General features: G+C 41.9%; 2 protein-coding genes and 3 pseudogenes across 2 annotated transcripts in view; all 5 read right to left on the bottom strand.

Annotated features, from left to right (window-relative positions):
* Positions 1 to 19,875, bottom strand: part of LOC112223085 (serine/threonine-protein kinase 40) — a 25,665-nt gene extending 5,790 nt beyond the window's left edge. Inside the window, exons 1-9 of the mRNA XM_024386043.2 lie at positions 19,634 to 19,875; positions 15,535 to 15,661; positions 15,082 to 15,167; positions 14,050 to 14,193; positions 12,713 to 12,943; positions 12,026 to 12,078; positions 2,644 to 2,759; positions 555 to 699; positions 1 to 58 (exon numbers count right to left, since the gene is read on the bottom strand). The exon at positions 1 to 58 is cut by the window's left edge and continues 62 nt beyond it. Coding sequence (XP_024241811.1) covers positions 1 to 58; positions 555 to 699; positions 2,644 to 2,759; positions 12,026 to 12,078; positions 12,713 to 12,943; positions 14,050 to 14,193; positions 15,082 to 15,167; positions 15,535 to 15,652 — 951 coding nt within the window. The 5' untranslated portion in view covers positions 15,653 to 15,661; positions 19,634 to 19,875. The remainder of the gene's footprint in view (positions 59 to 554; positions 700 to 2,643; positions 2,760 to 12,025; positions 12,079 to 12,712; positions 12,944 to 14,049; positions 14,194 to 15,081; positions 15,168 to 15,534; positions 15,662 to 19,633) is intronic.
* A 4,623-nt stretch (positions 19,876 to 24,498) lies between these two features.
* Positions 24,499 to 35,655, bottom strand: LOC112223086 (annotated as a pseudogene).
* Positions 35,656 to 35,900: 245 nt separating this feature from the next.
* LOC112223087 (cornifelin) lies at positions 35,901 to 37,620 on the bottom strand. The gene is made up of 4 exons (XM_024386044.2): positions 37,516 to 37,620; positions 36,771 to 36,911; positions 36,477 to 36,613; positions 35,901 to 36,207 (listed from the first exon to the last, which is right to left on the bottom strand). The coding sequence occupies exons 2-4, from the start codon at positions 36,880 to 36,882 to the stop codon at positions 36,109 to 36,111; spliced, it is 348 nt and encodes a 115-aa protein (XP_024241812.1). The 5' UTR covers positions 36,883 to 36,911; positions 37,516 to 37,620; the 3' UTR covers positions 35,901 to 36,108.
* A 169-nt stretch (positions 37,621 to 37,789) lies between these two features.
* On the bottom strand, positions 37,790 to 42,445 carry LOC112223088 (annotated as a pseudogene).
* A 14,614-nt stretch (positions 42,446 to 57,059) lies between these two features.
* On the bottom strand, positions 57,060 to 65,297 carry LOC112222573 (annotated as a pseudogene).
* Between the last annotated feature and the right edge of the window lie 6,792 nt (positions 65,298 to 72,089).

Below are 72,089 nucleotides of genomic sequence, written 5' to 3'. Positions count from 1 at the left end.
GTCTAGCACCAGCAGCTTCCGTATCAGACCCACAGTGTTCTCCGACACACGCCCGTCCCTGAGGGGAGAGGGAGGAAAAGGAAGAAAGAGAGGGGGAGAAAGGGGGAAGGGTTATATTTATGGCCTTCAGTACCAGAAGGAAAAACTGTTAAATAATACATAGGAGGAACCAACAAACGCATGGTCCTCTGTAGCTCAGTTGGTATAGCGTAGCGTTTGCAACACCAGGATAGTGGGTTCGATTTCCCAGGACCAACTGTATGTAAAATGTCACTTTGGATAAAAGCATCTGCTAAATGGCATATATTACTATTAGTTCAGAACTTCTACGCAAGTCTTCCAAAGTCCTTGAGTAGACCAACTGTCATAAGCATCATTGTAGAGTCTTCCAATTCACACCAACGCAGTATAAAAAGGGCCTTGAGCAATGCCTGTGTGGCGCTGTATGTAGCACGCAACACTGTATGGGGGTGCATGGAACAATAATGCTTGTGTGGTTTTGTATGGGATGTGGTACTTCATTGGTGGGTGGGTGGGGTTGTATGTTGACCTACTCTGGGATGGAGTACTCTGCAGCCTTGATCTTGCGGAATAGCTCCTGAGGTATGCTGTCGTAGAAGGGGAACTGGCCGTAGAGCATGGTGAACAGCACCACGCCAAGGGCCCACATGTCACTGGGCTTTCCATGGTATGGCCGGCCTGCAAAGGAAGACGTTGGATTCATTTCAAATGTTTCATGAGCTTGGTCTCTTTTCAATTGGCGACAGCCTACATGAGATTACTGTTCTGAACAACAACAAAAATTGCGCAAGTTTTTGTCAAACGGCAGCTAAGCATCGACAATATTGACGCGAGAATAAGACCCTTGATATTTATTGGAAAGGAGCATCAAGCACATTATACACATATACACATTACACACTTTCACCATCCTGTGAAGTTAATCATTTATTTCATCTGTAGCCTAATAAACTGCATGCTTTTGCGTGCAGTCATTGTGGGAAGTCAGTGGGACCAAACAACGTCGTCGCCCGAGTCCAAGTTATCAATATGTTATTATATTAATGAGCATAAAAGCATTTCAACCAGCATTTCTCACATCATTTCTGACAAAAAAAAAATTAAATGGTATTTTTTGTTTTGTCGACAATTGGAAAGTTTACCGTTTCCATCAGGCCTGTTGTCAGACACAGTGTCACATGTTCTCACTTAAAACATTTGGATGGAAACCTGGTTAATGTTCGACGTTTTGCAACTGAGAAAATGACACTTCCTTAAAAACATGTTTTGCATATAGGCTTACATATCATGTAACAGTATGGTGCATGTACATACATGCACCAGTACAATCACTCAGATCTTAATTCAACCACAAACATCGTTTGTTGTTACTCCTCAACCCACTGTCCTCCTCTAAAACCATACGGAAATACCCAGAATATCTCATTATCAACCACGTAACGAATGATTAACCAATGGAACACAAGCAGAAGACCATGTGACTATCATCTCTCCAACTGCAGGTCTAGGCTTATCTTTCCCAAAAACTTCCCAACCACATCTGGCAATACCATACCGCCATTAAGTTAAACCTATGAAACAGTAAAAGCATGATGAGTCAGAAGCCAGTGATGGTAAGGGAGGAGCAATGAGCATGGTGCTCTGCTTTAAGAGCAGAGGCAAGTGTTGTTATAAAGAGGTGGCGGCAGTTGCTTCCCTCCCTCCGCCCATGGGGCAATAAAGGTAATGCAGTTGACACACACAGAGGGGGGAGGGCTTTGGAGTAGTTTCCCTCTCGGTGAGTCATCAGTGTGACTCACTAGGAGGTCAGTTTCATTCGTTCCGCTCATATATGCAGAGGTATTGTGTTTTAAATGGAGAGAGGGGAAGCAAACACCAGACAAATCTGCTCTTTTCACACATTTCCCGCCAATTGTGTCTAGACCGAAGGGCTGAGAATAACTTTTCAAATGGTTAGAACCTCAGTGTATGCATGACGTTCCTGCACAAACTACCGAGTGATGGAATATTGTGTTCCGTCTCTGCAGCAAGCGATTAAACTAAATAGCAAAATGTAGCACAGTAGCATGTTTGCAATAAAAACCAAACAAATCAACACATACCATAATACATGGCTTATCACGAGAGAACATCATGCAACAGATGATCAAGGTAATAAATGGAGAAAAAAAAAGCGCCTTGAGATACTTTCAGCCACTGTCAGCCTGCACTAAACGTTCCAAATTTGCAAAATAGGCGGCGTTGCCTAATAACCGGAAAAACCAACAGTGGACTGCCAAACATTACGCAAGCCTCCTGACTGACTCGCAGATTCCCAGCTCGACCCAGATTAAACTAGACTGACCCTTCTTTTCAACAGAACAGTAAAATATATAACAGGAGCTTATCAGTCAAACCACATTACAAAAATAACATGTGAATTACCCTTGGAAATCAATAGGCCTACATGATTTGCATCCTCTTGTTACATAAAGTAAGCATGGAGATATGGAAGTTTCAATTGAACTGTTATGCGATTGTGTTTGGCAGTCAGTCAGTAGCATTCGTGACAGACTTATAGAGAACTTCCTTCTCCTTTCCCCTTCACATGCCATCTGTGCGTTTGTGTGTGTGTCCTCTCACCACTCAGTACGTCAGGACTGATGTAGGCTGGACTTCCTCGCTGGTCCTTCAGCAGGTCGTCCTCACTCACCAGGTGCTTGCCCAGGCAGAAGTTGGTGATGGTAATCCGATGAGTTCTAGGGTACAGAGACACCAACACACAGCAGGGTCATATTCAGTAGATGAATGAAACTGAGCAAAAGACCAAAATGCAGCACAGTATGCCCTAATGCAGGTATTCCCAAACAGGTGTACAAGTACCCGTAATGCTGTCAAGGGCACGCCAAATAAAAATGTGATTCACATGTTATGTTTAGGTATAAACAAAAATAAAATTCTCTTCACATTTTCAAAAAGTCCATTTAAACATTCAAACAGCCTGAATAGCCTCGTTTCACTGTCCAAAATAAAACCATCTAGTGTTCAGCGAAATAACAATGTCAAATACATGTAGTCTAGTCAAATAATTAACATCCAATCACATTAAACAGTCAATCTCTCGCGGGAATTCCACTAACAGTCCGTATGTAGTCAAAACGTAGCTGCTGTTCATTCCGTTTGCGCGAAAATTTATAAAATGGTTAAAAAAAAAAAAGTTTTTAAAAAAGATTTAAGGCCCGCGTCCATAGAAGCGTACCACCAGCTCTAATGGTAGTACTGCTACTACAAGCAGTATTACCTGTCGACGACAAGTTGTTCTGCTTCCATGAGCACATCCAATGCTAGCATCAGTAATTCTACATTTGTTGTTAGCCCAGCTGGCATGGACACCGACAGTTGCGAATCTGATTTAGCCGAGCTGCATCAATTCCTCCACCGAACAGACAGGGACGTTGGACCATTAAAGAGGCGCAAATATGATGAGAACTACATTGATTTGGGGTTCACTTATATTGGGAGTAGTGCCCTTCCTCAGCCACAGTGTGACTGTACAGTATACGCAAAAGTACTCACAACACGAAAAATTCACTCGTGCGCAGACATTTAGAAACAAAACATAACCATTTGAAAAATAAGCCCTGGGAGTTTGGATTGGATTCTCAGCCCTCACTAGCATGAAAACTAAATACAAGCACAGACTGTGGAAAATTATTTAAGACAGACTCTCTCCAAAAACCCAATATTGCAGTTATGTGCATCCGTTCAAGCACACCCTTCTCATTAACCTGTGGCGAGTCATTCACAATTTGATGAACAACAGGTTTTATATGCAAGACGGCTAAATAAAAAGCAAATTTATATTATTTGTGCCCTGGTCCTATAAAGAGCTTTGTGTCACTTCCCACGAGCCGGGTTGTGACAAAAACTCAATCATTATGTTTAATAAATGTATTGTATAGTGTGTGTGTGGCAGGCTTCCAATGACGACAAAAAACAACATTTGAGAGTGCGCTGACCATGGTGCTAGAGGGGGTACGCAGCTGGAGGTTGAATGTTTGAAGGGGTAGAGGACTATAACAAGATTGGGAACCACTGCCCTAATATGACCCAGGAAACTCCACTCCACTTCACTTACTGATTGTTAAAGTTGGCCTCATCATCACACAAAAAAATAAGTGTTTGGTAGGCCTGGGAGACAAAGGGTGCTTCATTAAATAATAAAAACAGATGCTGGCTGACGTGGGAGGCATAGTTCACTCACTGCTTAATTTGACCATCACAGTTCTGACCATAGCATTATGGACTCTTTTGCATCATCTTAAAAGAAACCTAAGGAAGTTTAAAAGAAACAAGACAATACGATCACCACCACCAGTTGAAGGGACAACTCCAAACCAGGAGGACAGTGATAACTCCAGACAGTCTGGCGCTCAAGCACCGTTGCTAGGGACATCATATTGGTTTCTGTGGAAACATCATAGGCCTATCAGATGTTTGCATGAGTCATCGTAGATAAACTGTTTGTGTGTGTGTGTGTGTGTGTGTGTGGGGGTGTGTGTGTGTGTGTGTGTGTGTGTGTGTGTGGGGGGCAGGGTTTAATGGTAGGTCTTCATACAGTATCTCTGTCCTTTCCAGAACATGGAGAGAAAGAAGAAATTTTAAAAAGGCTACACTGACAAACATGTGAGTCAACCTGTGGTTTGGGATAATTATCTCGATGACTAATCCTGCATGCCATTGGGTTGACGAATGTGTATGCAAAGCACATAAGGAAAAGTGCACACACTGGCTTAAGTCCACCCACACACGCAAAGGTTACACAATCACAACTGCAATTTAGCACCATGGTCTACTCAAGATCATGGTCTCACCCACATCCCGTTTCTCCAAGGACCGAGGTCAATGCAGCTTCCCCTATTCTCTCTCACTTGCACACTGTATGCAGTTCACATTCTGCTCAAACAGACAGAAGGCCACATTTGGGCTAAGGTTAATTGCTGTGAAGAAAATGCCACATTGTAAAAACATTTTTGAAGAGGAAACCTTCGTCTACAGTCTACCATCTGAGGCTGTTCAAAATGATTTGTGAAAATGAGCCGTCTATAATGAATTCACAATGACAGGAGGTGACGCTTGAAGGGCTCTCGATAAAAAGCTACTTTATGAAGGGGGCCTTTCTTTTGCCTGCATGCATCACACAACTGCGGTTGCTATTCTTACTCTGTATCCTCTCCATGAATGAGATAGCGTGTACGCCTCGTGAGAGGGACCCTTAGGACTGGAGGGACCAAAAGAACCACACCGTCTCCACTTTCTGGTCATGTGATCCCAGGAGACAGGAAACCAGAAACCTCCACATCCCCAGTGACTCCCCCCATCCTGCCCAAAATAACTTGACTGATGGGAAAGGGGTTGAATATGGCATCCACTGGCTCCACATGAAGCTCAACAAATTGCACAAAAAAATAAACTACAAATAAAAATAAATTCAGCAGCAGTGTCCCTCAATTGAAGCCATATTTGAGATTTAATTTTCAGAAAAACAGAACAGTTTGGTGAGGTCAAGGACTTCTCTCAAACATTTTGGGGATTTACCTGTGCATGACTTTTGTCCCATCAAACACAATTTACATGATAAAAAAGTGAACTTCGCTTTCCAGTTTTAAACACAGATGGACTTTGAAAATCTACTAAAAGATGTTCCTATTTTTGTAATGTTGCTTTTTTACTTATTTGTGAACCCGGCACCATCAACCAAACCCTTTTAAAAATTTGCGAAGTTTATTTCCAGCATAAGCAAACTCCTGACAATGATACAGCACACTGAGCTTTGCAGGACGGGGAGAAGTTGGAGGGAAGAAGATTGTACAGGTGTAAACTGATCTTCAGCACAGTCAGTGGGGATATATGCAGAGATGTTGACGTCACCGTCAAGTGTCAGCTGACTGACTGCATGCTGACAAACAAGCACTATTCGCAACTCAGTCTAAAGACTGTGCAGAGAAGGGCGAGAGAGAGCGGGATGACCTGACAAGTGCAGCCTCTAAATTCTAGTTTGCAATCAACCAAACATCTTACAAGCCTAAAGTACACCCGCAATGTAACAGTTAATTTAAAAATTACTAGCCTACAAAACACCAGCTGGCAAAATGCAATAACAGCCTCATTCCATCCATTTCAAGCAGATAAATTACCTGAACTGCATTTCCTGATGGAAACAGGAAATGCAGGTACATTAAATGTTGGCATTCAATTTGTTTCTTTTTTGTGTCTAAAATTAATTGTGTGAGAAATGGCAGCTTTTACACACAAATATTTATATGATAGTAATCATATAGATGTAAACTTGGATTCACATGATTATAAGCTATGTTGTGTCGTCCTACCACTAGGACTGGGGAAAGCATGGAGTTTATTAGGCAACAGCTGAAATAAATTATTAACTTCACAGGGTGGTAAAAGTGCACAGTGATCCAAGTTCAAATATGGGGTGCTTACATTTGTCCTGTTTCACACATGTACAAGTGTCTGGTGTAAAATGGTTTGTTGCATATCCCAAATCTGGGTGAGGCCTTCCTCCATACGTCTCTATCCATCCAGCCCCCATACTGTATGCATGCACACTCAGCGAGGACACGTGAAACACGCAGAGCAAAGGCGAAAGATGAAAAAGGAAGACAATGACAAGGAATGGAAGAAAGGAATCATGAAAAACAGAAAAAGGAGTAACGAGCAGAGTGTGTGAGAAAAAAAAAGGCTTCTGACAGAGGGAGGGAAAGTAAATAGAGGGCTGGGTGTGTGTGTGTGTGTGTGAGAGAGAGAGAGTGAGTGAAAGACGTGTGTCCATGGTGAGTCAGCCCTGCGCTATGGAGGGCCTTTGGCAGGCCTCTCCTTTTGTCTCCAGCTGGGACAGTGTTCCACTCGTCTGCTCCGTTCAGCAGCCCCACCGGCCAGAACAAAACACTTTGTTTCATCACCACTACGGCTGCCGAATGGTGCTCACTAGGGATGCACGATTAATATAAAATTGCGATATTGACATCCACGTCGCAAGAGGCTGTGATATCGTTCTAGATTCACTATAGATGGGTTAGCTGACAACGTCACGAAAACGATGTGCACGCCTCCATAGTGCAGAAGTCAGCGTGTTGTTGAAATTCTGGATGGCCAGATTGCTAGAAAGAATAAGAAACGGCCATGTGGGGAATCGTAAGTGGCTTGTTTCATCTTATTGATACAAAGTCTTGTTTTTGAGGTGTTTTGACTGATTTCATGTTAATGCTAATATGGCAAAAAAATAAAAATAAAATATAAAAAAAATCACTAGCTAGCTAACCAATAACTAACAATGTATTTGAGAGACAATTGCTCATGGTGCAAATGTTAATAAACAGATGAAATATAGCTTACATGTTGTCATTCCTAAGCCAACCCCTTCTATTCCCCCCTCCATAGTTGCGCACGCCTTTATTTTGTTGCTAAACAACCAACCAATCTATGCATGCATTGACTGAACAGAAAGCTCAACAGTTTTGTCCAAACATGAAGGATGTAGCTATTCACTTATATAAAAATCCACATTTTCTATTATTCATTTGTGTAACTTGCTCTCTGCAAAACACACATTTGTTGGTCTTACCAAGCTGCTGAATTTAGGTAACTCCACTGAGATAAGGCAAATCTGGCTAGCAAACATTTGCTCTAATACAGCTTGGTACCAGTGGGAGTAGATCAGCATTGGTTGTACAACAGCTTGTTCTTAAAATCAGGGAGGAAAAGATAAAGAATATTAAATTCTTTGTGAATGTACCGATTTAAATCTAATTAGGGTCCCATGGGAAACCCTGACCAACACTTTGGTTCCTACTGTCATACCAACTCCTCCCCTTTTCCCATTAGTTGTCATACCAAACAAAACTGCATTCCAAGTGCCCACTGTATTCCAACCACATAAATAGAATGGTCATTCTAAATTGTGTGATGGCAACAGCAGAGCCAAGTGTTTTGATCTATACAGCTAAAATAAAATATATGGTACAATAATTGCACTTTGATTTTTTTTACAGGGCTCACCATTACAGACACAGGCCGGCTCAGTTCCCAGTGTGTACAGCAGTGTTTCCCAGTCCTGGTCCTGAGGATCCAAAGGGTTGACCACTTTTGTTTTGGCTTAATTCAACAAATCATCAAGCCTTAAATTGACCCGGATTGGGATGCACTGCTGCACAGTATGTTCGTGTATAATGGGGGGGGGAGAGAGAAAGAGAAGGAATTGAGGTAGTAAACACTTCCTTGCAGTGGCTAATATGATTTTAGGTGATGTATGGGCACTAGTATTTAGATATGAATGTATATGCATGAATGAAACCCATTCAGACCCATGAATATGCCACATTCTCAATTGTTTAAGTCTACACAGACATACTATGAGCACATGGAGTCAAGAGGAGGAATTGAAAAAGCCTGCACTCTGTTGATCAGTTACAAAACAGTCACTAGCATACTCCTACATTTCATAGGCTCAAGATAACAGGTAAAAACACATTCACTGTAAAAAGAAAAAAAGAAACCTGTGTCTTTAAAAACATACAACAACAAAAATAAAGAAATCCAGCAGGGCTTTGAGAGGCTCTGGGTGCACAATAAGGCTGGGATTCGACAGGGACCTCGCAATACGATATTTAGGTGCCGATACGATATGTATTGCGATTCAATACTGCGATTTTATTGTGATTCAATGCTCCAAACATATCTGCTACAGAGGGACAAGCGAGAGGATGAGTAAACAAGTTCTGATCAGCCATGGAAATAAGTGCTGAAAACAAATAGTCTCCCTATTCACAAAAAGGATAACTAGCTATGAAGGAAAAATGCTTCCGTTTTGGTGCAGGTACAGCAAACTACAAGAAAACAATATTGCGAAGGTCAAAATGATACAATACCGTCAAAAATAATATTTTGATATGGAAAGGGGGTTCAACTGAAATGTGTCTTCGATATGCAACTATTGATTTGTTCCCAGATCACTAGTGCACAACCCCCCACCGTTCTCACTAGCATGCACTCCGTTCACACAAACACTCCGTGCATATGTGCCCCGATCACACGAGGCATTCAAAAGTTTAAAAAATAATCTTCTACATGCATTTTGTTGTTGCAGAAATGCCTTTTTGAAAATGTGAACTTTCTTAATAAGAAACTTGTATGTAACCTGTAAATATATATAAAATGTGAAATCACGAAGCGGTTTCGCCCTGGAGAAAATACAGAATATTGTCTAGCCATGATTGGTTGAGATAAAGGGTGTGGGTCATTCCCAAGAAAGAGCAATTCTGTCACTCGAGGCTTCCCTGTCACATGGCACGTCCTCTCTGCTACCGCAGATATTTGTAAACTCCTTAGGATTAACTCATTTTCATCAATGACATGCAAAGTGTAGCTACAGCTTTAAATAACAGAGTGGTCCTGAATACAGCTGCTGGTCTCGACACAGCTCTTTCTTCTGTGGCAAAAGCAGTCTGCTTTAAAACAGAGTGGGAAGGATATATATATTTTTTTATGTCTGTCATGAATCATATTCTAACAGTTAAGAGCTTACAGTTAAAACCAAGAGTTAGTCTCAACTGTATAAAAAAAGTAATTTACATTGTTAGCTAGCTAGACAGTTGCATACAGGTAACATAATAGGCGGCTAGCTAGCTGAGATGCCCAGTTGCATTCTGCAGTTAGTCGATTGCTGATGTGCAAAGCCATGACGATAATATGCATGTCAGTTTATTATGTTTAACTAGCTAGCTACCGAAAATAGCCACTGTTGTGCAAATGCTAATTGACTAGCAAGCTAATCAAACCCAAGTTAAGTGACAGGGACACATTAAATGGCTAAATAACTAGCTATCTACACATGTTCAACTAGCTTAATTACTAGCCTCGTTTAGAATTCGAGAGTGAAATAGTTACTCGTCTCTAACGTGTAGGCTCAGCATTCCAGAACAGTCCCATTAAAAAGTCAGAATGATGAACAAACTTTATTTCAACTTACTTTAATGGCTGTCCACCAATGTTGTCCTTATGTCAGGTAATTTGATGCAAAATATCCACAGGGAAGTGTTATCAAACCAACCTTTAGTACGCCGTCTGTATTTCCAGTTGTTATTTTCAAAACAGATGCAATTCGCACATTAAACACAAACCCCAAACACATCCAGCTGATTGTGAGGGAACGTGTCAAGAGGACAACATTCCGGGTTACATTTGGTTATTGTTTACAGTGTATCTCGTCAAGAGAAAATGCAAGTGACAGAAACTACCGGCACAGCAAAAAGTCAGGTAAACATCACTATCCTGCAGATACACCATCTCCACCTCCTATCAACAGCATATACAACCGGTAAGTGTATAAATATAATTTAATTCAACATTCTGGCTTGTAGAGAATATTGCATTGTTTTTTGGGGCGACTTCAGTCAGACAAAAAAATCCGTGGAGTAACCATGGTAAGTCTGTTTAGGCAAGATGAATACCATATACATCTAGCCTACTGCTAATTGTCTTGCAGACATTACAATGCCATTGTTTGGCTGGAAGCTGGTTGTGTGTGTCCAGGGCATTTTAGTAACAAGCAATAGTTTTTTTTTAACCTATTGTTCTGGAATTTGTCTTTCAGCAGTGTAAGGAGAGGAACAAGCAGCACTTCAGGTATTTTTTCTTTGTACTTGAGCTTATTGCTTGGGGTTCAAAGAATGTTATTGCTGGTATGCAAGGTTTTAATGCCTCATCTATTTGTGTCTGCCTTTCTCCTTTACAGCTTAAAATTGTCTGGAGCCTGGTGTTGTGGCCACGGAGCTTTCACTCTGATGGAACTAGGTTGCCGCTGCTGCGCAACAATGATGTCCTTCCTCCCAGAGATGAGCAAGCATCCCCTGGACTGGACACAACCAGGCAAAACATATTTTTGAGAAGATCAGGACTTTTGCAATGAAAAGGCCAGACAATTACACATCCTGCTCCAAAGAGCAAGAGAGAAATATGTTCAGTTTGTTCATAACTTGAAAGTCACTCAAACAATCTCATGATAAAAGCCTAGATACTGTTTTACCTAAGCCCAATTTTAGGCTACTACCTTTAGCACTTGGAAGTTAATAAAGTATTTTAATCTTGAAATATTTTCAGTCGCGTGTTGACGTGAATTCTTGGTTGGGTCTTAAGGCTTAACGGGTGTAAAACAAAGCAGCACTGTAGTTCAATGTAAAAGTTTTTTTAAATTACAACAATAGGCAATTTAATACTGTTAATGGTTTGCCTAATCAGGAAACTTGGTGAGATAATGTACAGAGAATTCATTTGGCAATTCGGTGAAAGTATTCCTTTTCTAAATATACGTTTTCCAAGGATTAATGTGGAGCACGTGAAAAATTGCAGCTAAATGTTTGAATGCCCTTCTCCTAAACGGGATATGTTTATTTCTCCAACTACAGTGTATGATGTACCATTTTGAATCCCATAGTCTGTACTTTTATTCAATGTAAAACACAACCTCAAATTTTGGAACATAAGACCGAAAGGGGGGTGTTTGGTAAGGGGGCTTTATGGATAAGGAGCTGGCTGCATTCTGCAGGGCCTATCAGATTCCGGCAGCACAACACTGTGACCTGATGTGCACTCGAGCCAGAGTTCCAACCATGTGCGGTTCCACCCCCCCCTCTCTTCCAGAGAGAACAAAGTAAGAGGGCACGTTCTTCGCACCCTCTTTTTCCTCGCCAGGTTCCCATCACTGCCTTCCAAAACCCGACCACAGGGAATGAGTCACTGACTCGTACATGAGAGGGGGGGGGGGAGAAAATGTAGAGAGCAAGAGAAAGAAAGAGGGGTGAAGGGGGACTGGGCTGGGATATCTCGCTCTTCCTTGAGGCTGCGAGGACTTGACCCTGCTCGGGTTGAAGGCCAGTTGCACACCGGATACACACTGGATGGGGCATCTCGCATGGTTGAACCAAATATGAAAGCGTGACTGAGTGCTTACCGTTTGTTCAGCACCATGTTTCCAAGCTTCAGGTCTCGGTGCACAATGTTTTTCTGCAGGGCGAAAGAGGTAGAGACGAATCAGATATGTCACTATCAGACTGCTGTTGAATGAAGCACTGGTACAAAAGCAACTCAAGTCAATGATGTTACTGCTCTATAGGAGCGGTTTAGCTTGGATGATGACTCATCGGAGGGGCTACATAACAAAAATGTAACAACATTTTGACTTGTCTGAACATGCCCAAGACTTAAGTTGGAGACCGTAAAGAAAGCACACTTACATAATACATCTTTCAAAAACAAATTGTCAAAGCTATGCGTCATCTTGGCTCGATGACTATACAGTCAAGTCAGTGGCCAATTACTTGATCATGAAGGTCAGCCTGTGAAGGCAATAGGCACTGACCAGATAATCTGATCTACAAATCATTAAACTTCCAAAACAACTGGCCATCAGATAATGAAAAGTCTGGGAAATCTGCAAAGTACATAGCAGACTGAACCCTAGTCAAGGAGCAGATGGAACGTTCAAAACAGCTACATTGTAGTCGGACTGAGTTGAATCACTGATCTACAAATCCCCTCACATTCCAAATAATTAGGCATACGCATTGTGATCATGATTAGCGATTCTGCGTCTCATTTTCCTCAAACGTGCTGTACGTGTTTTGTTGGTCGGACTCACCTTGTGCAGGGCCTCCACCACACGCACCACGTCGTAGAAGATGACGATGGCCTCGCGCTCGCTCAGCCGCTTCTCCTTGATGACGTAGTGCTGCAGGTTGATGAGGTCCGCAGTCTTGTCGCTGAAGTCGTGCGCACAGAGGCAGTCCAGCACCAGGCAGATGCGCTTCTTCAGTCGGCGCACCTTGCCATTGTTGGCCTCCGGGTCCTCCACAATCTCGTACGCCCGGTCCTAAAGTGGACAGGGAAGAGAGCGGGTTGGTTAGGGTGATTAGAGAGGAGACTGTATCCTTTATCTGTGCATGTTAAAATCTGTTGATATGGGTAGAGTTCAGTAAGCACAAAACAAAAAGCCACGAAACAGAATAAAATGTTGTCCAATAAAACGTTGGTTTTCTATTGCAAAACATTTTGCTACGGTGTGCCATGAACAATACAACTCTGAGGCATCTCTTTAGAAGCATGTAAGAAATAATATGGATTCTGACAAAAGACGTGACAATTGAACGGCACCCAAATCGTATGCGTCATAAGCCATCACCTCTTCCATTGCCGAGTGAAATTCCACCCTGGCTTCAATCAGCTATGAGAGAGAGAACAGTGGAGGAAATGACAGGGCTCAGTGATGTGTACAACCATCCCATCTCCAATGTGAATAGAACACAGTCTGGGGGGGATTTAGATGAAAAACAATTTCTCTATTCACCTCAGAGCGAACCACTGTCCCCATCCCCAATGGTATTGGTTTGTCCAGATTTAGATAGAAAGCCTTTAGAGGCCCAGCTGAGACAAATCATTATTAACTGGTCCGCTTGGAGGCGGAACTATAATAAACCAATCAATACCGTTGTTGAAGCCTTGAATGAATCACGCCGCAGCCTCACGGCTCAATGTAGCTATTTTAGGAAGAGCGTGTCGAGGAGGAATAGGGTTGTGAAAGAGAGGCGACAGATGGAACAATAACAAAGTTATAAAGATATGGGAAGGGCAGGAGGGCTGAGTCACTGTGAGAGTGGATGGCTGGGAAAGTGAATGCTAGAAGAAGAAAAAAAGGTGCTTCAATATCTCTACAGAAGTATCTCTAAGCTCCACTGGACTTGGATCGTGCAGTGCGGTTGGTAGGGAGGGGGTGTGACTAGAATGTTTTTCCCTGAAGGGGTGTCTTTGGGTCGTTGGTAGAACACTATGCAAGTCTCTCACAGAAAGAATAATGTACAATCACAGTAATTCAGTACAGGTCTGTGAAGTTCTCAACATTGAAAGACATTACAATTGGCTGCAGTACCAAGCGATGTACCTGAAAGTCTGTGGTGCACCAAGTAAACTCTTGCTATTTACCTGGAACAGGCCATGGTGGTGCACCACTCCATCCTGGTTATGGAGCAGCGAGAGGAGGGAGTACTCGGTGTGCAGCAGCATCTTCCCCTGCCTCTCCTCCTGGGTCTCCCCGGTCGCGTCTCCCCGCTCCTCCAGCGTCAGGATCTACAACAGAAAGCAGCAGCAAGGTCGTGTTCATTAGGAACTAAAAGGAAGAAAACTGACTGAAACAGGGAGGGCCTACCTAGATTTGTCCAATAAGAAACACTTGGTTTTTGGTTTCCCATTCCAAAACATCTTACTACTGTGTCCCCTAATGAATTTGACCCGAGGTCACGAGCACAGACGCTCTGGGACTGGGGAGAAATCCCTGAACAATGAACCACATGAAGTCGTCACGCCACAACAATGCCTAAAGAAGTACCATAACAGCTGACCCCAGCAGCTGATCTAGGCCTTGGGAAAGAACTTAGGAAGAGGGGCTTTGAGAGCCAGAGGGGACAAAACAGGCCTGCATATTTGGCACATCAAATCAAATTTTATTTGTCACATGTGCCGAATACAACAGGTGTTCCACCTTACAGTGAAACTCTTACTAACAAGCCCTTAAACAACAATGCAGTTAAGAAAACGTTTTTTTAAATGATAATTAAGTATTTACTAAAATAAACAAAAGTTTTTTCATGCTGGTTTCATTTTATCCAGCGCAAAAACACGTCCCTACATACTACGGTCAACACACTCGAGGCAGGCCACTTTTTCACTCCTCCTCCTAAAACACCTTGTGTGTAAAACAGATTATTGGATTGCCCCAATAAACAAATTGCCTCTACAGTTTGTCTTCCGCCCAAGCACGAGCAGGCTGCTGCACTCAAATAGGGCCGTAAAGAAATAACTGAACACTAACAAAGATGTCTGTTTAGGAAGGTCAAAGTTTCAAAAGGCTATTGGGACACTGTAGCTAACTAGCTATTGTTTGAAGACACTAACTCATCTCCATCAAACAGTGAAAATAAATAATTCAAAAGAAACAGTCTGAGTGTGTCCACTCACCTTTAGCTGGTAGAAGTCATCCGTCCCATCCTTCCTGGCCAGACACTGCACGATGCTTGGCACGGGCGAGTTCCCCAAACGAGGCCCTGTAAGGAAGAAGTGGCAACAGCTGCATGACCAAAAGGTAAGGAGTGTGTGTGTCCTAATGCAAACCATTAGGAGGCATGCAAACTTCAACCCCCCTCTAACATAACGTTATCTTACACGTCATCTAGCAGACAGCAGGAGAACTTATGCTAACGTTTAACAAAGTTAAGTTGACATTTTCTGAAAAGATTGAAACAGCAACTTTATTTAATAGATTCTGAGCCATCTACCCAATGTAAAAAATTCTTCACATTCTTGCCTCAAGCTAACTGAATCCCCCCCACCTCTTTCCTAGTTTCCTGCGCACACAGTTGTAAGAGGCCAACCGTTCCCCTTTTCTGCCCCTGCGTAAACCCCATCTCTTACCCAGGACAAAGGGACCTGCCCTCTTGGCGTTGCTTCCAGCTATTCCAGGACAGAGGAGCTTGCTGGCCCTGCCTGAGGTCTCTCCGGCCCCCCTCTCCAATGAGCGCCGCTTAGACATGCTGGAGCTCTGCAGGAAGAACACAGAGATAAAAAGCTAATCAGATAACATCAGATCAAGGTAGGCACATTAAGTGGTGTTGGGACAGAAATGTGACCAAAGGGAAGCAAAACTCTCAAACTGATACAGTCTTGATGTTCTTCCAGGCCACTAGAAAAAAAATACATCTTGAGTTGCATAATTCCAGCACTAAGACTCTGACCAAAATTCTGTCAATGTGTCATACAGTAGAAAATACATTAGTTTCAGGGATGATTGAGAACTGCATGACTATACCTGGGTCTCTCCAGAAGTTCTCTATTGACTTGGCTAATGCAGCAGACGGTCTTGTAGTATGAGAGAGGAGGGTTTAATCCCGCCCAACCACGTTAGAAAACCGCTCCCACAAGTTTACTAACACAGTGTGAATGGCTAGCCATTATAGGTTCATTCAGATGTCGTCTCTGGTGAGAGAGATGGCACCTCAGCTTTAAATCTGAACAATGTGGCAAGCAAACAAAACATCCATGTACTGACATTGAATGACAAATGCCTCTGCAGAACACAGTAGGATTACTGCAACATCAAATCCTGCAAGAGTGGAATTCTGGTGAAATGCTAAAGATGGCAAAACATGTAATGGGGCTAGGCTGAATGCTATTTTGCGCATACATGCTTTTTCATTTTATCCTTTGCAATTACTTCCTGAAAATCCTGCTGCAGCTCTTTCACACAGGCGGTGTGAAAGGAAGGCACGGAAAATTGTTAGACTCCAGCCACCCAAGCTATAGATTGTTCTCTCTGCTTCCACACAGCAAGTGGTACCGGTGCATCAAGTCTGACACCAACAGGATCCTGAACAGCTTCTATACCCAAGCCATAAGACTGCTAAATAGCGAACAGAATGGCTACGAGGACTGACTGGGTTAACCCTTTTATTTTTGCACTGTCTATACACACACTCACAGGACTCTCCAACATACATATTTATACTGACACCACACATATGCACTCAGCATTTATGCTGCTGCTCCTCTGTTACTGATATATCCTGATTGGAACTGACTCTATATAGCTTCTCTCTGACATGTTTAGTACTACATTGATTTCTGCATTGTTGGTTTGGAGCTTGCAAGAAAGGCATTTCACTATACTAGTGCACGTGACATTAAAACTTGAAACTTAATCTGCACTGGTTTGCGGTTCTCTAAATCTGTGGCCTAGGCTATGTGGTGAGTTATAACCATTGACAGTAAAAGGATATGACTTCCTCTCAGAAGACAGTTTCCCATAAAAGGTTGGGCTCATGGCTTTTTTCATGACAGAAAAATAAATACCAACCCTACCATTTCCGATAAGGAACTGAAGGCACATGCCAGGGGAACCTGTGTGTGACACATCGTGACATCTATTTACAGTAACATACCTACCTCTATAGGACCTACAGTATTCTATCTTTGAGAGGTATTTGATTTTTTGCTGCCTGTTGATAATGAGTTCCTAAGTGATGAAATGCACTCTGTTTCCCATAACAGGAAAGTAATGCTCAGAACCAACTGGGGGGGGTGAATCACTCAGTTCAGTCACCCCAGGGTTATCATGGAGTAGGTTTTGTCAAAAACGCTAAAATGTCAGAGGAATGACACCAATAAGAGTGCAAACTGACATGTCCTAGAGTGTAAAAAAGGAGGCATCGTTTCAGAGTGAAAACAATGTGTGACTTCCTGTAGTGAAACTGCAGCACAAAGGTGATAGGTCAATGTGTCTAAAGACAGGATTGTGGTGACAGTAGATCTTTAGTGGACACATGCCAGTACAAGTTCAACCCGACTACAGATGTTCCAGACGGAGAAGATTCGGGCTGATAAAAGTGGGAGCATAGAGGGCAATAACAATTCATTTGAATTACCTGCATGAGTAGACATTGGAAACTGACACACACCCAAAAAACTCAATGCATTACTGGCAACACTAGTCAAAATGCTCACACATTAGCCAACACAGCGAAGCCACGGAAAACAAGACATCTTTCCATTTTGAAACTGTTCCACCATGGGCCACAGTTTGGCTCCGGTGAGGACAGGACAGTTTGCAGCAGTCAAAGTTGGCCTACACAAATTCTCACTTCTATGAGGATTTTTTCAGATACCAAAGAGCAGACTGTCGTAATCATGTCTTTCACCATCTCAACCAGTCATCAATCACCCAGGGAGTCTTATGAACAGTGCTTTTCATGACACCCAGTCACATGTGCAACTGTAGGAGAGCAGCATATTCTATCAATCAACATACCATTTATTTACACGAGTCGGCTAAACTAAATGTTAGCCATTGCAATTTGCAAAGATGGAATGGTACACAGGGTATGCTGCTAAAATGACTGTCCAACAATAACTATTATTAACTGAATCAGAGCCGACAGGTTGTGATGTGCATTTCTACAAGAGCACTGTACTGCCCTAAAACCATTTGACAAAACAATTACCTTACTGTAACGCATGCACCTTAGGCTTGCCTGAAATGGGCAGCTCACAACATGACATCAGATTAGTTTGGCATTTGATGAATGTAAGCCAACTACCAATAGTTCAAGAACCAAAAGGTCAAACCACCCGAGGAAAGCACAATGCATTGGCAAGAATAACTTCAGCGCAATGGCATGCTAAGATGCAGTTTTATCTGATGCTGACTGTACTGAGAGAGTAGGAACATAGCCTACTGAATCATATCAGACACAAGGCACCAGAGAGAATCTCCCACGCTGAACATGCACTCTTTAAATAGCTAGAGAGCACACACGGCCACCATAGATGACTGGAGATCCACTCACGTCCTATTTTAGCAGCATGAAGCAAGCATTTCACATTGTGCTCTGTTGCAAAACAAAATAATTAGCTAAAGCACTAGCTAAAGGAGCCGTCTCTAAATAAATCTAATAGAACCAAATATCAGTTTTTACACGTTCATACCTGGAACCTAGGCCATATCCTGATAAATAATTGAATAATAATAGTCCAAGCTATCACAATGTTGTCAGAGGAGATGCTTCATACAAATCACGTGTGGTCGATGTTGAACAAAGGATTTCTTGACTTGAGGTTGCACAAGTCAATCACACTCTATATCGGACATCATGATAAATATACCTAGCTAGCTCGTAATGGGCATGTTGATGTACCTGGATGAAACCTCAAATGCCTTCTGCGCTCTTATGGTTACCTACCATCTTGCAGCTGGCTACTTATTGTTACATTTTGAATGCACTTGGCCATACAAGGTCACCAAAAAATAACTAGGGACATAGGAACGACGACAGCATGTTGCAAGGGGGTGTCAGTTGCAACATTGTATCAGGCGATCATTTGAAACGAATGAAAAGGAGCACACATCGCAGGGATGCAATCCCCCAAGTGTAGTGTACACGACCCCCTTTTGACTCCTACAACGGACGAGTGCCAACAATCACCATTTGCCCACAAGCCATTGAGTCATCCTGATCTTGTGTCATGACATGAGTAAAATCTAACTAGGTACCATTTATAGTACCGACAACCCACGAGCGTTTACAAACGAGCCCCACGCCCGAACGCAATGTTGTAGCAAAATAAGTTCTCAAACGAATACAAATTAGTAAAACACAGCGCATATACAGTGCATGGGAACAGTGGTTATGTTAATTACAAAATAATGTACGATACTCGGCGTCAGCGAAACTGTTAGGTAGCCTAACTAACGTTAGCTAAATCTGCTAAATTCCATTCGGCACGAGCAACCCAAAGCTAGCCCGAATTACAACAATGCACACCGTTCACACATCGGAACGACCCCAATGATTTTCGGTTTTCAATTTACCCATTGTCTGCTAAAAAAAATACACATTGTGCAGAACGGGGAGTCCATTTAAACAAAGTACATGCTAGCTACTACTAACGTTACTACCGCTAGAGCAAGCTCGTTCGCCACCTCGCTCACTCAGGTCTTTTTTTTTCTTTAACAACTTACCTCGAGCTGAAAACGCCGAGGAAAGTCTGCGTTGTAATGCTACAGCATGGACATTTCTTTAAAAGTATTTGTTCGGTGCATACGCAGTTTGTTGCCCCCAACCAAAGGAGACCGTATTTGGAGGGTTGATATCGCGCAATGTTTGTTTTAGCCACTATTACCGAAATGACCACTCGGGAACAGCTTCCATTCGTCAGCTTTCTGATCGCATCTTTCCATAGCAGCGCCACCTGACAACGGAAATGACGCAAATTGCATGACTGACAGACTTGCCCGGCCAATAAAAATAAAAACATAATTTGATTTAGTAGTGTTGTCTAGCAGATGCAGCTGATTGATTGAGCGTCTGATGAAATGTGTTTGATAATATTACTAGGAATGACATGACGTTGAGCAGTGGTTCAGTGTTCAACTATGTGTCAAATTCAAATTCGATATAGTTTCAAAATGCACACATGGTTTCACAACTTTGTTTTACACAAATTCAAAAGTAAATTGTGAGCTAGGAGGCAAATATTGTATCCATTCATAACTAATCAGTGGCAAAAAAAGCCCAGCATTTACACTCCATTCACATGCTGTGATATCTTGGTGCCTTAGTGAAATTCTAACCTTATATCATTGATTGCTGACAATTCCTCCATTCATGAGAAAGGATCTAGCAAGGGAGAGGAATGCCCCTTGAGAATGGAATAGGCTACAATAACTTGATACTCCTTTCATTATCCTCATCTCTACTCAGATGGATAGCATGCTTTTGGTTTAACTCCCAAACATATCTACACCTTCATTGTAATCCATGCCTATCGTACGTATCGTACATATTGTTCGAGATAATTTGAGTATTACACAATTATACATACAGTACATGTATTTGATTGATTAGCAATCTTAGAAGCATAAATGATAGGTGTAGATCCACTCTGAAAAAAGAACTGTTCCATGTGTCTGAAATGTGCTCCCTTTCCTCCCTGACCTGTTATGCTAACATTTCCTTTGGCCCCCAAAAAATGAATCCTTCTACAAGCAGATCCTCCCATGCTGATCCAAATTTAGTATCCCTCTTTTGGAACAATAATCCCTCCCCCACCTACTAGTTTCAATACAGTGGGTAGGTACAGGGGGATATAAAGGGCACAAAGTGATTTGGGCTGCACTAGTCTTCCTGTGTTGACTCAGCACAGCGTATGCCCCTGGCCACATGAAACACCTGTCAGCCTGTGTGGTTAACAGTGTCCAGCCCACAGCTTTTGATGAGGAAACTGTGAATCATACCTTAGGTGAGCTTAGAGGTAGAGAGGGACATAACATGTCATTCTAGTGTTCTATTGAATTCTGTGGGAAGTCACCCAGCCTTGTAAGAGTCTGCAATTTGCATCCATGGATATTGCACATTCTCTTTTTACATGCTTTAATTCAAACATGAAACATAATGAATGATTGGTTTAGGAATATAATGTATCTTTTTCTTGGTTTGTCTGTTATTTAACCCTTGTTTAAGAAAATAATCAGACTGAAAACACAGGAACAACCTGGAGATGAGTAGCAGAGGAGAGGGGGTGCTTCAGTGACTTTGTTTTCCAAAGAAACCATACCCTTGGGTAAGGCGCTGGTCTGACATCTCTCTCTCTCCCCAGCAGACTGTTAGGAAGGCCTCACCTGAATCCCCCACCCTCAGGTCCATTCAGCACAGCCATGTCTCAGCATGTTTTGACTGCTTGGTATGCACTGATCTTGTGCCGCTCTCTCTGTATGTATGTGTGTGTGTGTGTGTGTGTGTGTGTGTGTGTGTGTGTGTGTGTGTGTGAGTGAGTGATTGAAAGAGAGAATGTGTGGGTGAGTAGTTGACTGAGGGAGAGGGTTCTTCAGAGACATGCCCAGACTATCCGTTTCTCTTTGACTTGATTTGTGGAGGCACTCAAATAACCCAAACCCATGCAGGTACAGCATTGTGCTGTTTCTATTGCAATCTTAATTGCAGGTGCAGACAAGGAGGGAGTTGAGGCCAAATTTGGGATGGGTGAGATTTGGACAGTGTTTGTTTTGGACAATATTAGGTTTATATGTTATGATGGCTAATCCCATGTTCCATATAATCCTGTGATGTTTTTATAGATACGAGTTGACTACAGTCTTTCGTGACAGATTTGTTTCTGGGTGCCAGTATTATGAGTTGACTGACTTTAGATGGGCAATGTGGGTGTCTTTATGCAAAGGTAAATGAGTGATAAAGTAACAAACCAGGGAGTGGGAGTAGACTTGTCACCCCTGTAACGAGAACAACTTTTTCAGTATTGCTTGATTCAAAACAAATTAAAAACTAAATGTATCAGCAGTGTGTGGGCAAGGAGGTCACATTGTGGGCGAGAATAAACTAGATGACAAGAAATGAGGAGCAATATTATCCTCTCTCTTGCCTTGAAAATTACATGGAGGGATTGAATGAATGTGCTGAATCATGATTTTGCCTCAAGGCAAACTGTTTGTACTCTGAAGGTAACGAAAACTCCTGAAAAAAAAGACTTTCTACACTCGCATACTGCTAGTCAAGCAGTATAGAAATGAATAAATGCAAAAAGTTACAAAGCAACAGCTCCCTCTAGCGACATGACTCCTCTACTACAACAACAACAAATGTAACCTTTATTTAACTAATTCTTAGTTACAATGACGGCCAAACACGGACGACCCTGGGCCAATTGTGGGTCGCCAATAGCGGCCGGTTATGATACAGCCTGGATTTGAGCCAGGGTGTCTGTAGTGACGCCTCTAGCACTGAGATGCAGTGCTTTACACCGTTGCGCTACTCGGGAGCCCCATTAGTACCCAATCAGCTGTAGAGAAGCACTCTATTGCATCATCAAGGGCACATAAAGGGCCAATCCACAATTGAAACAATAACAAAGCAGGCACCCCACCTGCTTTGGTAAAAAGCTCAGGATTGGGCCAGGAGAAATATAGAATCAATGGGTAAATATAATGAATGTATAAGTCCAACACAGGATGTATCAACTGCCGATTGCCCCTTTAAATATAAATGAACACAGTAAATAAATTAAACAAAGCTAATGAGAGTTTCATATTTATTTACTTTTCAATCTATTTATTATGAAATTTCTCTCTCATATATATATTTTAATAACATACAGTTGAAGTCGGAAGATTACATACACCTTAGACAAATATATTTAAACTCAGTTTTTCACAGGTGCTGACATTTATTCATAGTAAAAATGCTGTCTTAGTTTAGGATCACAACTTTATTTTAAGAATGTGAAATGTCAGAATAATAGTAGAGAGAATTATTTATTTAAGCTTTTATATCATCACATTCCCAGGGGGTCAGAAGTTTACATACACTCAATTAGTATTTGGCAGCATTGCTTTTAAATGGTTTAACTTGGTTCACATGTTTCAGGTAGCTTTCCACAAGCTTCCCACAATAAGTTGAGTGAATTTTGGCCCATTCCTCCTGACAGAGCTGGTGTAACTGAGTCAGGTTTGTAGGCCTCCTTGCTCGCACACGCTTTTTCAGTTCTGCCCAAAAAATGTTTATAGGATTGAGGTCAGGGCTTTGTGATGGCCACTCCAACACCTTGACTTTGTTGTCCTTAAGCCATTTTGCCACAACTTTGGAAGTATGCTTGGGGTCTTGTCCATTTGGAAGACCCATTTGCCACCAAGCTTTAACTTCCAGACTGATGTCTGGAGATGTTGCTTCAATCGATCCACATAATTTCCCTCCCTCATGATGCCATCTATTTTGTGAAGTGCACCAGTCCCTCCTGCAGCAAAGCATGCACACAACATGATGCTGCCACCCCCATGGGATGGTGTTCTTCGGCTTGCAAGCTTCCCCCTTTCTCCTTCAAACATAATGATGGTCATTATGGCCAAACAGTTCTATTTTTTTTCATCAGACCAGAGGACATTTCTCCAAAAAGTACAATCTTTGTCCACATGTGCAATTGCAAACCGTAGTCTGGCTTTTTTATGACTCATTTTACTGTGGATATAGATACGTTTGTACCAGTTTCCTCCAGCATCTTCACAAGGTCCTTTGCTGTTGTTCTGGGATTGATTTGCACTTTTTGCACCAAAGTACGTTCATCTCTAGGAGACAGAACGCGCCTCCTTCCTGAGCGATATGACGGCTGCGTGGTCCCATGGTGTTTATGCTTGCGTACTATTGTTTGTACAGATGAACGTGGTACCTTCAGGTGTTTCAAAATTGCTCCCAAGGAAGAACCAGACTTGGGGATGTCTACAATTTTTTTTTCTGAGGTCTTGGCTGATTTCTTTTGATTTTCTCATGATGTCAAGCAATGAGGCACTGAGTTTGAAGGTAGGCCTTGAAATACATCCACAGGTACACCTCCAATTGACTCAAATTATGTCAATTAGCCTATCAGAATCTTCTAAAGCCTGACATCTGGGATTGATTTGCACTTTTTGCACCAAAGTACGTTCATCTCTAGGAGACAGAACGCGCCTCCTTCCTGAGCGATATGACGGCTGCGTGGTCCCATGGTGTTTATACTTGCGTACTATTGTTTGTACAGATGAACGTGGTACCTTCAGGCGTTTGGACGGTTGGACATGACATCATTTTCTGGAATTTTCCAAGCTGTTTAAAGGCACAGTCAACTTAGTGGATGTGAACTTCTAACCCACTGGAATTGTGATACAGTGAATTATAAGTGAAATAATCTGTCTGTAAACAATTGTTGGAAAAATGACTTGTGTCATGCACAAAGTAGATGTCCTAACCAACTTGCCAAAACTATAGTTTGTTAACAAGAAATTTGTGGAGTGGTTGAAAAACGAGTCTTAATGACTCCAAACTAAGTATGTAAACTTCTGAATTCAACTGTATATATCTTTTTAAAATTGTATATTTAATATTTCACCTGAAAAAAAATACAAAAGTACACCTCATGATAAATAAGTAAATAATTCCATAAATATACATCTTGGTCCATCTGTCATACTGCATTAAAGAATCAGCTGTTTCGATACATTGTGGTTACATTAGTGTTGTGTCACACTTACTCCTTTAATCTATAGCATCCCATTTGATGGTGACATATTGTAATAATTCACATACAATATATTTACAAATAATTTGAAGACACTAAAGGTCACCCTAAACATACTATATATATTTATCCCATACAAAAAAAAAAAATCTAGGTACAACTTTCTCAAAATATGTTTTGGGATCCATGTTTTTGAATTACAATGACAGTTCTACCAGTCTCAGGGTTGTCAAACTAAATCCCTGGAAGGTCGTGTGTTTGCTGTTTTTTGTAATTTTCTTTCAATGTGTGTCAAATTAAGGCCTAGAGAACTAGATGAGAGGAGCGAAAACCTGCAGATACAAGGTGCTCCAGGAATTGAGTTTGACACCCTCTAGTTTAGGTCGTGTTCATTATTTAATTACTCAGTCAGACAGAGTAAATCAGATTAGCTAAATTGTAAATACTGTATTACAGCAGATATGTGATAGAGAAAACAGCATTATATTAACATCATGAGGTGATAATACATTAAATGTATTTTTTATTTAACTAGCAAGTCAGTTAAGAACAAATTCTTATTTACAATGACTGCCTAGGAACAGTGGGTTAACTGCCTTGTTCAGGGGCAGAACGACAGATGTTTACCTTGTCAGCTCTGGGATGCGATCTAGCAACCTTTCGGTTATTGGCCCAACACTCTAACCACTAGGTTACCTGCCGCCCCAAAGAGAAAGTTGCCATTTATCTGGGAGGAAAAGTAACAAGAAATATTGTTTAACGTGACATCCACGGAATGTCAACTTTAAATACATTGATTGAAGCAGGATCAGCAGAGCCAAAACCATTGATTGAATTGGAACAAATATGTCCCAACGACTCCATTTGATGTTTCAGTGTGACCAAATACAACAGTTCTGTACTATCTGTAACTTAAAAAACAACAACTTGAGATTACCACCATAAGAGCACAAAATACACATCGGCCAGTTTATTAGGTACACCACCCAGTTCACAAAAAATGGATCGCTCTTACAGACAGTGAGTCTGATGGCCTGCTATATAAAGCAGACAGACAGGCATCAGGTTACTGTTCGATTGAACGTTAGAATGGGCAAAACGGGTGACCTAAGCGACTTTGAGCGTGGTATGATCATTGGTGCCAGGTGTGCCGTATCCAGGATCTCAGAAACGCCCGCCCTCCTGGGCTTTTCATGCGCGACAGTGTCTAGGGTTTTCCAAGAATGGTGCAACAAACTAAAAACAGCAGTCCTGCGGGTGAAAAACAGCTCGCTGATGAGAGGGGTCAAAGGAGAATGGCAAGAATTGTTCAAGGTAACAGGTGGGCCACAAACAGACATATAACAGAGCAGTACAACAATTACGTGGCGAAGGGCATCTCTGAACGCTGAACGACATCTCTGTGCACAACATGTCGATCCTTGTCAGGGATGGGCTATTGCAGCAGACGACACCGGGTTCCACTCCTATAAGCTGAAAACAAAAATAATCGGCGGCCCCAGTGGGCACGCGATCACCAACACTGGACAACCGAGGAGTTGGAAAAACATTGGCTTGTCCAACGAATTGCGTTTCCTGTTGCGTCATACTGATGGCAGAGTCAGGATTTGGCATAAGCAGCATGAGTCCATGGCCCCATCCTGCCTGGTGTCAATGGTGCAGGGTGGTGGCGGTGGTGTAATGGTGTGGGTAATATTTTCCTGGCACAAGTTGGCACAAGTTAGGTCACTTGATACCAGTTGATCAACATTTGAATGCCAGAGCGTATCTAAACATTGTTGCTAAACAGGTGCATCACTTCATGGCTACTGAGGGGTCCAACCCGGTACAAGATGGGTATACCTAAAAAAAAACTGGCCACTGAGTGTATATTCAAGCTTATGAAGTTTCCCCACTTTCTCTTTTGCAAAATGCACAGTCTTGCAGACAGTTTACAGTTGGTCCTTGCTGAACAAATTAAGTGACCTGCTCACGTCACATCAGCATCGAAAAGCTCGACAGACAAACAAAGATGAGGTTTGTGTTGTGTGTGCTTTTGTTGGACAGCTGCCATATTTGCAGAGTGAGACAGACAGCACAGCACAGCACAGCAGAGCAGACGGTAGAACACACCGTTCCTAACCAACTCAGCCTTGAGCCCTGCCCTCGGATTCTGGTCACCATGGTAACTATCACAGCCCATCCATCATGGCCAGAAGGTCATCCCCTTTACTGCTGGCACTCAATGGGCACGGTTCGCCAGCCTCCTCCGTGAAGTCCCCCATGATCTTGACCAGCTCTGCATTGGCTTGATGTTTCTGAAAGAGAAGGCAAGCCACCAATGGCAGATCTGAAAGGTCTCGTTTGGGGAGGGGCTTATGTTCGATTACGGTACATCTTGTTCGACTGGCCCATCATGATCCTAGTGCATGTCAGATAACTTACAATCCTTAGCCTGTCAATTACAGAAGCTATTCAAACTGGGCAGCAGGTCTGATCATGGGTTGTTCGTAAGTGCTAAGAGATGACCGCACGGAGGGAGTAAGTCTCCTGTGACAGGTTTTCATGGGGGACCATTTTGACAGTTACACCACAGCATGTACAGTAGGACAGTCTCAATCTATGAAATGCTTCCATATCATCCCTTCAAGTTACATAAAGGCATGTTATATGGTTGAATATTTATCTAGCCTTTGTGACTGGAAGAATACAGGTTAGAATTAACTTTACCTTAGTCGCTTGGATTTTATGACGTCATATGAAAACTCGTCTGGTCTCGATATCAAGGCCTCCCTGAGAGGAAGACAAATCAACATTATTGTTAAAGGCCCAGTGCAGTGAAAACGTGATTTTTTTCCCCCTGTGTTTTATACACTACATGACCTAAATGTACATGGCCACCTGCTCATCTAACATCTCCTTCCAAAATCATGGGCAATAATATGGAGTATGTCCCCCCTTTGCTGCCATAACAGTCTTATGGGAAGGCTTTCCACTAGATGTTGGAACATTGCAGTGGGTCACTGAGGTCGGGCACTCGCAGCCGGCGTTCGAATTCACGACAAAGGTGTTCGATGGGGTTGACATCAGGACTCTGTGCAGGCCAGTCAAGTTCTTCCACACCGATCACAACAAACCATTTCTGTATGGACCTCGCTTTGTGCACGGGGGTATTGTCATGCTGAAACAGGAAAGGGCCTTCCCCAAACTGTTGCCAAAGTTTGAAGCAAAGAATCGTCTAGAATGTCATTGTATGCTGTAGCGTTAAGATTTCCCTTCACTGGAACTAAGGGGCCTAGCCAGAATGAAAAACAGCCCCAGACCATTATTCCCCCTTCACCAAACTTTACAGTTGGCACTATGCATTGGGGCAGGTAGCATTCTCCTGGCATCCGCCAAACCCAAATTCGTCCTTCAGACTGCCAGATTGTGAAGCGTGACTCATCAGTAAGGAACACGTTTCCACTGCTTCAGAGTCCAATGGCGGCGAGCTTTGAACCACTCCAGCTGACGCTTGGCATCGCGCATGGTGAAATTAGGTCTGTGTGCGGCTGCTCGGCCAAGGAAACCCATTTCATGAAGCACTAAGCACTTTAGCACTTAGCGGTGCTGTTCTGTGAGATTGTGTACATGGCAGAATCGTTGCTGCTCCTAGATATTTCCACTTCACAATAACAGCACTTACAGTTGACCGGTGCAGCTTTAGCAGGGCAGAAATTTCACGAACTGAGTTGTTGGAAAGGTGGCATCCTATGATGGTGCCACTTTAAAAGTCACTGAGCTCTTCAGTAAGGCCATTCTATTGCCAATGTTTGTCTATGGAGATTGCATGGCTGTGTGCTCGATTTTGTACTCTTGTCAGCAACGGTGTGGCTGAAATAGCCGAATCCACTAATTTGAAGGGCATCCACATACATTTGTATACATTTCCACAGTAAAATTGTAAAAATGACAATAATGCCCTTTTACTGGCAGAGTCATTTGAAAAGACTGGCTGAAATATCAGCCCGTTTTGGTGGGATAGAGTTTTGGATTGCCTGGTGACATCACCAAGTGTAAATTAGTTAATAGACCAATAAGAAAGACAGTTCATAACCTCGCTGCCTGTCACGAGTCCGACCGAGGGTGGTTTCCCTTCCCTGTCGGGTGGCACTCGGCGGTCGTCGTCTCCGGCCTATTAGCTGCCACTGATTGTCTTTCCTCCCCCTCCTTGTATGTTTATTGGTAGTACCTGTTGGTGAATGATTAGTTTGTCTTTATTAGACAGCCGGCCCGCCTGGTTGTTGTGCGGGATTAATTATTGTAACCTTCGGCTCTAATGTAGAGAAATGTGTTTGTTCCTGGTCGTGAAATTTCAGTTGTACCTTTCATTCCCCGTGTTTGGGGCCGTTATTCTTGTGAGCACCCTGTGGTGTGTTGGTGCATTAAAAGAGCACAGCCTTGCACTCTCTGTCTCCTGCGTCTGACTCCACACCCACGACACCCAGAGCATTACACTGCCAATAATAGCTAGTTTTCAGTTTCCCCTCCCCACTCAGACCACTCCCAGATAGTCCTAGCACAATTCTAGGTTGAGAATTTGCTCTGCTAAGAAGCTAGTTTTGTTTCTTTTTGACAATTTTTATTGGAAACACTCACAGTAAAGTACTTAATTGTAAGCCAGAAACAATTTGATATTGAGATGAAAACAGCTACACTGGACCTTTAACACTGATACTGATTCTTAACAATGACAGTGATTTTTAACACTAGTCTAACTTATCATAATTCAAAAATCAGGTTCAGTTCGTTTCATCATGTTGTGAGGAGTACTGTTGTAATTCCTTTTTGAATGTGTTTTTATTTACCCCTTCCCCCCTAATTTCACGACACCCAATTGGTAGTTAGTCTTGTCCCATTGCTGCAACTCCCATACTGAATCGGAGAGGCGAAGGTCGAGAGCCATGTGTCCTCCGAAATAACAACTCACCAAGCCGCACTGCTTCTTGACACACTGCTCGCTTAACCTGGAAGCCAGCTGCACCAATGTGTCGGAGGAAACATGTCAGCATGTGTGCGCCCAGGCCCACCACAGGAGTCACTAGCGCGCGATGGGAAAAGGACAACCTGGATGGTCAAACCCTCCCCAAACGACGCTGGGCCAATTGTGCACAGCCTGATGGGTCTCCCGGTCGCGGCCGGCTGCGACACAGCCCGGTATCGAACCCGGATCTGTAGTGACGACGCCGCTAGCACTGCAATGCAGTGTCTTAGACCACTGCGTCACTTGGGAGGCCCGATACTGTTGTAATTCCATATTTACATTTATCCACAATGACACATAAATACAACAAAACAATGCTCATAACATAAGAGGACTTACTCTTCTTCCTCATCTGTGGCAAAGAGGTTGACTCGAAAGCCACTGTCTGCATTTTCTGGTTTCTGGACTTCCATACCCCCCATTAACCTGGCCAACATGTTCAGCTCCTCTTTGGCCAGGGGGTTTGGAGCTGTGTTGATCTGTATACACAGTGAAGGTGCACATAATCATTAACATAACACATGAATTGCATGATTTAGCTGTTTAGGGCATTTCCCATTGAATTTAAGGCTGGTTTACATTACAATTAAGGCTTAATTACAGATTAAGCTTAGTCTGACTTGGACAAATTGTCCCTACTGTAGCCTAATCAATGATGAAATAACACAGATATCAGTACTATTTTGACCCTTTGTCAAAATATTATAGGACATAAAGTAAAATTACATTTATGAGCAAAAATGCAAGGCCTTCCAGGATAAATGCCCGTAAGAAAATAAATACAGCATAGTGATTAAGCATAATTCCAACTCACCGACTTTTGTTGTGCAGAGGTTTTGGACGTCCCTGACATGTGTGTTTCTACCGGAGGGCTTACACTGTACCTGTGGGTAAACAGAAGCCAAGCACTTGACAAGCTGAAATACAATGTAGCATCACAGGGGAGGCAGATAAACCTGTCACTGTGTAAATTATTCACAAAACATTTAGCAGTGACTTTGAGCTACCATGTTGATTTAGGCCTACAGTAATTTGACCATTGACCACAGTAGAGGAAATAGTAGAGAATTTAGTAGTTGTAATACTCCGGGTGCCGTGGGTGTGGAGTCAAACGCAGGAGACAGAGAGTACAATGCTGTGCTCTTTAATTGCACCAACGCACCACAGGGTGCTCACAATAATAAAGGCCCCAAAACACAGGGAATGAAAAATGACTACTGAAAAATGTACGACCAGGAACTAACACGTTCCTCTACTACAGAGCCGAAGGTTACAATGAATAATCCCGCACAACAACAAGGGACCCGGGTGTCTAATAAAGACAAACTAATCATCACAAACAGGTGCTACCAATAAACATACAAGGAGGGGGAGGAAAGACAATCAGTGGCAGCTAATAGGCCGGTGACAACGACCACCGAGCGCCACCCGACCGGGAAGGGAAACCACCCTCGGTCGGACTCGTGACAGTAGTCTCCGTGGGGGTAAATCCAGGAACGTCAATGGTTGTCAATACAGTGTGGAGCAGCACATGCATGTTAGTGCCCAGCTTGATGACCCTCTCTCCAAACATCTCAAAGGAGCCCTCGCGGAGAACACTGGTGTAGTTCCCACCATTACGGACCTGCAGTCTCTTCACCTCTTTGCCATTGCAGCTGAACATTCTGATGGTAGCAAAAAAATACAGACGCGCAAAATATTCAGCAAAAATATTTTTAACATCATGAGGCAACTGATCATTTCCTAAAGATAATTTCCCAGAAGACACGTCTAAAAATGTGTCTACTGTTCAAGATGGAACTTGTCTCAGATGTTTAGCTAAACGGTTGCAATGTACTTGTAACAGAGTGGTCACTAGTCTGACATCATCTGTCTACACTTTCACATTGTCCAATCTCAAAATTCACCACATGAGCTTAAGTTCCTAAAACACAATAAATGAGTTAAGCACAGCTGCACTCAATCCCTTCGCAAATAGAGCTGTGCTAAAAGCAAGCTTTTCTAAATTTAGACAGCTGCTCGTTCAACACCCTCAGTAATGCAATTAGCTGCAGATACGCAGGTCTAAATTAAGCCGACAACGTCTGCGAAAGGAAAGCAAATAGATGCCACCAAAAAACACAAAACACAGTAAAAAACAACAGCAATGTATACAGACATATTCAATGCATCTAATAAAATTGAGATTTTGCTCTATTGCAACAAACTTGGCTTTGTTGGATTCCATGTCATTTGGGTGTGGACAATTATAGCTGTGGTACCTGATAAATCCTGGGATGTGTGTTCCATGGGGCACAGGACCTGAGATCGGGAGGACAAAACGTCCGTTGGAATTCTGCACTTTGTCTTTGAGGAAGATGGACACCTGCATTTGGTGAGCAAAACATAGTGATAATCTTTGTATAATCTCTCATGGACAGACTACTAAAACATAAATGATACCATAGTTCTGTCCTGATACAACGGGATGTGTGAGATAACGAGCAGCATTAGTTCGGGTGCTTTTGACAAATCAAGATTTCGCAGGTGTTAGGATCTGACCAAATACGCAAGAATTTAGTTCAGGGTTAACCGAGATTACATTGTGTATAAGTCATTATGATGGGGTTATAATGCATTTTAAATGGATAGTTCACCCAAATTACAAAATTAAATACTGGTTTCCTTACTTTGTAAGCAGTCTATAGACAACTTATTACAGCAATTCATCATTTGGTTTAGCTTCCTGGTTTAGCACTGTTTTCAAATGCTAACATTTTAGCAGTTGACACAAAATCATGGTACAATTAAAAATGTTAATCTCTGAAACCCATCAAAAGATGCCACACTCCCCCTTCCCAACACACTCATTCTCTGTTGAAAAAGTTAGACAAACTTCTGCGAGATCATGAACTCACCCTTATGTGCATGTCTTGAAAGAAGATGAGGAGCGTTTGCCGGATGAGCTGAAATTCGCCACTAGACAAGGGTGTGTACATCTATAAATAAGAACACAAAACATGCAGTGAATAAGAGATCATACTGAACACTCAGCGGAGGTTTGAGCAATTGAAGGGACGTTTATTGTACCTCTATGAGCTGTCTGTATGTCTCGTCAACCTGGCTGAGAACGCTTGGGGTGTCCTTCACAAAATCCTTGATGGTTGAAGGACACAAGGAGGATATCTTTGGCCCGCGGGCAGAGGAGCACCTGGTACTTGAAGGCCATGGTCATCAAGTCATACAGCTGTGTGCATGAACAACAGTCATATGGATGATGATGGGTTACTGTTATGCTCCAAAATATCTGCTGCCAGTTCATAATGAACACCAGATGGAGCCCTCAGCATACTTGAACAAACTAGGATCATGCTCTGCAGGTGGATTTATGCAACATTTAAATCAAATCAAATCAAATCAAATTTATTTATATAGCCCTTCGTACATCAGCTGATATCTCAAAGTGCTGTACAGAAACCCAGCCTAAAACCCCAAACAGCAAGCAATGCAGGTGTAGAAGCACGGTGGCTAGGAAAAACTCCCTAGAAAGGCCAAAACCTAGGAAGAAACCTAGAGAGGAACCAGGCTATGTGGGGTGGCCAGTCCTCTTCTGGCTGAACATGGCCAAGATGTTCAAATGTTCATAAATGACCAGCATGGTCGAATAATAATAAGGCAGAACAGTTGAAACTGGAGCAGCAGCACAGTCAGGTGGAAGTTGAAACTGGAGCAGCAGCATGGCCAGGTGGACTGGGGACAGCAAGGAGTCATCATGTCAGGTAGTCCTGGGGCATGGTCCTAGGGCTCAGGTCAGTTGAAACTGGAACAGCAGCATGGCCAGGTGGACTGGATTTAGGCTTATAACCAGCATTAATACTTCAAAATGCTGAAGATATTCTGTTTGATAGCCTATATAAAACTTTATAAACAACAGATAGAACTCTTCAAAATAGTCAAGCAATGATGGTGCAATAAATGATGAAAGCTTTAAAAAAATATAGGTCTACATGGGGTTTTAAGTGACTTGGGCAATTTCCCCAAGTACCTAGAAGTAAGACAATTAAAGCATCACTGGGTACAGAGGAAGTGATTCTGAGAATGTAATGATAAAAATGATAATGTCGTCATGACAGCTACTCAGCTGACTTCAAAATGAGGTGAATGATAGTTAGATGTTGTTAGATAAATCCCTTTCTCAGAAAGGGGATAACAACGGGATGGCCTTTCACTTCCGATAAAGGGTCCTTTTAATCAGGGATGAATTGGACGAAAACAGACTGAAACACAGACAGATTACACATCCTTGTCCAATAAGGAACACTGATGTTTGTTTTCTATTGTAAAACCTTTTGAAATGTTTTGCTACAGCGTGTCCTGAACATGAACCAGGTGACACGATTCCATCCATACCTTGTCCATGCTGGCCTGGTTGAGTCTCATGATGGAGGCATGGGCCAGTCGTTCAAACACGGTCTTGGGGGTCTTCTTGGAGTACAGCTCCTGTGGCTTGAACAGCTCCTCCAAAAATGTTTTATTGAACATGGTGGCGATGATGTCATTCATAACTGGCAGAGTGAGGGCACAAGGTTGAGGTCAGGTCACAATTGGGAACTGGAATAATGTCGGTCTGTAAAGTTAGACTCATCAAGATGGCATCATCACCATAAACATTAGGAGGTCTTTCCAACTTAAATACATTAGATTGTTTTGTTTCACAAATCTGCCAAGACTGTCATTATTGGCTCTTCCTAACGTAGGTGTGCAAATTGGAAAGAGCCCATGATATAACACAGTCTTGATAGAACTGGGTCCATGTTCAACAAGTGTCTATGAGTGAGAGTACTGATCTAGGATTAGGTCACCCTGTCCATTAATTATAATCTAAAAGGCAAAACGGATCCTGGATCCTACTCAGATGTATTATGAATCCAAGCCCTGGTTTTAACTGTTGATGTGAAGTCGCCCCCTTGTTTATGATTATGACAACTGGGGTGTATTCAATACGGAAACCGTTAAAGAACCAAACAGAAGCAAACTGAGCAAACAGAATGGAACGGGGCGGGACCTACCTGAATTTGTCCAACAGGTGACCAACAGGTGAATCACTGACCTTGTCATGTTCAAACTGTTGTGTTCACAAACTGGTTGCCATTCTTTGGAGTACATTCATTTGTCTCCCTGCCTGTGTTTTAACCTGCAAATTCTTCATTGTACTTGTAGCTTGTAACTCTCGTTTGCGTTTTCTGTTAGGAGTAAGCGGTTTCTGTTGCGAAACGTTTTGCAACAGAATCGGCGTAATGATTACACACCTGGCAGAGTCTACCTTTAAAATCAAGAAGTCCCGTGCTCAAAGGAGTCTACCTTTAAGCAAGCAGATGTGCATTCTATAGGCAAGGTTTAACGTCCACCTATTCCCAATTGACCGAAGAAAGCAACAGCCTTTTAAACCATCAGCAGCTTGCAAAGTTATTTGATTGGGAGATAGAAACCGGATTTCTCTTTAATAAAGCCCATGGCTGAAATCTCTACAATCTTGGGGGCAGAGGGAATGATTATCTCTGGGCAAAGATTTCATCCAGATTGTTCTACCAATGCAATACTCTGTTGGTTTCCTTGAAGGCCTCAAAGCAGAGCATGTAGGCCTAGAGATGCATTGCATGTGAAACATCAAAATACCTCTCCTTCTGTCATTCTCTATCCAATCAGCTACAAGTACAATGAAGAATTTGCAGGTTAAAACACAGGCAGGGAGACAAATGAATGTACTCCAAAGAATGGCAACCAGTTTGTGAACATGACAAAGTCAGTGATTCACCTGTTGGTCAGGTACAACCAGACAGCTAAACTAGCTAACTATAATGTTACCTTTCTTGGCTTTGTCAGCTGGAATATTCTGAGCTCTTAGGCGTTGATCCAAGATGTAGAGCATTTCTCCACCGAGATTAATAAAAAGCAGGGGTAGCGTCCTCGAAGGCATATTTGTCGTATTGTGCTGGATAGCTAGCTAGCGAAATATCCCCATTCTGTCTTGTTTAAGCATATGTAAGCTTCCACTTGGTTGCCAGGTCATGAAGAAAAAGGACCAATCAGGTAGAATGTAAGCTAACGTGCAAATATTTGATATGTTCTTTTTTCACCTCAGAAATTGAGACGTAACCGTTCATGATAGTTTAAACCTCAGTGTTATGAACGTCCCTGATACATCAGCCTGTAAATGATCCTGAAAAGGACAACATGCAACATTGGAAACAAGAAAAAACTGAACTTTATTGTACATCTTAGGTTCATACATGGTGCTATGAATTCTTTGCGCAGTACTGTTTGAGGGTAGGGGGTCAAATTTAAGTTAAAAAGTTAAAATGTACATAGTATAACAATGACGATTTGTATCAACAATATGTGACATGAGGTTCATTTAACTTCCACTTGAAAATGTCTTCAATTGACTGTACAAGTCAAACGTCGCCATTCCTGATGCGAATTTCACGGGCCATCCTGCACATCTCAAAGAATCCACAGCAACAGGTCATCAACGCATCGTTGCATATCGTCCCCTGTAAGAAAATATGACAGTCAAATATGATAAGAATGAATCAACCAAATATTTGACAGTTCAAGTTCCTCAAGCTAGGGAAAACCACTAGGCTAATTTGTCAATATGTGTACTGATGAAATGGTCCCTTCCTGTCTTTCATAATAAAAGGGTTAGACTGGCTGGGACCGAAATGTGTTGCATTTCTCCCTAGTGTGCATTAAAATGACATACTGAATGCATGAATGCCTCACCATTCCTAATTTCTTTAGGCTCCTAATGGTAACATACCTGAATCCCATAGGTCAATCTCATGTGTGTCCTCATGGCTGTCATGCCTCCTGGAACACAGGCCAGGCATGCGTTCTCACCATACTTGTTAGCTGTGTAGCAACTCAATGCTAGTGGGCAGATGAAGCCCAAGGCACCTGTATGACGACAACATTTTACCTTATTGTAAAATCAGAAAAACAGGAAACACTTTTTACTTGAAACACTTGACAACCATTAAACCCTATGGTATGGAACCAGGTAGGCCTACTTAGTGATGATATTTAAGGTCTTATTATTTGTCTCGATACTCACAGACTAGGATGTCACTGCAGCAGGAGCACAGCCCAGTGCTCCACTCGCCAGTCTGCACATTTGTCCCATAAGAGCCTGCTCCTGGCTGGTGGGTGATGACTGGGTTCGACATGTCAATCAAATGGGGTCAGCTTCAGTCACCTAAAAATGAACCACGTTCAACAGTGAGCACAGTGGTTGAAGTTTGATCATTTCCCCAGTACAGCAATAAAACAAAACTATCAGTATGTAAACTGTTGTGGGATGGGAAATGTTCATTGGTGTTTTTTCCTTCCTTCGAGATAATTGCATATAGGAAAGTTCACATAAAAGTTCCATGCACTGGTACACAAGTTATATTTTTTTTGGTACTCAAGTTTATACACAGGTCCATTCATACTCTGAACCACCATCTTACTTCATATACTGCAACCCTCTCATGTATTGCAATAGGTTTTAATATAATTGCATATGTAAAATGAGACATTGTTGTATTGGCATTTCATTAAAGACTAATAATAACTGTTATATAACTGTTATGTATCATCAAAATTGTACAAGGACAAGACGTTAAGACTCTGAGAAACGACTTCAAATACTTTGTATACTCTGGTGTACAAATATGCCAAATGTTGTAGATGATCAATTTGTACTTTTTCGCAGAAAGATGTTAACCTGAACATTTTATGTAGTTTATTGATAAGTAGTTACTCTATTGTAGCTTTTTCTACATACTTGAGAGCAGAGGAAAGAGCATGTCACTCACCTATCTTGTCTGCAGCTGAGCTTCTCCAGATCTGAGTCTAAACACTTTAACAGGAAGTTGTGATACTAAAGCTGTGAACAAGCGCTGGTTACACACTCCTACTGTTTCTCAAGACAACTCTCAACAGTAGTGCAAACACAACAATTCACAGTAGAACAGTTAAGCTGTTTAATAACCTCACCATTCCTCAGAATTATAGGTTTCAAGGTCAATTCACAGGTGACAGATTGTAACCTTGGTTTAACATATGAGGTCGATAAACACCCAATATCTGATGTTCTTTCAGTTCTCGTAAACACGATTGCAAGCTATGTTCAGGGAAGTCATCATATGATTAATCTTGCACTTCAGTTTCAACCACAGGGCGTAATGTTCTTATTTCTCATATCTTTCATTAGTATTTTAATCAGCATCAAGTAGTGTTTTATCTCTTTCAATTGGGGTAGTTACACTTTACCATACAAGTGACTACACGTGATCAAAGTGAAACACGCAACAAACAAAAAAAGAGAGCAAACAAATGTATTGTATAATCTATTTGATTAAATTCAATGATTAATTGTGGGTTTATTTGATCGTCTCAGATCACATATGCTGAGCACATAGATATTGCCCACACCAAAACCACATATCTGCGTCACTGCATTTATTGGGCCAAATGTGGTTTGATGATGCATCAACATGCATTGGGGACAGGAAGAATGAAGACTTAGTGTACTACAAACAATACGTTATTAATGTTTCTTATTACAGTATAGCAATACATGGGAAAATGTATTTTACATGGCCTGGTGGCATTGGTGGGTGGAGATTTCTCCTTAGGACAAATGGAATAGTCAAAAAGGAGCAAACTAATTTGCCCATTGAGTGCAATACTGAATGCATCGAGTAAGACAGATATTGGATACTGTAGTAGTTTATTGGGTTCCTGTAGCTGCTGTTTTGGCTGGTTCTGCCAGTTTGGGGGGAGGGGTCTGCTTAATTTTCTTCCTTTGCTCCGGTTTCTGTTTCTGCACCTCTTTGAATACCTAAGAAAGGACACAGTCATATAAACCTACATCAAGAAGCCCAACAACAATGACAACAAAATTATAAAAGTCTTCAACTTTGCCTTGACTTTTACATTAAGTCATGCATTAGACTATTGGTAAAAGCCACGGTTCAACACCCTGCATACAGCAGAAGATTAACAAGACAATTGCTAGTCTGGTCCCAGATCTGTTTGTGCCGTCTTGCCAACCATACAGTACAAACTACTCTGGGACCAAGCTAGAAAATTGCACTAAGTAAAGTGAATGGAGTTTTGTTGTGTACCTTTATGCACAGGGCCTTCTAGACCAGCCAGCGTCGGGTGGCATGTCTGTAGTACTCCGGGGGGAAAGTGTAGGTGATGCCCAGCTGCTGGCAGACATGTTCAAAGGCGTCATAGCACGTCACCCTTAGGTGCTTGAGCAGCTTTTTTCTGCGGTCAATGGCCATGAGCATCCATCGCTTGTTCGCTTTGTCCTGATACAAAGATGGGGGGCCAAAACACAGTCAGAGGTCAAATGGAGAGAAAAAAATATGCGTAAAGTGAAAACAATATTTAAGGCTTGATTCAAACCGTGGGGCTGAAGAGCTGCACTGTAGCACGATTGAAATGTAAAGGTAATTTCCGATTGAGCTGACTAATGCAGTGTTCACTGTGAATGAAGTCTCTGCGAAGACGGGAACATTGCCTTTACATTTCTATTGTGCTGTAACGCAGCTCTTCAGGACTACAGATTGAATCTAACCCCTAGTCTGGGAACATGTATTTTACATAATAGAGGAGTTGCTTTTCTTATTAAAAATAGCAGTGATTTTGAGACTGTCAAATCCAAACGGTCTAAAAGTGAGATACAGTATAGTGACAGACTGCCAAACCGTGGCTTCAACATTGTAGCTGTGCTAAAGGATAGTTATATTTTGCAATATGTCTGCAAAAATGTTGGATACAATGTTACGTGTATACGTTGTGACAGTACATTCCCAGCATGCAGCAGCACCACTACTACTCTGTCAAATGTCATAGTGGGTGTACGCACTACACAGGAAATCCTGTTGACAAACCTCACACCAGACAGGGAGGGGATCGGAAATTAAACGTGTGGAAATAATATGCATTCACGTCATGGTTACTATAGGGACTTAAAATGACACAGTCTTGCATTTAGCCTTCAACCATACCCACCTTAGTATGTTTGTGCAGGTGCTCCTGGTAGTTTCGGATTTTGGAGGTCAAAATGGCCACTAAGAAGGTCAAGAAATGGGTTAAGAAGTGAACAAACGATTGCTGAAATAAGGTGGTTCCTCAGAGGAAAAGCACGGTTGTTCACTAGGTCCAAAACGGGAACCTACCCTTGACTTCTGTAGAGCTGCGGTCAGCTTCATCCCTCCAGACCTTTGCAATCAGCTGCTCTGTTTTCAATTTCAACTTTTCGCTCTGGTGACACGAAACATGGTGGTTTGATTATGCAATATCCAGCATAGGTGTAGAAAAATGGTCTTATCGTAATGTGAACTATAGCAACCAACAGAGGTATACACAAACTGTAGTTACTCTTATGTAGTTATTCTTATGAGCACAATGAGAAAGACTAGATGAATAGAATATAGTAACAAGGTGAAAAGAACATACATGGCTTGCTAGTTCCAGTGTCAGAAGTCTTTTGACCAGGTCATCAGCTCTGTAAACACATGATAACAGAAGAGATGTACTGTATAGTAGAGGTATAGTACAACCGCTGAGTATGCCTATATATTGTACAAATAAAGACATAGAATAACTATTTTAAACAGCATCATCTCATTGCTGTAGTTGTTTGGACATGGGAGAGTTGAACATACATGAGCCATGTCTGCATGACATAAAATACACTTTGTTTAAGTCTGGATAAATGAAATGTACATACGTTTGAGCGAGTGGAACAGCGGCATATTCCATTTTCAGCATTGTCGGAGGAAGATCACTCAACTGACTTTGCATCACTGATGGAAAAACACTTAGACAGTAAATATCAAACATCCAAGTGGTCAAATAGTTGGTATAGTTGGTATTAGGTACTCCATACCTGGCTTCTTCTTTCTCATGGCACGGGTATAGTTTCTCACAGGCTGAATGGTGAAACTCCCAATACCTGGTAAGAATTAAACAAATTATCAAACAATACATAATGACTCTTAGTCCATTGCTCTATGAACCATAGGACGGTGACAGATTTCTGCAACTACACTGAGCGCACAAAACATTAAGAACACCTGCTCTTTCCATGGCATAGACTGACAAGGTGAACGCTACGATCCCTTATTGATGTCACTTGTTAAATTCAATTCAATCAGTGTAGATGAAGGGGAGGAGACAGGTTTAAAAAAGTATTTGTAAGCCTTGAAACGACTGAGACATGGACTGTGTATGTGTACCATTCGGAGGGTGAATGGGCAAAACAAAATATTTGAGTGCCTTTGAACGGGGTATGGTAGTATGTGCTAGGTGCAACAGTTTGTGTCAAGAACTGCAATGCTGCTGGGTTTTTCATGCTCAACAGTTTTCTGTGTGTAGAACGGTCCACCACCCCTAGAACATCCAGACAACTTGACACAACTGTGGGAAGCATTGGACTCAACATGGGCCAGCATTCCTGTGGAACGCTTTTCGACACAGTCTATGCCCCCAAACCAATTGAGGCTATTCTGAGGGCAAAAGGGGCGGGGGTAGTGCAGCTCAATATTAGGACGATGTTCTTAATGTTTTGTACATTCGGTGTATGTGCCTGCATGAGAAAGTGTCTGTAAGCATGTTCAGCAGCAACATGGTTTGCAGTAAGAGTTAGGATGTCTTACTGTAGTAGTACTTGTTTTGATGTAGGCCTACATTTTGTGAACTGTCGTGCAGAGATCATAGAAACAAGAGTGGAGTGTCATGTTCTGTATACATGATCAAGAGTGGTGGAGTGAGAAAAGCTGCTGCACACATTGCAGGGGGCCTGTGGGGAAAATAACTCTGGTTCCCACATCCTCTTCATAAAAACCACTTACTAGCAGACTGACTGATTACATGATGAGAAATGGATTAGTCATATGTCTGGGTTAAAATGGCATTAGCTTCGCACCAGTCTGGTTACAAATTATTCCTTTCATTTCAGCTGTTTAGACAGGTAGCTACTAGCTAAAGTTATCACTACATTAGTTTACGACAATGATCTATTTTTATGTAATCTATTTTTATGAAACCATATATTTAGCCTAGTTCGTATACACAGGATGATAAGGACAATGGAGTAGTGCTTGATGTCCCTATACAAAGCCCGTGTCACTGTGTACACAAAGAGAATAACTCTTGTGTACCTGTCTATAAATGTTGTTGTTGTGATTAGCTATCTGTACACTAGATATCCTAGATAATTGCTGCAGTGCCCTCTCCTGGCGTACCCAAGGAAGTACTCATTACTTGACTATTGAAAAAATAACATTTTTACGAGGTGTTATGATGATGATAAGTGGGTTTTCACGCAAAATCTACCTATTCTGTCTTTTTCAGTAACGGTTAATTGATTCTTGCTGGGCATGTGCAGCTCGCTAGTTGATATGCATGCGAGCAAGTGCAGAAAATGAACAGGTGCGCACATCGACAAGACGTTTCATTCGGGTATGTATATATATATATATATACCTGTCAATACAGTCTCATTGTTGCTGTGTGAAGGCCCTGTGATGACAGAGGTTGACGTCCCATATTTCAACGTGAGAGACGCACATGTTCCTTTCTTCCTGGATAAAACACCACATTCTCGCAGAACGACAGATGTTGATTTAAGAGCACTTCTTAAGAGCCATACTTTAAGAGCCATACTTTAAGAGCCATACTTGATAACAATGGCTGATTCAGAGATTATTTGATATGTATGTCAGGTATTAATGGTCAAAATGTAATGAGTAAACAGCATTCGTCCCCTACATGAGGATCGCCATTTTGATTAGACAGAACTAATCAGACAGAGAAGTCGATTCGGGAAATGAGAAGGATGCTTGAATAATCTTTCGAGGTCCTGCACACTCACCGTATTTCCCTAGTAAAAATAGCATTTGAATGACCAAAACATCACCCACAATATTTTCATGCTATTAAAATGCTCAGAATTGAAGAAATTTTACATTTTCTCTCATCTCAAACTATCAGGAAGCCTGAAAGAACAGGCTGAGTGAGCAGGGTTGCCATGTCTGCTTTGGCAACTTTGAAAACTGATGCGGGTGAAAATGTATTGGTCGCGGGTTGCAGGTTTTGGGCTACTTCTAGATTTCACCGTGGCCACCATGGCATCTCTTTACATTTTTGTTTTTATTAATTTCACACTGCTACCCTCTACCCTTTGGAGAGCCTTACGGTTGTGGGCGGAGCAGTTGCCGTACAAGGCGGTGATACAGCCCGACAGGGTGCTCTCGATTGTGCATCTGTAGAAGTTTATGAGTGCTTTTGGTGACATGGCAAATTTCTTCAGCCTCCTGAGGTTGAAGAGGCGCTGCTGCGCCTTCTTCACAACGCTGTCTGTGTGGGTAGACCAATTCAGTTTGTCCGTGATGTGTACGCCGAGGAACATAAAACTTATTACCCTCTCCACTACTGTCCCGTCGATGTGGATAGGGGGGTGCTCCCTCTGTTGTTTCCTGAAGTCCACAATCATCTCCTTTGTTTTGTTGACTTTGAGTGTGAAGGTTATTTTCCTGACACCACACTCCGAGGGCCATCACCTCCTCCCTGTAGGCTGTCTCGTTGTTGTTGGTAGTGTCGTCCGCAAACTTGATGATTGAGTTTGAGGCGTGCATGGCCATGCAGTCGTGGGTAAACAGGGAGTACAGGAGAGGGCTCAGAATGCACCTTTGTGGGGCCCCAGTGTTGAGGATCAGCGGGGTGGAGATGTTGTTACCTACCCTCACCACCTGGGGGCGGCCCGTCAGGAAGTCCAGTACCTAGTTGCACAGGGTGGGGTCGAGACCCAGGGTCTCGAGCTTGATGACGAGTTTGGAGGGTACTATGGTGTTAAATGCTGAGCTGTAGTCGATGAACAGCATTCTCACATAGGTATTCCTCTTGTCCAAATGGGTTAGGCCAGTGTGCAGTGTGGTTGCGATTGCGTCGTCTGTGGACCTATTGGGGCGGTAAGCAAATTGGAGTGGGTCTAGGGTGTCAGGTAGAGGAAATAATGTGTTGAAAGTTTACACTCTTAGGGTGCGTTTGTAAATTCACTCTGGTTATCTACTCCGATTTCAGAGCACTCTCATCTGAGTTTGCCAGAGTGCAGAATAACTGATGAATTTCCGAACGCATAACACCCGTTGAATATGACCGTTATCAGTAAACGTAGTCAAAAAAACACAATTCATTTGTTGCCAGCAGCACAGTTAGTCACCAACACTCTACATAACATGAAAATAGACCAACCAGCTCTGCTAGGGGGAGTAAAATGGTCAGAGTGATAAAAATAGAGTAGGATTTTACAATAGTGGTGATTGAACACCAGTTTGGACAGGTTAACTTTACAGTTAAACAACAGTTTACTTTGGGTTAACATCGTTTGTGTATCGAAGTAGCTAGCGAGGTAGCAAACTTTAGCCAGTTAGCTTGGGTGCTTGACGACCTATGTGAGGTCAGAACACTTGGATTAACCCTATTGTACTCATAGCTTCCAGTGTACAGTCGTGGCCAAAAGTTTTGAGAATGACACAAATATTAATTTCCACAAAGTTTGCTGCTTCAATGTCTTTAGATATTTCTGTCAGATGTTACTATGGAATACTGAAGTATAATTACAAGCCTTTCATAAGTGTCAAAGGCTTTTATTGACTATTACATGAAGTTGATGCAAAGAGTCAATTGACCCTTCTTTTTCAAGACCTCTGCAATCCACCCTGGCATGCTGCCAATTGACTTCTGGGCCACATCCTGACTGATGGCAGCCCATTCTTGCATAATCAATGCTTGGAGTTTGTCAGAATTTGTGGGGTTTTGTTTGTCCACCCTCCTCTTGAGGATTGACCACAAGTTCTTAATGGGATTAAGGTCGGGGGAGTTTCCTGGCCATGGACCCAAAATATTGATGTTTTGTTCCCCGAGCCACTTTATTATCACTTTTGCCTTATGGGAAGGTGCTCCATCATGCTGGAAAAGGCATTGTTCGTCACCAAACTGTTCCTGGATGGTTGGGAGAAGTTGCTCTCAGAGGATGTGTTGGTACCATTCTTTATTCATGGCTGTGTTCTTAGGCAAAATTGTGAGTGAGCCCACTCCCTTATGGCAAGGTGCTCCATCATGCTGGAAAAGGCATTGTTCGTCACCAAACTGTTCCTGGATGGTTGGGAGAAGTTGCTCTCAGAGGATGTGTTGGTACCATTCTTTATTCATGGCTGTATTCTTAGGCAAAATTGTGAGTGAGCCCACTCCCTTGGCTGAGAAGCAACCCCACACATGAATGGTCTCAGGATGCCTTACTGTTGGCATGACACAGGACTGATGGTAGTGCTCACCTAGTCTTCTCTGGACAAGCTTTTTCCCGGATGCCCCAAACAATCGGAAAGGGGATTCATCAGAGAAAATGATTTTACCCCAGTCCTCAGCAGATCAATCCCTGTACCTTTTGCAGAATATCAGTCTGTCCCTGTTGTTTTTCCTGGAGAGAAGTGGCTTCCTTGCTGCCCTTCTTGACACCAGGCCATCCTCCAAAAGTCTTCACCTCACTGTGCGTGCAGATGCACTCACACCTGCCTGCTGCCATTCCTGAGCAAGCTCTGTACTGGTGGTGCCCCGATCCCGCAGCTGAATCAACTTTAGGAGACGGTCCTGGCACTTGCTGGACTTTCTTGGGCACCCTGAAACCTTCTTCACAACAATTGAACCGCTCTCCTTGAAGTTCTTGATGATCCGATAAATGTTTGATTTAGGTGCAATCTTACTGGCAGCAATATCCTTGACTGTGAAGCCATTTTTGTGCAAAGCAATGATGATGGCACGTGTTTCCTTGCAGGTAACCATGTTTGACAGAGGAAGAACAATGATTCCAAGCACCACCCTCCTTTTGAAGCTTCCAGTCTGTTATTCGAACTCAATCAGCATGAAAGAGTGATCTCCAGCCTTGTCCTCGTCAACACTCACACCTGTGTTAACGAGAGAATCTCTGACATGATGTCAGCTTGTCCTTTTGTGGTAGGGCTGAAATGCAGTGGACATGTTTTGGGGGGATTCAGTTCATTTGCTTGGCAAAGAGGGACTTTGCAATTAATTGCAATTCATCTGATCACTCTTTATAACATTCTGGAGTATATGAAAATTGCCATCATACCAACCCCAGTTGACCTAGCAGCAGACTTTGTGAAAATGTATATTTGTGTCATTCTCAAAACTTTTGGCCACGACTGTACACTCCGAGAGCAAAATGCTCAGAATTTATGAACAGACAATCAAACTCAAATCAGATTTTATTTGTCACATGCGTCGAATACAACAGGTGTACAACAGCTGCATTGTTGGTTAAGGACTTGTAAGTAAGCATTACAGTGAAACGCTTACTTACGAGCCCTTAACCAACAATGCAGTTAAGAAAATACCAAAAAAAGTAATAGATAAGAACAACAAATGATTAAAGAGCAGCAGTAAATAACAATAGCGGGACTACAGGGGGTACCGGTACAGAGTCAATGCGCGGGGGCACCGGTGTCGAGGTAATTGAGGTAGTATGTACATGCAGGTACAGTTATTAAAGTGACTATGCATAGATAATAACAGAGAGTAGCAGCAGTGTAAAATAGGGGGGGGGGCGATGCAGATAGTCTGAGTAGACATTTCATTAGCTGTTCAGGAGACTTATGTATGTCTTGAGGGTAGAAGCTATTTAGATGCCTCTTGGACCTAGACTTGGCGCTCTGGTACTGCTTGCCATGCAGTAACAGAGAGAACAGTCTATGACCAGGGTGGCTGGAGTCTTTGACAATTTTTAGGTTCTTCCTCTGACACACCTTGGTATAGAGGTCCTGGATGGCAGGAAGCTTGGCCCCTGTGATGTACTGGGCCGTACGCACTACCCTCTGTAGTGCCTTGCAGTCGGAGGCTGAGCAGTTGCCATACCAGTGTCGTGTCTTTGGCTATGCCGGATTAAGTGATATGACATGCTATTCTATAAAATAATTTATCCGTAATTAATATTACCTGATTGAGCAAATCATGTAAATGTAATTAACTAGAGAGTCAGAGCATTACGAAAGAAAATTTATAGAGCTGTTAACTTCCGAATAAACTCTTAAAGACCTAGTAATATTTTACAGCAATAGCAGTCAATATTAATCTTCACCTTAATTCAGTCTCATCTGAAAGTTGTAAATTCTTGGTTATCTTCACGAACCCTGGCTAACAAGTTGAATCAGCAATACAAAATTGGGTTTAATTATTTATTTACTAAATACCTAACTAATCACACAGAATTACACATACACATAATTAATCATAACTTGATTACAAATTACGTCATAAAGGAAAACGTCCCTAGCTTGCGGTTAAGATATGACAGCTTATTACACAAAAGAAAAGGGGCTGGGTTTGAGTGAAAGAGCGGGAAGACTGAGTAACAAAGGAAGAAGCTGTGCTATCGTAAATACAGTATCTTATGCATTCTAAATTACCGCCCATTTGGAAAAGGAAAATGCAATAAATATTTACTCTGAGCTGCGCTTCAGTAGGTTGGTGGTAGATGGAAGACCGTGTTGCCAAACCGAGTCCTTTGTCCTTTCAAGAATGTCTCTTGTGGTCAATTGGATACGCTGTAGTAACGTCGTTGTGTGATAGACGGGATACTCTGTCTGTTCCTTCCTAACCCTCGTTTTCAGCTGCTGTTGCTAACTCAACGACTAGGAGGTATCACTTCTGTAGTGAATAAGAGTCCAAAGTTCATACCATTCGCAACCAAAGCTCACGCTGATGTTGGCTTCGTTCTGTAGTTATTATCTGAACCATTCTGACATCAGACCATCGTCCTCACATCCTCGGAACTGGAGGTTATATTGTTGTCAAGGCTTTATATAGGAAGGGAGAGGAGGGCGTGTTTAAAAAGTTTTATAGTTCATGTCCCTTCACAGGGGCGGGCCACTGACTGAGCAGAGCCCTAACCTTATGAAAACCCAAATCTCACATTTTAGAAGCTAAAATCACATTTCATCCCATCACAAATAATTTAATATTCAAACATTTAAATTGAACAACAATTTCATGTGAATCCGATAACTCCGATGTGTAGACTTTCCACTGTAGAGTTTGTGTCATCTTAACATTGATGAGAATGTCTCAGATGACAACCGAACTGACATCATATTCATTAAGTACCACCGCATATGTTCAATCGGATTACCAGAATATATTTCATTTCCCCCCACCTTCTGATGTTCCCAGAATCTCTATGTTAACCAAGGGGTTTGCTAATGTAACATCAGTAGGTTAGAGAGAGGAAAAAGGGGGGAAGAGGTATTTATGACTGTCAGAAACCTACCCCCAGTCCAACGTTATGACAGTCCCCCCATGTTGGGTTCAATCTTGCGATTAACCTGCATGTTGCAAACCAACATAAAAATGACCGTGGGTTGTCCTGGTTGTGGAACATCGTTGTGGTCCCCATCTGGTGGTCGACCCGGGTAGGGTTTCTGCGAATGAAGTCCATTCCATGGCTGGACAGCAGATGTCCAGTTAGTGATCGCTGTTGCAGTCCCCCCTCTGGTGTGGTCGACCCGGGTAGGGTGTCTGCAAATGAAGAAGTCCGCTCCATGGCCGGGCAGTGGATGTCCGGATTGGGATCGCCGTTCCGGACCCGTCGTCTGGTCGTCCAGACTGGAAGATCTGGGCAGTAACTTAGGCAGATGTTAACAACGCACACACACTCATGAAATATATCATTACATTTCCTCCCAAATGAGCGGCATTGTGGCACTAACTGATGGTTGTATGGGGAAGTTGTTTATGGCTCTATCACTTTCTATGTACTGAAGAAAATTAAACAAAATGAATGAAAGCATAAATAAAACAAAATATAGTTATGCCGCCTTAATCATCTAATTGGACTGTATTCTATCTACGTCCATAGTCTTGGCAAAATGACCCTATAATGGCATTGTCTAATGTCATATCTAGGGCTTTCCTAATTTGCGGGGTGTTGCTTAGGGTACTATCCTAAGTTGATAACTATATGATAAGTCTACAGCTGTAAGGCACTAGTTTTGGGCAGTCTACAGGGATGACCTATGGACTTCTGAGAAGAAAACTGGTGAGTGCTGTAACTGTAGAGTTAAAGGCCTCAAAATAAATGTTCAACTTTACTAAGGCTGGTATTTTGCTCGGACCTTTAAGTGATCCTCGCATAAATCCTAATTGGATGTTCCGTTGTGCATGTGAGTTTATGCTTACGCAAGCACACATGTCAAGGGAAGGAAACCAAGTATCCTGGCAGATTACAACTTGTTCAGAATGAGTCTGACGTAGTCAGGTCATTTTCAGGTCAATGCCTGGATGTCAGTCAGAATTAGTGTCGAGGGAGTCTGTAATAGTTTTACTACCAGTCACTGTCTTCCACTATTGTAGTGGCGGTAGGTATGAAGAAGTCTACTTCATAGCTATGTTATCCACAGATGAGCTAACCTCATGACGGAAGTACTCCAAGTATTAGACCAGTCGTACGTGGTGTGATCGTGGTTCATGACTCAAATAACTTTTCTCCTGAATGGAGGGTTCTATTTATTAGTGGCATGTGTAACCATTGGAAGAGTGCAATGGAGATTCCCTTCCCCGTGTTGCACTCTGAGTAACTCCTATGTTGCTGTTATCAAAACCAATTTAACTTGTGAGGTTACTAATCCTCTTACTGAGTGTTGCTGGACTGACTGTGGTATTGGTACTGGTACTCAAGGGGTCCAGTTGTCCTACCGATTTATTCTGAAATGTTATCCTACAGGAATACATGATTAGAGCATTTTACTAGTTGTCGTGTAGTGACTACTACACATGGCAAGGAATGATTATTGTTGCCATTTGTTTTGGAGGTGGACAAGTCCACTGGATTTCCTTTACGACCAGTGTGGTACACCTCAGTACTATCTTAGATGTGTTCTAAGATAATCCCCGTCTAGGGGCCTGTCTGCTCCTCACTGTTCTCAAAGGGGAGTTTACAACTAGATTTGATTTATGCTCTGGCGGCCTCGTACGGTGTTGTCCATAGTCTCTACCCCCCCACCGACCTCAATAAGGCTCATCATGGGTCTGGGCCCCCTTTGTGTCTCGGGACCCCCCCACCAGCGTGGGGTGTTGGTATACGAGGTGCAGACAAAAAGTTTGGATCCTATGTACGAGTTGTCAGTGGCCGCGTTATTATGAGAGTGGCTGTAACCTTTCAACCAAATCTCCTGGTGTTTGTGCTTCAACACCCTCAGTGGCTGTCGAGGTCCGTCAGTCACCACCGCGTCCGCGTGTGGCAACCTCTTCAGTACCTGCAAACTGAGACGAGGATATCGGTCTGTGATATCGCAAAGTGTTTCACCAATGGGAGTCATCGGGTCAGTTGCTGGACTGACACCATTAGTGTCATTGTAAGGGTTGATAGTGCCCCACAAAGCGGAAGGTGTGTCATCGGAAGCAGAGTATACTCTGCGCATCAATGTTTTTCTTGCTGAGATGGCCGCAGTGTTTGCGGAAGTGTCCGAAGGGCAAGAGAAGTTCATCTCAACTACCGTATTGCACGACTGCAAGGAGGAGGGAAGTTGCTCATTCACAGAGACAGCTGGCTCGAAATCATGAAAAGAATTGTCAATCAGATTGGCTGATGGAATGTGTCGAGGTATTGTAATATCTCTTTGGATCGGATTCTGCACCAAGTGTTTTCTAAACGTCTTTTTCCCAAGGGGTGCTTTCGACAGATACCCCTCGTGAATGACTGCGTTGCAGCTAGCGTTAGGGGAGGACAGTGTGATCGGTGGAGAAGGCACTGTAGCCTGTGACCATACCTGGTTGGTTTTCCAATCCATCAATGGGAGTAACCGATCCATCAAGTTTGCTCCAAGTAGCAGGGGTACAGTTTCGAGGCTGGTAACATACACAGGGTGGACGAGCGATATGTCCTGGAAGTGTAGTTTCAGCATGACTCTCATTGTGAGAGGCGAGGTAGTCTGAGTGACCCCTCGAAGTATAGTGTTGCATTGTTCCACCTTTAACCAACGTTTAGTTGGCTTCAAAGCCCTTTTAGATCATCAAACAATGTTTGAGAGATGAGTGATATTGTTGCACCCGAATCAATTAGCGCATGACAAGTTAAGCAGTCCTCCAGGACTGTTTCCAGGTATGGGCATTTCAATTCGTGTTTAGTGGACATATTCCCCACAAAGTGGAGTGGTCGTTCGCAACGACGTGATGTGTCAATTCTGTTCAAGGTGGAAGCAGATCAACTTTTCCGATTATGAGAGGGCTTGGCTTTAATGAAGCGTTTGACCTTTTTCTTCGCAACCTTTGTATCAGATTCTATAGACAAAGCCCGTGGGCTTGTTTCTTGATCAAGCGGGCCCTGGATAGGGTCTTGAGTGAGAATTGAATTTTAACGTCCTTGCTATGGGTGTTATTTCCTGCAGACCTGGTGTCCGGTAATTCCCTGTCTAGTCCTTGTGACTTATCTTTGACCCTTTTCTCAAATGTTTCTCGCTTTAGTTCTTCATGTAGTGGAACTTTGGTCTGCGTTTTTATCATCCTTCAACCCTTTGTTACCCTTGTGCTCTGACACTTTGTGTGGGTTGGGTGCAGGAACGTAATTAACAGGTCAATTGTAGCGGTAGTCGTTTTGATGGCGATGTACTTTACAGTTATTTCGACCGCGGAGGTTATTGGAATCATAGTTTCGTGGTAGAAACTGTTGTTGTGCGTCATCTCTTAACGCTCCAATACCTGATAGTGCACCCTCTAACTGGAGTGAGTGCTCCTGGTCAAACTTCAAAACCGAGTGGTCAGGGCTCTTAGTGTTGCGAGCTTTTGATGCCTCAAAAGCTGTGCTTGCAAGCTCTCTGAGTTGTAAGATAGGCATGTGAATGTGGGCTGCAGGGCCCACGTAGGTAATGAAGGTAGGATACATGTTTGACAGGAACATTTGTTTAAATGGTAACAGGACTTCCATGCCTGTTTCAGTGAGTAGGCCAAAGTAAGCTGAACAAAGCCTATGATAGTAAGCTTGTGGGTGTTCGTTCCGAGCTTGTTTGACCATGTTAGCCAGTGAGCTATCGTGTTTGCGAGTCGCAGAACCACTGAATTCTAATTTCAAAGCTGTGGCAAGTTTAGCGTAGTCATTTAGCACGTGTTGCTGTTGTAGGCGAATGAACCTTGTCACGTGTCTATTCGACATTCGCTTCAACAGGTGAACCCTGTCAGAACCCGTAGCATTCGGGTAGCCATCCAACGCGTCATCTATGTCAGCTAGGAATGTCTCAGTATCGTTTGGCTGACCTGGGACGGGGTCAAAGGTGGGGAAATTCTTGACGACTTTGTCAAGGTATTCCGCGTCAAGCGGGCGGAGAGGGTTGACTTCATCCTGTGGGGAAAGTGGGGACGAAAGGCCAAGAGGAGAAGCCAAGCTTTGGCTTTGTTGGCCAAGAGGCGCCATATTACTCAGTGCCGAATGGCCAAGAGGAGAAGACTGAGGGACACTTAATGGAGGCAATGTCTGAAACCTATCATCTTCACTCCTTTGAGTGCAGGGCTCCTGTTGCTTGGATGGGTAGTCACGCTGTGGAGCATGACCATTCTGGATTTCCTCCAGATGGTACTAAAGGGTGGTATTCTGCTGCATTGCAGAGTCCACTTGAGCGCTTAGAGTACTGATTTTGGACACGTGAGTGTCACACTTGCTCCTTTCAGTCTCAAACTTATCTGTCATGGTTTGCAGATAGAGGTCTTGAGTACGGAGCGAGAGATTCAGTGATGAGATTTCTTCCTCTTGCTTAGAAATCAAGATTTCCATCTTCATCACCCGAGTTCTCTCATCATTCATTTGGTCAGCGACTTCAATGAGTTCTGCTGATTTGTCATCCAACTTAGTCATTGTGTTCACTAATTGATTGTCTTTGGTCTGCAGAATTTTGAATAGAACCGTGTTACTCTGACTAACGTTCAACAAAACTTCCTGCATGTTATCAAATTGCGCGCTCCTGTTTGTAGATAACTCAACAGATTTATCTAGTTTGGAGTGGACTACCTCGTATTTAGTTTTGGCTAAATCGAGTTGTTCCTGGAGACAACGATTTTGTTGAAGAGTTTGTGCTCGTTCATCGTCATAAGTATTTGCAATTACTTTCAATTGTTCAGATTTCAAACGCAGTTCCTCGACTAGCAGAATGTTTTCATTTCCTGCTTTTGTCAGAAGTTGCTCAGTTCTCTCCACCTGTCCCCTCATGTTAGCCATGTCTGGCACGTGCTTCAGCTGTGCACTGTGGTATTGGACCGATGCCACATTTTTATGGCGATACATCAGTGCAAAATTGGGGAGAACCGTCACAAAGCCTGTGTTTGATGGTTGATTTTGGAGAGCGTTCGCAATTTCGGCTGTTTTTTCGCTTATGGCATAATTAGGGTTGGTATCGCTGCTGAGGTCAGAGATCAATCATTTTATGGGTGGAGGTTCACTAATTAGCGGAGGAGTGGTGACCACCTCCTTTAATAGCTTGCACTTTATTAAGTTGTCCTGAAAGTAACCAGTTCATTTTTGGGTGCAACGTTCAGACGTTCACTGAAGTAGCAGTAGTATAACACAATCTTCCAAACTGGAAAATGTAGGCTACATTAGTCCTAGAGATAACTGAGCAAAGATTGACAAGCGGTCATATTTAGCTAACTCTCAGCTGACAGAAACAACAATATGAATGATCTAATAGTAATTACTATTTACAATTCATCACATCACGGGTGAGCTCACCATTTATCAAAATAATTGAATAAAACACATTCTAAAAATTGTAGTAATCCGCAGATGTGTAGTTGGTGCGAGCCACTATGTTTTTTTTTTCTTAGAGTCAACCAAAGATAATAAAAGGAGACAAGATGAGTTTGGTCTGTTTTCCATATGCATGTTGAAGGGGGTGTGTCGTCTATGATCATTCACTTCCCTTCATTCACTTCCGGGAAGTTTACTTGAAAGATGAGTGAACCATTCCTTCACTTCATTATATCATTTTTGGTCTGACAGATTTTTTTCACCTTTATTTAACCAGGTAGGCAAGTTGAGAACAAGTTCTGGAATGGTAGATTTGCAGTGGAAGAATGTGCAAAGTAGAAATAAAAATAATGGGGTGCAAAGGAGCAAAATAAATAAATATGATGTTTACTGTCACTCCCTCTCCTGCTTCCTCCCTTCCCTCCTGTACTCGACATCGTCGGCCTACTAACCACCTGTCCTGGCAACTGTTATTACGCACACCTGTTCCCCATCATTATGCACACCTGGTCATTTTGTCCGAGATTACTTCCCCTTCATATAGCCCTCAGTTGACATCAGTCATTAAGTAGTATTGTTTTCTCTCACTACTCTCGCTTATCATGTTGGGTCATCGGTATCATTTCTTTATTTAACTCACCTTCTGCACCTGGTTCCTGACTCCCAGCGTATATGTTACATTTACATGACACCCAGAATGCATTGTATAGTGTCAACAAACATGGCGCCACTGGCAAATAGCTTAACATTAGCTCATCATAATCAGTGCAACCTTCAAAAAAGTATTGTACACACATCATAGGTGTCCATTACAATCTATGCAATAATCAGAATGCATTATTTGTCACCAGTACTTGAAAACATGAAAAATCCTCTAAATACATTATGCTCCATACATATATACAGTATGCTAGAGTAGAAACAACACGATATACAGAAAATAAGGTACTTACTTTGATAGGAATGCACACATATCCAAAGTTATTATTTGTAAGGAAAACATCAAACAATGCGAGCGCCAGCCAGAGAATATGCCACAGGGAAAAAGTTAGTGCAAGACTGCGCAGATGTCTGCATGCTTGATCTGCAGAAACACTGGGAAAGTGCTTGGCCTTGGGCTCTCCTGAAGAGAGAAGTTTGTCCAGCTCAGTAAAGCCTCAAACATAAATTGCCTGCAACAGTGAAATGGGCTACTTCTATGTGAGGCAATAAGGAGGCGGAACACACCTCAATTCATACTGTTGTTCAGAAAATACAACTTGTTAGAAAATCATTTGAAATTCACAAGTTGAAACAGCCTATAAATAATTAGCAGGAAGCGCGGGATAATTGTCCTGTGCGTAACTATCACATTTTGGAACAGTGGCTGCATTCTGACATCACGTGCACAAAACAACTCACGCTGGGGCAACTCACGCTGGAACTCACACATGAAAAGGTTACGTGATGAATAAGACTGAATGAGATCAAAGGTCAGTCAATAATAAATATTGTGCAGCACCTTTAACCAATAGCCTAACAAATGAAGTACTCTTGAAAAAATACAATAAATGTCTTTGTTGTCCTCTATATCAAATTTCAACCAGCCAGCCCGAGCAGCCTGTCTAGTCAACAACGCAACTCTCTCCCAACACAATTTCCTTCACAGTTCACTCCTTACATTTTTTTTCATTCCCAAGGGAAAGGTTTGGAAACAAGAACAAAAAAAACACATACCTCAACTATACATTCAAACACATAATCAGAAAATCCTCCATATAATTCATCTCATAGGACTAATAGTACTGAATAATGTGACGACCCTCCCACTCTGTCTGCCGTATTCTCTCTCTGTTATTTCCTTATTAGGATGCTGGTGGGCGGAGTTGGGAGGGTCGTCAGCTACATGGGAAACACCTGGGCCCGGTGTCTCCCAGGATAAATACACCACTTCCCCATTCATGGAGGAGACTCTCTCCATGCAGACACCTTTATGGATTTTGTTGTGTTTCTTGGTGGTTTTTGGGTTGTTTGCGACAACATCTTTCAACACCCTGCATTATCACATTCATGCATGCAAAACACTCACTTACACTACTGATTACACACACCATTGTATATTTTCCTTAGTTGCTTTAGTTAATAAATATATATTTTGTTACGCCTTATCTCCACGTTGTCTCCCTTTTGTTACGGGCTTTGAGCCGGTTCGTGACAATAACTAGTTTTACTTGCACACAATATAGCTGGGTCGCCCCATCCTGTCCCTAAGGGTCCACTGCCCTGCAGCGCCCCAACCCAACACACCCCACTCAGCTTTAGGATCTTAGTGAAACATTCATTATTGCGTTTCTTCGCCGCTATAAATGCTTGGTTGCACAGTTCCTTCAGATAACAGTTTGCAGAATCAACATTTCCAAGCAAACAAAAACAGGGAGAAATGACAATCTGTAGACATGCTGAGATAAAATAACATACTCTTTGCCAGAATGCAGCCAGCCTTGTTACTTCCATCAATGTAATTGTCTGTATCATTTCCAATACCCCATATCTTTTTTTGGTAAACAGATATATCCATATACATATGTATACATATACACATATATACATACACATACCTATATAGAAGGGTTCAATATGTCCCCTTTTGTGTTTTACACCTCCAGCAGTCGAATGACATTTCTTAGTGCATGTAATTCAGTTTCACCGACGTACAGTACATTCGTTAACCGCAGCAATTTATGTCTGAGATGATAGGGACATGATTGGGCATTCAAACATATCTGTATCCATTCATCATCAATAGCTTCTACCAGGTTTTCCTCACATCTTTGTTTTACATGTTTTGTGTCATTGAGAAAAGCTTCTATCAACCCTTGATACAGTTTGGAAATCAACATTGGAGGTTTGTTAGACTGCCTTAAAATAGCATCTGGCTTGTCCAGTGTTTGTTGCACAGAGAGAATAAAGTGTATCTGCAAAAATGTACCTCACCTCTGTCACATTCTGGTCTTCCCTGGCTGCCTGACCCTGCTGAGTCCACTGTCACCATCTGATCTTCTTAAAATGAGGCATGACAAACAATGACCTTGGTGTACATTTATACATTATATTATCCAAGAATAGAATCAATGGTTCAATAATTGAAATGACCAGATCCCAGAGTGTAGCTTTAAGCTTTAAATGCTGTCCTGTAGCTACTGTAGGTCTACCCATCAATTCCAGATGGAACTTTGTATCATTCACTGATATTGTTAATATGCTGCAAAATTCTCCTGAGCTCCGTAGACGGGTCTTCCCTGGCTGTCTGATCCTGGTTAGTGTTGTGTACTGACTGCACTAGAGGGCTACATCCCACGGGAACTGCGGTACCAACAGAGATCATTGCGGCGCGGTCAGCATTTTTCATGCTGCGGACAGGAGCGGGCGGTCAGACAGATGACTTTGGGATGAAAATATTGTTGTTCTCCCAAAGCTTATTTGGAAACGTTAGTCTACCTACTGTATTAAAAGGACATATTTTTTGCATTACTCACACACTCAGAATTCGCTGCTTCAACTTCAGTAGCCTGCCTCTTCTAGTTGGGCATGAGAGTTCAAGTGTGCCTCGTATGTGTGGTCTAACTGAAATAGAATATGCTGCCTAAATGGCCGGAGAATCACAGGGCAGTTAACTTGAATATGAAATTAACTTAAATCCAATTAGACTGTAGTCTACTACAGTGACTGTAAATAAATATTGATAATGGAATGGCGTGGAGGGCGCTCAACCAATGTGAGTCGAAGTACAATAACAGACCTCTACTGTGCATCCTGGCAGTGAAGCATTTAAAGCATAAGCTGTTTGTTACTGTGTCAGTGTGAAAAGTAGATAATTAGCTAGGGAAACTGACAGATCAGTGACGTTTCATTGCCAAACAAAAAAAACCTCACATTGCACTGAAAAAAACGTGTCTTCCCAACTGCTCAGAGGAATCCGCATGGTCCTAAAGTCCACCGCAGCCACTCTTTTGTATCACATTGCAATAATAGAATTGGGGGGGGACAAAAATGATATTTCAGAATGTGGGGGGGACATGACCCTCCTGTCCCCAGTGAAAGTTGCACCCCTGTGCATGGGAATACTTGGGAAAAGATTTCCAAATGAAAATCACATGGAGCTGATGTTCTGGTGTTTTTACAGTCTTATGTCCAACAATGAAAATGCAAATATATATATATATATATATATATATATTATTATATTATGTCTAAGCTTCTAAGGCAGGGATCCCCCAACTGGCGGCCCGTGTGCCAAATTTGGGCCACGGTTGGTTTTATTTGACTCCCCAAGTTTGAGCAAAAAAACACGGGCCGGCAGTTGGGGGTTCCCTGCCTTAGAAGCTTAGACATAATATAATAATATATATATATATATATATATATATATTTGCATTTTCATTGTTGGACAGAAGACTGTAAAAACACCAGAACATCAGCTCCATGTGGATCTTGGGCCAAAAGCACATTTTCAACCTTCAGCTGGGAACAAAAACTTGTATTGTTTTTAAATAGCACAAACACACAAGTATTTACTGACATGAAGTCAATGTTGAGTTCTCACCGTTCATGTGTTGAGAAGCAGGCCAGAACTGAGATAATGATGAGCAATGACAGCTCACCACCGGAGGAAATAACTATCAAGATGATAGCAAAGGCATCTGAAAATATATGCATTTAGATTTAGGACATATGTTTCAGACAATTTCCTGATACGGTATCTGACCTCACATAGGGTGGAGCTCCATGAGTTTGGCAAGCGAGACTAGTCCTCAAATAACACTGACTCAAATGACTTGTATTTAAAAGCACTTTACTCTTATTGACAAAATTCTAATACCAACCCATTGGTTCAGCTTTGAGGGTAACCTCTGACCCGTTCAGACTCCCGCCACCTGTGCTAACCATAACAAAGGCTTTGCATGAGGAGGAAGGGTTGAGCTCTCTTAGAACCACCCTCCTCTTTCCCAGCTCAGCAGTCACAACTGTAAAAGAGGGACACAGCAACTGCAGTTTGAGATTACATGTTTATTTATTTAACCAGGCGAGTCAGTTGGGAATAAACACTGGAAACACTTTATTTGGATAGTCCATCTGTAGATGCTCCACTAACTATCTAACCTCAACCCTAGCTCTAACACTAACCTTAACCATTATCCTAACCATAACCATTATCCTAACCCTAACCTTAACCATTATCCTAACACTAACCTTAACCATTATCCTAACACTAACCTTAACCATTATCCTAACCCTAACCTTAACCATTATCCTAACCCTAACCTTAACCATTATCCTAACCCTAACCTCACGCCGCCAAGCTTACCCTAGTAAAACTGACTATCCTACCGATCCTCAACTTCGGCGATGTCATCTACAAAATGGCTTCCAACACTCTACTCAGCAAACTGGATGCAGTCTATCACAGTGCCATCCGTTTTGTCACTAAAGCACCTTATACCACCCACCACTGCGACCTGTATGCTCTAGTCGGCTGGCCCTCGTTACATATTCGTCGCCAGACCCACTGGCTCCAGGTCATCTACAAGTCCATGCTAGGTAAAGCTCCGCCTTATCTCAGTTCACTGGTCACGATGGCAACACCCATCCGTAGCACGCGCTCCAGCAGGTGTATCTCACTGATCATCCCTAAAGCCAACACCTCATTTGGCCGCCTTTCGTTCCAGTACTCTGCTGCCTGTGACTGGAACGAATTGCAAAAATCGCTGAAGTTGGAGACTTTTATCTCCCTCACCAACTTCAAACATCAGCTATCTGAGCAGCTAACCGATCGCTGCAGCTGTACATAGTCTATTGGTAAATAGCCCACCCATTTTCACCTACCTCATCCCCATACTGTTTTTATTTATTTACTTTTCTGCTCTTTTGCACACCAATATCTCTACCTGTACATGACCATCTGATCATTTATCACTCCAGTGTTAATCTGCAAAATTGTAATTATTCGCCTACCTCCTCATGCCTTTTGCACACATTATATATAGACTCCCCCCTTTGTTTTCTACTGTGTTATTGACTTGTTAATTGTTTATTCCATGTGTAACTCTGTGTTGTCTGCTCACACTGCTATGCTTTATCTTGGCCAGGTCGCAGTTGCAAATGAGAACTTGTTCTCAACTAGCCTACCTGGTTAAATAAAGGTGAAATAAAATAAAAAATAAAAACCTTAACCATGATCCTAACCCTAACCTTAACCATGATCCTAACCCTAAATGTAACCCTAACCCTTATTCTAAACCTAACCACAACCTTAGAAAGCAGTTGCTTATCAACAGCAAGTTTGTTGATCGTATGAGCATCTGTAGAGCGTCTAGACTATCCATATACAGTGTGACTAAATACTTATTTACAATGACAGCCTGGCAAAATAAGGCTTTTGCATGAACTGTCAGTCATCTATAGCTGTATCATCAACAGCATCGCAATAAGCATCTTTCCACCTTTGGTGTTTTCCTGCTCATCCCAGTAGAAGACCTGGTAGCTCCGCACGATCCCATTCCTCTGGCATAGCGGAGTTTCCTCCCAGGTAAGCTCAATACGAGAATGTCTCCCGCACCCTCAGATTTGGGGAGGCAGATGGGGCTGCCAGAAACAATAGAGAACATTGAGGACTATATGGATTAAATGGCAATGAAAAAAGTGGCGATTACCATATCAATTATATAATGTCATAAACCTAATAGTGTTCTAATTTGTTGGTATTGTCATGCTGACAAAGAGCTATAATGTAGGAGTTTGATATAAATAGAATAGATTAAGCTTATAGTAAATGGTGGAAGCAGGTTGCGGAGGTGTAATTTGCTCTATGTCTCCAATAGAGGGAAGCATTGTACCACCTTTCATCAGTATGTTTTGCAGCTGATTCGCACCTCATTGACTCAAAGGAAGCCTGCAACACCTCCTTTGATATTGTAAAGATCTTACAAAGTCCAAGGTGTAAGGGTTAGTGTTTACCGACTCACCATTTTGTCTAGAGTACGCCTCGACGGTTTGAGGAAGGCCAATTCCGTCCTTATACCTAGGATATACAGAGATCCCATAGGGATTGTATGGCTCGATGCTCTCTGTAGACAAGAAGAAAGAGATAAGAGTGGATCCAAGTCCTTAAGCTCATAGCATGTGGACAAATCCTGCAAAGAGAAAGTCTGCACAAATCAACCCAAACAACAAACTAGAGAACATTGTGCAGCCAGGAGAATTGCATATAAAAGAAGTACATAGTCCTCCAACAAACTTCTAACACAGAACTAGAGACATGACAGGTGAATGAAACCACAGTATGTATGAATACCTTATAACTTACATAAACCATATCTGATAAAAGAGTGCTGGATTGATTCCTGTCAATGTGGTCAAACAAGATGAGGGAAGGGTCCATTTTCCACAATGGCCTCCACTCCACCACATAGCCTGTGACACTGGATGAATGTATGCTTGTCCACTGGACCAGTAGTGATCTCTCATCATGAGGAAGGACATTGACGTCAGAGACTGCTGCCAGAACTGGGGACAGATGCAGATATTTACCACACAATATGTCACAGGTAAGCTTAAAGACACAGATTGAGTCCCAAATGACATCATATTCCCTGTAAAGTGCACATAGGACTCAAAAGTAGTGCACTATATAGGGAATAGGGTGTTTGGGATGCTGACATAACACACAGAACACCTTCTGCTTATACATAAATTCTGATTTCTGAATTGACCCCTAGCCTAGATCAGAGAAATGCATAGGTGGAAGAAACATGTTGACATTTCCACCCAACCAATCAGATGAAGCTATTACCATAATGCTGATATACAGGTACAGTATATGCAATCCTCTCAGATCTACAGGAGTGGTAAGGGTTGATTTGGAATTCAGCAACAGGGATATTTAGTTTTCACCCTGTACTGAAAGTGCTCTATCTTGAAAAATGTACTACTGACATACTATTGGGATTTTACAGTGGACAGTGGACTAATGAACAAAATGCTAAAAGATTGTGTATAAAGAGATATTTTACTCAATCTAACTAATAATAAAGCTTTACCTCTGTGTTGAAACACCTCCACCTCAGTAGGGGCTGGATGTCCCTGCAGCATTCCCAGCACTGAGGAACACTTTCCTTGCCCCCCTGGCAAGCTGGAAAACACAGTGGCTATCCAATGTGACGCACAACTGTCCCTTTGTCATGGGTTGTCTCTGGCGTGAGACAACACAGGACAGGATCTTGCCATTGGCATGGAACTGCTTCGATGGCTACAAAAGGAAGAAAGGAGATGAAGAAGGAAAGGCAAGTTGTGTACCACTATCACAGGAAATATTCAAGTTTGTGACGTGTCAAGTTTGAGTGTGTTCTGTGTGTTGTTCTTACCTTCCAAAACAAGTATACACCGAGAAGCTTTTGCCTCTGCTCCCTAGATACCTTCATCCAAGAGTCGAGTGGTCCGGTGGGAGCTGAAAAGAAGCAGAAGTGGCCATTTAGAAACTCATCAAATGTCTGTGCCTCTCAGTTGTGTGAGGAGAAGAGGAGAATTCTTCCAGACTCGACAGGTGTAGGCTAGAAATTCACTACCAAAGAGCTAGTAAAATACATAGTCAATACATACATTCTACCAGAGCTGTAAAAAGTGGGCTAGAAAATGTGGGACATTTCATTAGCATAGAGTGAAAAGCAAGCCCAATGAATGGAAGAATAAGAAATAGATTAAAAGATTTGTACCATGGGAGTGATAAATGTCATTACATTAAACAGAACTGATGCAGGACATACCCCTCTCAAGCGTAACTGCAGTATTGCTGTTACTCCATTCGCTCCATGGACTCTGGTGATACCCGACCCATATCTGGATGTGGTACTCTGTCCCGTGGAGCAGACGACACACCTCCATGGTTCTCTGGCGCATTAAGTGGGGCACTGGGACCTAACACACATGCACACACACACACACAGTAATGTAATCATTTTTATGGTTACCTAGTACAGTTGGTATGATCATTTATTGTTAATGTTGTTTAATCCAAATCATTTTTGTTCAAACGGTTGCAGTATGTGGACACTTAGGAAATGGACATTCTCTTACTGGTTCTTCACTCCACTGCTTGCTGTTTGCTGTTTTCAGTCGCACCTCCAAGGTCACAATGGTCACCTACGCTTGCTGTTCAGAGAGACCCCAGCTGAGCCTCAGGCAGCCATATCTTTTTGGCTCTGCTTGGACCTTCAGAACTGTTGGACGGTCAAACTTGGCTGCATAATGAGAGTTATATTAGAACCCCTATGATGTGAATAGCTTCATCTCAATACAATGCCACAAAGTACTTGAACATAAGGTTCTGTCTTTTAGGTTTAAAGAATACAGTGAGCTTCAGAATAACTGTCTTTACAGTGTCTGTATTAAGTGACACCAAGTCCGTGTGACTGAGGCTGTCCTAATATGGACACCATATCCTGTAAATCACAGCCCAAATCACTACTTCCTTACCTGACTCCATTGGCTCCAGAAGCAAAGGTGTTGAGGTAGCTTGACCCAAGGCATTCACCACCTTGACATTTATTTCTATCTCTGAGAAGAGAACAAAACCAGTACGTGGTATACTTTAGTGATGTACCACTGGCGGCATCACGTAAGTGTTGCTCTCTGGTAAATCCCTGTTTAGATTAAGAAAAAATACAACTTCTTGAGCAAATAACAGTTATGCATCTTCCACTTTAAGTTCTTTGGATAACCTCCACACCTATGCATAGTGATATTAGTAGGTTGCCACAGAAAGTATCTTTGAAGTAACATCTAAACAGGTTCTCTTTGGATAACCACCACACATATGCAGGCATTTATAGTACAGTGGCCCTAAGGGGCAAAGTAGCTAGATTGTCCAAGAAAGCATTTCATAAATAGCATCGTAATTACAATATACATTTGACATGTAAATGTATATTTAAAAAAATACAACATATTCACTTGTTCTCCACCAATAGCCACTTGTTACCTGATCTCAGTGTAAAGAGGGTACTGTGTGGGCAGGTGGGTGTCCTGTCCTGGGTCCCATTGGCATGAGAGGGTTTCCAGTTTTGTAAGGTTAGTCAGGCAGCTAAGGTTTTATGGTGCTGGGGGTGGAACTATAGAAATAACAATTATTGGGGTGAGCATAACAATGTTAAAGTTAGTTAGCGCTCACTCCTCAGAGCCTGGGGGGTTCCTGCCTTTTTAGGGAGCTTTTCTTAGCCACCGTGCTTCTACATCTTATTGCATGCTGTTTTGGGGTTTTAGAATGGGTTTCTGTATAAGCACTTTGTGACATCTGCTGATGTAAAAAGAGCTTTAAAATTACAATTAATTTGATTTTGGAACAGCAAATGATAAAATCTTCAGAACTACATTACAGAACTGTTTTTATCAGTTCAGGTGTTTATTCTTTATCTGAGGTGAAGCGTATGTTTAAAACATGTAAAGGTAGACTCAGTGACATGAAGTAGATGCAGAAAGTAAATAGCATTGTGGGTCAATTTCTGCAATAACTAAGAGGCTCAACTTCACAGCTGTTCTGGTCCTGTGGCTACCACGCTGTAACAGCGTGAGGCAAACCCGTGCACATGCGCAGATACTGTGTGTGACTGTGTTAGAGCGAAGTCTTGCATCTCAATATCCGCTGAGTCTACCTTTAACAACATTTGAATTTATTCTTATTTTATGTTCAGTATACTTAGATTTCTAAGGGAGGAGTGGATTTCTCAGGGAGGTGTGGCACTGCAAGACAGACCTGCATTTTTTCATTCCAACATTTACATTTTTTTTATAAAATAAAGAAATGTAATTCTTTACCATGGGCCCCATCTGTAATCTTTTTATGTGGGGTAAGGAATATCCCTTACTATGAATGATAATGGAGTTATGGTAGACTATACATACAGCACACCACTGAACAGGGATAAACAAACAAAGAAACAAAGAAAGAAACACAGCACGTGAGATATCCACTGGTGTCCGTGAAGCTAGGTATAAACACTTGAGTTCCAGCCACTGATTGGCCACAGAATATAAAACTGTGGAGATCCAACCACTTTCATTGGCCGCTGCAGTGTTTCTACCACTCTCATTGGCTGCTGCAGAACTGCTGGGAATAAGGAGTTGGTTGAGGTGCCAGACAATGTGAACGGCTTGTCCCTTTATGAGGGGGCAGTCATCTCTGATGACGCAACAGGCAGTCACCGGTGACCCCAAGGCCACCACAGGGGTGGAAGTGTGTACCCGCACAGATGGAGATGTGTGAACCTCTGTCAGGAAAGGAAAGAGAGCCAAGAGCAGATCAATTCATCAGCAACATTGAGGGAGGTGGGAAAAGGGCTCTTTAAGCCACCAAATAAATGACTTATTGTGAGATACAGCTCCATATTTCTTGCCTATATTCCCATGTCTCAGTGAAACTCAAATTACATTGATATTTTCAAGATTTACATTTCAAAACAACATTTTTAATACATTGGGATGTGAAGTGTCTATTCTATTGTCTTTGCTACTGCTGGCAAGGTGTTGCCATTTAGAGAAGGTTATTTATTACAAAGACGGCACACACATCTTTCGCTCCATTCACAAATGCCAGCAGCAGCGTGGCAAACATTGTAATCCAGGCTGATGCCATGGTGATACAAACCTGTGAGAGGGGAAGATGTGAAATGACTGATTTTGAAGAAGGGTGAAAGTACATTGCATTCAATGGAATCAAAACAACATTTGAAATTCCGGGGCTGTTATTGATGGACAACAGTGTATAAATAGCAATGGAAACGATAATGACTATATTTTTTCTAACCTGAACATACTGTTGAACATACTGTTTGACACTACAAGCTGACATGAGAGAAGATGCATCATACACAACTGACACGAGGGGAAAAAAAGATTAGACAGCTGTCTATAACAAACAAGCAAACAAACACTGGTATACTCACAATTCCACAGTCATAGGAAATGTGTTAATTACTTAAAGACTTTGATTCTAAAGTCTAAAGATGAGTGCACCAGTCACCAATGGCAAGGTGGCCATCAGCTGATTCCCTCAGGTCATGCTTGTGTATGTTCTTACATATGTTCTGTGAGGAAAAAGAGAGGATGGTTATTTCCTGTCTGTCATGTGGGACTGTCCCCTTCTGGGAGTTGACTGGGGGCTGCTGGGTTGTAATTCAGGTACACTCTACATTTGGGACGCACCCTATGTAGTGGATGCATGATGCGAGGCCACTGAAAACTTCTTCTATTTACTGCTTATCAGCTGTCTGCATAAAGGCCTCCACTTCACTCTTCCTCCTTTGCAGTATTTCGCCTAATTATTATTGCAGGGCGCTAATTGCCTTCGGCTCCTAAATGTGCCTTGCTGCCTTGAGAGAAAGAGAAAGTGACAGAGAGAGAGTGAGTGACAGACAGAGAGTGTGGGAGAACGAGAGACCTAGAGCAAGATGGACAGAAAAAAAGTTATTACATTTGAACACAAATGAGAATGCCAATTTCCTATTTTCCATTCAAGGGAAGCAGGGTTATGATATATGTTCCATCTAGTCTAACTTATCAGTGTAATACAAATGTCAGAATGTTCAATAAACAAGCTTCATTTATGTAAATGTTTGAGTACCTTTAGATGCCATGGTTATTCTATGGAATGCCTATAACCATGGATTTTGGATTTGATTGGATTTTGGATTTTATAATGTCATTTATGGGGTGGACTTTTGTGACCTAAAAGGTTGTTTCCCAAACTACCTATACTGGCACATTATTCTCACAAAAGCATCTTACTGTTTCAGAGTGATTTTGACACCCTTTGTTGTGTAATGGATGTGTGATAAAGATAGAATAGAATCAAGAACAACATCTCAACATGTTCTATACCTCGTTCCTCTGTCTCTCCTTAAACATGTTCTTCTCTTAAGCCATTGTGGTAAATGTTACAAAAGTCGCTCTTTCTCAATTAGGCAATATCCTCTAACAGGGTAACAAAGTTAAAGCTATGACTATTTCTCTGCAAATCTTCAATTGTACTTTTAGTTAATGTGGTGAACAGATCAGAGATATGTACAAATCCTTATTTGACAATCTGTCCTTTAATTTTCCATTAGAGGTATATTCTCTGCTGGAACGTGACCTGAGACAGTAGACCTCACAATCAGTAATAATTTGTCATAAAAACAAAAGGTCAGAAAGAGGAAAAGAATCTCTTTTACATCGTCATTAGCGTATATTCACAGCACATAAACATGTTACACCTGTCCCAGAATGAGAGATATAGTTTTTTCCCATTAATATTCCAAAAGAGTATAAGTAGTATGAGGGCAGATCAGCTAGTAGTGCCAAAATTGTTGTATAATTGTTACATTATGTCACGTTCTGACCTTTATTTCCTTTGTTTTGTATTTATTTAGTATGGTCAGGGCGTGAGTTCGGTGGGTAGTCTATGTTTGTTTTTCTATGTTTTGGGGTATTTCTATGTTTCGGCCTAGTATGGTTCTCAATCAGAGGCAGGTGTCATTAGTTGTCTCTGATTGAGAATCATACTTAGGTAGCCTGGGTTTCACTGTGTGTTTGTGGGTGATTGTTCCTGTCTTTGTACCAGATAGGACTGTTCTACACCTGCATTGCGTACTGTTTGGGGTTTTAGGCTGGGTTTCTGTACAGCACTTTGAGATATCAGCTGATGTATGAAGGGCTATATAAATAAATTTGATTTGATTTCAGGTTTTCTCATGTTTGTTGTTTTTGTCAGTTATCTCATGTGTAGTGTCTTTATAAATTAAAGAACATGAATAACCACCACGCTGCATTTTGGTCCGCCTCTACTTCACCTAAAGCAAGCCGTTACACATTAAAACTGAAGAGGTCATGGCATCAGGTTGGCTTCAAAACATATCAAATTAGATACAAATACTGATGATATAATACACTAAATCATATTCAATTACCAATAAGTAAATAATTTGACATATCCACAAAGTTGAACAGGGAGATTCAATTTCCTAATTGGAGTTTCTCAAACTCACTCACCAACAACAGATATTGTGATCTATTCCCCCCTCTCTTCTGTTAGGGGCAGGTGAATCAGAACGAAAGGCTTGGTAGGTAGAGTGATTCAGAGATAAAGAAAATCAATTAGAGAGCAACACCCCTCACCACACAGCCCCAGCACCCAGAAAGACTTTTATCCGACTCTGGTGTAGACAGGATCAGATGGAACAGTGGCGGAATGGAGCTCAGGTTCCAGGGCCACTTGAGTTGAACAGCCAGCCACATCCTTATTTTGAATTCACCATATACTGGAAAGATAACATGACGTGGGGTGGTGGGGCCCATAACAGTAGAGATAGGGAAGTCAAGTTAAACGTCTTGAGATTGCTCATTAAGTTATCTTGGAAACCCAGAAGGAAAATCTCACGTAATTTAGTCAGATGCTTGATGTTCCGTGCGTTTGTCCACAAGAGATTAATACAATTGTCAAACTATTTGAAATAAAGATTATTATATTTTAAGTATTTCACATTTGGAGGATCATAGGTGTCAATTGTCACTGTCCTCTTCAAAGAAAGGACAAGCTAATCCAACTCTTGTGGAGGACAAAATGTACATTTTAGAGCTGGAAAGTAAAGACTGACAAATATATATTATTGATTATTATATTATCTATAGATATCCATGCATTACTTGAGAATGGTTTTGTTTTGAGCTCTTTCATAGAACATTCTGTAAAATGTAGGCATATAAAAGCACCTCTTAAAGATTTCTCTGAAGGCAACCATTTTGGGGACCACGCAGTCTTTTTGAAGAAATGTTTGGGGTGTGGTCGAGTGTTGTGAGAAGGTATGTTTGTTCATCTGTATCAATGTTTGTTTATCTAAGTTTGACAATATTCCAAAATATTTGCTTTATTAAGTTATGCCACATCAATAATGTGTTTTGTTTCCAGAGATGTTGTTCAGGCTCCAGGCATCACATTGAACCTGTCTTCCTAAGCCTAAAGTGATTGTTTTCCGTTGTGTATTCAAATGACAAAACTATGTGCTTGATTAAATGCAGTGGCGGACTGAGAACAGAATCGTCCCTGGCATTTCTAACACACCAGATCAATTTTATTGAACATTTGTATGTCTAGCTTGAGCCTAAGAGATATCTCGTTCTAATTAATTCTGCCAAGTTATCTGAAAACCAGGGATTGTCCCTTCCACTTATTCTACATTTCTTCACAGGGGCATGCTTATTACAAATCGACACAAATTTCATGTAAATATTGTCCCAGGCAGTGTCAACATCGGGAATCAGACTTACTCTGTCAATATTATGGTACAGATTATATAAGAACGCTTGCTCATCAAACGGTCTAAAATGTTTTTTTTAAATATAACGGGGCTTGGCTTTGGTCATTTTTGTATTTCTAACAGCAATTGCACAGTGATCACTGACATCATTACAGAATATCCCAATCGATGTGTATTTGTGAGGGGTATTCGTTAGAATAATGTCAGTCTTGTAGGCTCATTAATTAATTGAACAAGATTCAGAGAGTCACTCAGTTCTTTAAAAGAGTCCGATACAGATGTAAGCCTGTCCCAGTTCAAATCTCCAAAAATAATGAATTCACAGTCATTTAGCTTATGGAGGACATCAGAAAGAGCGTTAAGTGCTTCTCCCGAAGCCGAGGGCGGTATGTAGCAGCCGACTATAGTGATGCAGGGGTCCTTATACATGTTCACTTTAACCGCAAGCAATTGAAAATGTTTGGCAATCCAGAGAATTTCAGAGGAGTTCAACTCGGATTTCACATAAATTGCAACTCCCCCTCGTTTACTCATGCGATCCGTTCTAAAGAAAACATGTACCCATCAATATAAATCAAGTTATTTGACACAGTTTTCTTCAGCCACGTTTCTGATAAAACCATTAGGTCTGCATTTGTCGCTTTGGCCCATATTCTAATCATGTCTTTTTTTGGAAGTAGACTTCTGCCATTAACATGATAGAGGCCAAAACCTGCTTTGTTTTTTAAAACCTGTTTGGGATAGGGGGCAGCATTTTCACTTTTGGATGAAATGTGTTCCCAGAGTAAACTGCTGCCTACTCAGTCCCAGATGCTAATATATGCATATTATTATTAGTATTGGATAGGAAACACTCTGAAGTTTCTAAAACTGTTTGAATGATGTCTGTGAGTATAACAAAACTCATATGGCAGGCGAAAACCTGAGAAAAATCCAACCAGGAAGTCGGAAATCTGAGGTTTGTAGTTTTTTTAAGCTTGGCCTACCGAATACACAGTGTCTATGGGGTCAAGTTGCACTTCCTAAGGCTTCCACTAGATGTCAACCGTCTTTAGAAACTTGTTTCAGGCTTCTGCTATAAAGGAGGGGGGAATGGGAGATGAATGGGTCAGGTGTCTGGCAAAGTGTCTCACGCTCGTGACGCGCGGTCCCGACAGAGTTAGCTCTCGTTTCAGTGCTTTTCTACAGACAATGGAATTCTCTGGTTGGAACATTATTGAAGTTTTATGTTAAAAAACATCCTAAAGATTGATTCCATACATCGTTTGACATGTTTCTATAACCTGTAACGGAGTTTTTGTCTGGATGTAGTGCTCTCGCCTCATGAAGATGGATTACTGGGCTGAACACACTAACAACAAGTAGCTATTTGGACATAAATGATGGACTTTATGGAACTTTATGGAACAAATCAGTCATTTATTGTCGAACTTGGATTCCTGGGAGTGCATTCTGAGAAAAGATCATCAAAGGCAAGCGAATATTTATAATGTTATTTCTAACTTCTGTTGACTCCAACATGGCAGATGTTTCTTTGGCTGGATTGGGCTCTGAGCACCGTACTGAGATTATGCTTTTTCCGTAAAGTTTTTAAGAAATCTGACACAGCGGTTGCATTAAGGAGAAGTCTATCTTTAATACTGTGAAAAACACTTGTATCTTTTATCAATGTTTATTATGAGTATTTCTGGGATTTGATGTGGCAATCTGCAAAATCACCGGGTGTTTTGGAATCAAAACATTACTGCACATAACGTGCCAATGTAAACTGAGATTTTTGGATATAAATATGCACATTATCGAACAAAACATACATGTATTGTGTTACATGATGTCCTGTGATCAGCTGATGTAGATCATCAAAGGTTAGTGATTCATTTTATCTATATTTCTGCTTTTTGTGACTCCTATCTTTGGCGGGAAAAATGGCTGTGTGTTTTTGTGACTTGGCTCTGACCTAACATAATCATATGTTGTGCTTTCGCTGTAAAGCCTTTTTGAAATCGGACACGATGGGTAGATTTACAAAAAGTTTCTTTCATTTGCTGTATTGGACTTGTTAATGTGTGAAAGTTACATATTTCAAAATAATATTTTCGAATTTCGCGCGCTGCCTTTTCAGCGGAATGTTGTCGTGGGGTTCCGCTAGTGGAATGCCTGCGCTAGAATTAAATCATAGGGAGTCGGTAGAGATTGCATGGTATCTACTGGCCCAGGGTTTGGTTGCACATTACCAGAGATCAACAATAAAAGCATAACAATATATCTGCTGGCCAATGCGTGAGGACTTAGTGGAACTAGCACCATTGTCAATAAAAATAAAAGTGTCTTTCGACACAAAAAAAGTTATTCAATAGTTAGATATTTTGGAAGTATGCCAAAGATAATTCACTCACCCATTGATCATTCAGCCTATTTAATCCAGGATGGTATTGAGTAAAGAGCAGGTACTGTAACAGATACCTCGAAAAACCGGCATTACGTATTTCAGCACAGCTGTGCAACGACCAGTAGAAGTTGTGTAGAACAAGGTAGATTTTCACACCGCCCACGGTGCATCAGGTTTTCCAATCCGATAACCGCTTCTCCGCTCCTAGCCTTCAGTGCGCACCTGCGCTCCTGACACTGCGAGCTCCAACTCCAGAAAGTTATAGAAAAAAATAAAGGCCTTCTCAATCCGAAATATTTGTACATTTCGTAAAATAGCGACAGATCTAAAAATAATAGTTGTTATATACAGCATCCACCTTCACATAAGTATTTGCTTCTGTCGTTCTGCCCCTGAACAAGGCACTGTTCCTAGGCAGTCATTGAAAATAAGAATTTGTTCTTAACTGACTTGCCTAGTTAAAAAAATGGTAAAAAATGAAATACAAAATTTAAAAAAATGTCCACGTGCGCACACACAAGCATGGCTTAGAAGGTGAGATCAGATGGGAACATTCTAGCCAATGATCTTTTGTAGAAACATATCCACTCGAAACAACATAAGCATTACGAAACTTATATTTGATCAAATAAGCCTCACCTATCAAAATAGCAATTCATTTTTAACTTTGTCACGACTTCCGCCGAAGTCGGGCGACGTCACCGGCTTTCTAGCCATCGCCGCTCCATTTTTCATTTATCCATTTGCTTTGTGTTGTTCCCTGCACACCTGGTTTTCAATACACTACATGTATTTATTCTTCTGTTCCCCCTCATGTATTTGTGTGAGATTGTTTTGTGCTACGTGTCTATATTGACGCGC

Source organism: Oncorhynchus tshawytscha, linkage group LG23 (assembly GCF_018296145.1).
Source record: "Oncorhynchus tshawytscha isolate Ot180627B linkage group LG23, Otsh_v2.0, whole genome shotgun sequence".
Taxonomy (NCBI): domain Eukaryota; kingdom Metazoa; phylum Chordata; class Actinopteri; order Salmoniformes; family Salmonidae; genus Oncorhynchus; species Oncorhynchus tshawytscha.
This window is presented reverse-complemented; position numbering and strand designations above follow the sequence as displayed.

Excerpts from the sequence above, each read along its gene's own strand:
- LOC112223087 (XM_024386044.2), bottom strand. The coding sequence starts at position 36,882 with ATGTCGAACCCAGTCATCACCCACCAGCCAGGAGCAGGCTCTTATGGG. Across the intron at positions 36,614-36,770 it reads CTGCAGTGACATCCTAGTCT|GTGCCTTGGGCTTCATCTGC; the intron begins GTGAGTATCGAG and ends GTCGTCATACAG. Across the intron at positions 36,208-36,476 it reads GATTGACCTATGGGATTCAG|GGGACGATATGCAACGATGC; the intron begins GTATGTTACCAT and ends ATTTTCTTACAG.